We start from the raw sequence: 72,089 nt of genomic DNA, 5'->3' as shown, positions 1-72,089 counted from the left end.
GGACAAAAGAATGCAGAAAGAGCCTCAAGCTCTCCTGAACATGGATTCTACACACAAGTGTTCCATAACAATAAGTTTTTTTGTCATGTTTTTGCCTGAAAAGGCCAAAACTTGCAAATCTTGCATAATTGCCTCATGTTATACAGCAGAAAGCTTCTCTGAATAGCAACGGATCAACCAAGATCGAAGTGGCTAGTTATCATTCCAAGAATGGAGTACTTGAGGTGTCCTTCTATGTAGGTACAGGCATGATAAACTATGTAAACACTCTTTGGCTGTGGCTGCAAAGGCATTAGTCCTTGAAACCCATCTATCTTTTATCAAGAAAAAAGGTTGGAACGGGTTTACAACACTCCACTGAAAGAAGGAAACAATGTTACTGGTGGTAAAGACAGGTGGTAAAAACAACAGCTACAGAGCATATAGGGGACAAAACAATGCAGAAAGAGCCTCAAGCTCTCCTTAACATGGAGTCTATACATACATGTAAGTGTTCCATAATGACAATAAGTTTCTTTGTCATGTTTTTGCCTGAAAAGGCCATAACTTGCAAATCTTGCAAAATTGCATTTTGTCATCGCTTCAAAATACAGCCTTATGACTTTCGTGTTGTCACATATTAAAGAAAAGTGGTACTATCCTGTTGATGGAAATTGGGCAAACAAAAAGGCACAAAATATTACCAGACAAAGAAAGTGTATAAAAAACAAAGGTTTCCATAATCCAATTCCAGCTATGTAGAAGTCCAACCATAAGTGTATGATTTGTCTAACACATTCACACAAGGAACTTCTGACGAGAGAATTGAGCATACTGTGAAGAATTCAAGATTTCCATTTATGCGATTGTCTTTTGGACGTATAATGATGCTTATTACGTAATTTACCAAAGATGCGTCATCTAAGGGAAGACCCTGGTTTGCACAGTGCAATTTGTTAATAAAATTCATTATTTTTTCTGGATGAGTAATCATCCATTGCTGGGATTATTGAATATTATATTCGAGAAATTACATGTACTTGATTTGAGCCTAGATATAGATTTATATCCGTAGTTATGATATAGATAATTCAGCTGTATATAAAACCAGATTGTTTCAAATTTTTACATAATAATAAGTTTCCATTTTGGAGGCATTATTTTGAAATTTAACTCAACATGTTCTGCTCAATTTTCTTCTGTCTGGTATTTAGTCAAATTGAGACGGGATCAAGAAAGAGATCGAATGCATCCCTTGGATATCTATGACGAAAGCGAGATGCTGAAGTTGTATAGATTTTCCAGACAGGGATACGTTCATATCATCAACAGACTTGCTCCCCATATCGAGCATCCAACAAGAAGGAATTTTGCTTTGCCTGCAAGCTTGCAAGTGTTCATAACACTACGGTATTTTGCAACTGGATCCATGCTCAGTAACACAAGCGTAATACACGGCATACATTTGTCCTTGGGGTGGATAGGCCGGGTTGGAAAATTATACCGTTGAATTCCCGAGAATAGAACTTTTCATTATTTACTGGAGTAAAAAGCATATTTGTTGGAAAGAAAATAGTAACAGTTCAAGATCAACTAACAACTTTGATCAGTCTTCTAATAGTCTTGATCCAGAACACATAAAAATTTAAGATTGCTCGTATTCAAACATGTTTCTCGGTCATCTGGAAAAGCAACTATATAAAAGGAGTAGAAGAAATAATTTCTTAAAAGTTTGTGGAGGAAAACACTCTTTGGCTGTGGCTGCAAAGGCATCAGTCCTTGAAACCCATCTATCTTTTATCAAGAAAAAAGGTTGGAACAGGTTTACTCATTCTACTGACAAAAGGAAAAGTGAACAACGTTACTGCAGAAAAGACAGGTGGTAGAAACAGCAGCTACAGAGAATATAGGGGACAAAAGAATGCAGAAAGAGCCTCAAGCTCTCCTGAACATGGAGTCTATACACAAGTGTTCCATAACAACAATAAGTTTTTTGTCATGTTTTTGCCTGAAAATGCCAAAACTTGCAAATCTTGCATAATTGCCTCATGTTATACAGCAGAAAGCTTCTCTGAATACCAACGGATCAACCAAGATCGAAGTGGCTAGTTATCATTCCAAGAATGGAGTACTTGAGGTGTCCGTCTATGTAGGTACAGGCATGATAAACTATGTAAACACTCTTTGGCATCCAACTGGAAGGAATTGTGCATTGCCTGCATGCTTGCGAGTGTTCATAACACTACAGTATTTTGCAACCGGATCAATGCTCAGTAACACAAGCATAATACACGGCATACATTTGTCCATGGGGTGGATAGGCCGGGTTGGAAAATTAACCCGTTGAGTGGAGACTTTGTTGAATTTAAGCTGAAAGTTAGATTATTTGAGTGTTTAAGCTCAGAATAGAGAAACAGGAGTATAGTGGATGGCCAAGGGCCTAGTTTAGAAAGTGGTAAAAAGGCTTGACATAGCTGAGATTCCCGAGAATAGAACTTTTCATTCTTTACTGGAGTAAAAAGCATATTTGTTGGAAAGAAAATAGTAACGGTTCAAGATCAACTCACAACTTTGATCAGTCTTCTAATAGTGTTGATCCAGAACACCGATAAAAATTTAAGATGTATTCCTAGTATTCAAACATGTTTCTCAGTCATCTGGAAAAGCAACTATATAAAAGGAGTAGAAGAAATCATTTCTAAAGAAGTTTGTGGAGGAAAACACTCTTTGGCTGTGGCTGCAAAGGCATCAGTCCTTGAAACCCATCTATCTTTAATCAAGAAAAAAGGTTGGAACGGGTTTACTCATTCTACTGACAAAAGGAAACGTGAACAACGTTACTGCAGAAAAGAGAGGTGGTAGAAACAGCAGCTACAGAGCATATAGGGGACAAAAGAATGCAGAAAGAGCCTCAAGCTCTCCTGAACATGGAGTCTACACACAAGTGTTCCATAACAATAAGTTTTTTTGTCATGTTTTTGCCTGAAAAGGCCAAAACTTGCAAATCTTGCATAATTGCCTCATGTTATACAGCAGAAAGCTTCTCTGAATAGCAACGGATCAACCAAGATCGAAGTGGCTAGTTATCATTCCAAGAATGGAGTACTTGAGGTGTCCTTCTATGTAGGTACAGGCATGATAAACTATGTAAACACTCTTTGGCTGTGGCTGCAAAGGCATTAGTCCTTGAAACCCATCTATCTTTTATCAAGAAAAAAGGTTGGAACGGGTTTACAACACTCCACTGAAAGAAGGAAACAATGTTACTGGTGGTAAAGACAGGTGGTAAAAACAACAGCTACAGAGCATATAGGGGACAAAACAATGCAGAAAGAGCCTCAAGCTCTCCTTAACATGGAGTCTATACATACATGTAAGTGTTCCATAATGACAATAAGTTTCTTTGTCATGTGTTTGCCTGAAAAGGCCATAACTTGCAAATCTTGCAAAATTGCATTTTGTCATCGCTTCAAAATACAGCCTTATGACTTTCGTGTTGTCACATATTAAAGAAAAGTGGTACTATCCTGTTGATGGAAATTGGGCAAACAAAAAGGCACAAAATATTACCAGACAAAGAAAGTGTATAAAAAACAAAGGTTTCCATAATCCAATTCCAGCTATGTAGAAGTCCAACCATAAGTGTATGATTTGTCTAACACATTCACACAAGGAACTTCTGACGAGAGAATTGAGCATACTGTGAAGAATTCAAGATTTCCATTTATGCGATTGTCTTTTGGACGTATAATGATGCTTATTACGTAATTTACCAAAGATGCGTCATCTAAGGGAAGACCCTGGTTTGCACAGTGCAATTTGTTAATAAAATTCATTATTTTTTCTGGATGAGTAATTATCCATTGCTGGGATTATTGAATATTATATTCGAGAAATTACATGTACTTGATTTGAGCCTAGATATAGATTTATATCCGTAGTTATGAAATATAGATAATTCATTTGTATATAGAACCAGATTGTTGCAAATTTTTACATAATAAGTTTCCATTTTGGAGGCATTATTTTGAAATTTAACTCAACATGTTCTGCTATTTTCCTTTTGTCTTGTATTTAGTCAAATTGAGACGGGATCAAGAAAGAGATCGAATGCATCCCTTGGATATCTATGACGACAGCGAGATGCTGAAGTTGTATAGATTTTCCAGACAGGGATACGTTCATATCATCAACAGACTTGCTCCCCATATCGAGCATCCAACAAGAAGGAATTGTGCATTGCCTGCATGCTTGCGAGTGTTCATAACACTACAGTATTTTGCAACCGGATCAATGCTCAGTAACACAAGCGTAATACACGGCATACATTTGTCCTTGGGGTGGATAGGCCGGGTTGGAAAATTAACCCGTTGAGTGGAGACTTTGTTGAATTTAAGCTGAAAGTTAGATTATTTGAGTGTTTAAGCTCAGAATAGAGAAACAGGAGTATAGTGGATGGCCAAGGGCCTAGTTTAGAAAGTGGTAAAAAGGCTTGACATAGCCGAGATTCCCGAGAATAGAACTTTTCATTCTTTACTGGAGTAAAAAGCATATTTGTTGGAAAGAAAATAGTAACAGTTCAAGATCAACTAACAACTTTGATCAGTCTTCTAATAGTGTTGATCCAGAACACATAAAAATTTAAGATTGCTCGTATTCAAACATGTTTCTCGGTCATCTGGAAAAGCAACTATATAAAAGGAGTAGAAGAAATCATTTCTAAAAGTTTTGTGGAGGAAAACACTCTTTGGCTGTGGCTGCAAAGGCATCAGTCCTTGAAACCCATCTATCTTTTATCAAGAAAACAGGTTGGAACGGGTTTACTCATTCTACTGACAAAAGGAAACGTGAACGTTACTGCAGAAAAGACAGGTGGTAGAAACAGAAGCTACCGAGCATATAGGGGACAAAACAATGCAGAAAGAGCCTCAAGCTCTCCTGAACATGGAGTCTATACACAAGTGTTCCATAACAACAATAAGTTTTTTTGTCATGTTTTTGCCTGAAAAGGCCAAAACTTGCAAATCTTGCATAATTGCCTCATGTTATACAGCAGAAAGCTTCTCTGAATAGCAACGGATCAACCAAGATCGAAGTGGCTAGTTATCATTCCAAGAATGGAGTACTTGAGGTGTCCTTTTATGTAGGTACAGGCATGATAAACTATGTAAACACTCTTTGGCTGTGGCTGCAAAGGCATTAGTCCTTGAAACCCATCTATCTTTTATCAAGAAAAAAGGTTGGAACGGGTTTACAACACTCCACTGAAAGAAGGAAACAATGTTACTGGTGGTAAAGACAGGTGGTAAAAACAACAGCTACAGAGCATATAGGGGACAAAACAATGCAGAAAGAGCCTCAAGCTCTCCTTAACATGGAGTCTATACATAAGTGTTCCATAATGACAATAAGTTTCTTTGTCATGTTTTTGCCTGAAAAGGCCATAACTTGCAAATCTTGCAAAATTGCATTTTGTCATCGCTTCAAAATACAGCCTTATGACTTTAGTGTTGTCACATATTAAAGAAAAGTGGTACTATCCTGTTGATGGAAATTGGGCAAACAAAAAGGCACAAAATATTACCAGACAAAGAAAGTGTATAAAAAACAAAGGTTTCCATAATCCAATTCCAGCTATGTAGAAGTCCAACCATAAGTGTATGATTTGTCTAACACATTCACACAAGGAACTTCTGACGAGAGAATTGAGCATACTGTGAAGAATTCAGGATTTTCATTTATGCGATTGTCTTTTGGACGTATAATGATGCTTATTACGTAATTTACCAAAGATGCGTCATCTAAGGGAAGACCCTGGTTTGCACAGTGCAATTTGTTGTTAAAATTCATTATGAAGCATGCAAATTTTTTATTATTGAAATGCGCACATTGATAACTTCTGAAATTTACATTAGCGAAAAGGACGGCTGTCATTGATCTAAGACATTCTATCGTTGTTTAAGACTGATTATTATTGGTTAAACAGAAAAAAAAAGCAACCATGAACGTGTGGAGGAGAAGGCTGAGGGCCTTTGTGACATAAGTTCAATTTTGAAATGTCACCATTCCTTTGTAAGTTTTATTTGTTTTTAATACATTTTTAAAGAGATATTTCATATAGTTTTTCATATTTAGTTAGATAATGGATCCGAAAGTACAGGCTCAGATTTTGAAAAGAATAATTAACATGATTAAATACATGGAAACAATTTCATATCATTTTGCTTAAATGTGTATTTTAGGAATAGTCTGTCTTTATGTTGAACTTGTCATTTTGTATTGTGAGATACCTTTAGGAATGGAGTAAGGAGTAAGAATGGGAGGTTTCGAGAGGAACAAAAGGTTTATTTTAACAAAGCACTCAATACCAACAAGCTCAATTCGACAAAAATTGTGCAATCTTTTAAATTCCGAGTTGCACAGACTTTAGCCAGGGAACCAAGAGGCATAGGCAAAGGCTTGGCTCGATCTGAACAAGGACCAAATAGGGGCAGCTCATGAGGAAGAAAAACAGAATCGCAAGATTGGCAAGCAACCCTAGCCCTGGTCTTTAAAAGTCTGATAAAGCATAGAGTGAGGAAGATGCAGAAATAGTAAGTGCCACATAAGAAAATGAAATATGATATCCTCTGGCAAGACTTAAGGGTCACGTAAACCATGCAAATATCGAGCACAAAGAGAAATAAAAGATGCAGTGAACAGTAAGTGTCGCAAAAGCAAGTGAAATAAAAAAATTCTCTGGCAAGCTCAAGTCTATCATATAGTAGTAAATCTACTATTCAATTGTGCACATTGCAAGACAAGAGCATCATTGAACAACTGAATGGCCAACTCAAAAATAAATTTTGTTGTCTACCTGGACATGGAATGCAGATCAGACCAGACAGGGCCTGTAACATAATCACAGCCTGTTGTATCTTATTCAACATTAGCAAAGAGTTCCATGAAGTACATGTAGAGGTATCAAGGACAATGAAGAAGGACTAGTGAACAGGGAAAGTGATGATGATGTAGCAGAAACTGCTTTCCCTGGGTGTAGAATCACAATTTCTGTTTAACTATCAATGCATGGCTTTATGAATTGCTCGGTATTCACTCATTACTATTTTTTTAGTGGAAGAGTGGAATAGCAAAGTCAAGAACTTTATCCCTGTAGTGAGAAAGTGACTAAGTTAGTGTTGATAGGTGCCTCTGGATTGCTTCAGCCTCCAAAGGCACCCATCGCAGCAGAGCATGTTTTTTGTGGTGGCTCCATCATGATTGATAAAGCTTTGGCAAGATCTCTTCTCAAGAGAATGGGGTACACAAAAAGAAAGGCAACAACAGGTGTGAAGACACAACTACAAAACTATGATGAAATTGATGAGAGATTTTGTTGTATTGGGAGGAGATTAAATTAAGCTGGAAGGATAATCTCCAAGTCCATTTGAAAGGAGAATGTTGAAATTGGTGTTATTAAAAAGACAGTGTTTACCTGTATCTTTTTTTATTTAAAATTAATGAAATCGAAGTGTAGTTATTAAACTAAAATTAAATTCCTTCTTTTACCTCACTTTTTTCAAATCAGAATTAAAAAAAAAAGTTCCTCTTCTTTTTCTTTGATTCATGTGCAATATTATCAACAATATCCTGACTTTGCTTTAGAAGTGGATGAAAATAATATCAAATGAGATGTGGTTCAGGTTATTGAGCAGACTGACAAACAGTCTCAAATGCAGCTGTGTTGTCGTCTAACCCTTTCCAGAATTACTTCTGTGACTTTTGGAAATAATGCATGACTTCCCATTTGGCGAAGTTATAAGAATGTGTGGATTATATTGTTATCATCTCAGATCAGTTCCAGTATAAGAAGGATAAGTTTTGAAAGAGGAGACTTTGGGCCTGAAATACATTAAACTGTAACTAGTGTCTCATTTGGGAAGCATTCCCCATGGGTAGGTGGGCATTTCCTATTTAGTTTGTTTTGAATTCATTATTTGGACACTGAGTTTATTAAATTTGTCATGTCCTATTTATTATCAAAAGAACATATTTCATCTATTAGGATTGTTAGAAAGGGTGATTTGGAATTCTGTAAATCAAAGTGATTCTAAGAAGAAAAAGTGGTATCAACTCTCCCCTTCCTAGGAATGGGATATGTCTGGTAAGTTAATAGAGTGAAATTGCCCAACCTGATTCTATGTCATAGTTTCGATGTTGAGTTGGTGCTGTTCAAAGCAGCTGTGCAAACATGGCTTGAGATCTCTATCCGCAGATAAAGACAAGGTATAAACTCATAAAATAAGTGGAAAAAAAGAACAGCCAACTGGTCCTGTGATGAGGAGAATCTTCTGGTTCAACTCAATGGAAAGGTATGAAGTTATCTGCCAAGAGAGAATGGAGTGTGCACAAATCTGAAATTTGAAGGACAGGGGGAGGTTAGGTAGTGATGGTGTCTCCCCTAACCGAGATCATTCATCAGATGCTCTCCTGTGGGTTTCAGCAAATCAAAAACAAATACGACGATGTCGAATTCACGGAAAGAAATGAAGAAGCGGTATTAACTCTCACCTTTGTGGGAATGGAAAATAAAGTTAGGAGAGCAAGAAGCCTACTCAGCAGAAATCTTTAATCGATACAAGGAAATAATCAACACCTCACACAAAGTGTAGCATTTTTAAAAGACAGAAAGAATCAACTGTGCTAACAACATCTACATACGGTGTAATAATAATAATAGTTTTGAAAAAATATTTGTAGGGCGCTCTAAGCGCTGAGTTTTCTGCCTATATACTAAATTTCTGAGGAAAATAAAATAGTCTGAATGAATTCAAAACAAAATTTAAAGAAACCAACAAATTAAATGCAACTAAGATGTGCACCTTCATATAGACCAACCCACAACTGATATCTAGACATTAAAAGAGTGGGTCTTTAGCAAGGCCTTAAATTGATTGAGAGAGTCGGCATTATGGATATAAGATGGTAATTTATTCCACTGGATTGGGGCAAAAAAATCCACTCACCACCAGCATAAAATAAAGGAGTTGTGAAAATCATAGTTGAAGACGGATGTGCAAAGAGATATACAACATGGCTGATACATACTGTAAGACTGAGAATGGTCTTGATTACTAATACAATGACATGCCAACATTTATTCAACAAGCACTGAAAAGTGCTTAGAGATCTTATTATGATGTATGTTTTAAGTATTATCAAAATAGTGGAATATTGTGATAATTTTTGTTTTTTAAGGGAGGCTGATACATATATACATGTACACGGACAAATGTCCATATTTCAGTTATGGAATATATACTATGATAAAAAATATACACTATTATTGCATCCACAAAGAATTAAAAATGCTGTCACATTGCCATCAGTAGATATAATCAGTTCACCTTATATATATAATTTATTCTGATTTCTTAAATCAGCTCATGAAGATGACCTAAAATTAAAAGTCGAAAAGTCAAACACTCACAAACGAGTCTTATCAGAGTTATCATCTTCTTTATCACAACATATGTCGAAACAAGTTTTAGGGATTTGCTTTCATATTGTGATGTCACAAAAGAAACCCTGTACCAAACCAATGATCTTCTAGGCAGTCCATGTTCCAGCCAATTCCGCATATCCAACACCACTCATACTTGCATTGGGCTTGACTGCAGACCATGTGCATGCATCCACCTGGGAGGGGAGGGAGGGGGGGGACAAGAAAAACAAAGACCAAACAAGTTAATACCCTCAGGTAAAATATCGAGTTCAGAAAATTATAGTCTGATAAACAGCAATAAAATGTGTCAGTATCAACCAGCATCAAATACATAATGTTACAAGCAAATAACAACAGATGCTTTGCAAAGCACTACTTGTATTTAACTATTGAATCAAGAAATATACGAAATAACTGGCCCAGTCAAATTTGCATTTACAAAATTGACAGGCAAACTTATATAGAAACTCTAACTGTAAATTTGCATCATTTAATTGTAAGTTTATATCTTATTGAACAAGAGTACAAATCCTTGTGACCACTGGTTCAGTAGTTGTCCAAATACTGGATTCATAGTGTAGGGCAAAATATAAATATTACATTATACAATTTTTACACAAGAACAGAGAATAAATGTACTTACCAAATTGATTAGTATAATTGGTCATAAGTGAAAAGCTCTGAATTATGTTCTGAACAGTCCTATATAAAACAAAACTACTATACAAGACTTTTTCTGTAGCAGTCTTTAAAAAATGTGGAGCAAATTGCAATGCGATACCGGGAAAATTATTCCTCGAGAGACACCTATAATCTAATGCACTTCATTTGATTGAGTGTATCTGAGGTAGGCTGTGTGAAATTACTGGAGATTGAAATCTTGTATGCATCGTTTTGCCGCCAACCAATGATGCTACAGTCACAGCAACGTAACCGACTCCAAACCGACTAATGGTTTGCCAATGGAAATAACATAATGGCCCAAATTCACGAAGGTGGTTTTTAAATCATCAGTTGAACCCATGGTTTATGCAGATTTCCTGTATAAATTATGCTTATTTACCGCGTATAGTAAAGAATTCCAATGCTGATGCGCGCTTTTGTCACAATGAACCAAAGTGACGCCTGTTGCCATAGTTTTATTAATGACTCCACTATTCTTAATTAATGAGTCCATTTTTCAAACTGGACTCATGAATAAAATAGCATACTTAACCACGGCAACAGGCACCAATGCGTTGAACTGTGACAAAAGTATGTATCAGCACTGGACATTTTTAAATATATGCGGTTAATAAGCATAATATATACAGTAAATCTGCATAAACCATGGGTTCAACCAATGGCTTTAAAAACGTTTGTGAAATCGGGCCAATAGCTCTGGTTGGTCTAGAGTCCAATGCGCCATTGTGACTGTGGCATAACAAAAGGAAGATTCAACAAGAGCATGCCTACTTAAAACACACTCACCATTTCTTTCTACAGGCACTTTGCAGTTAGGGCAAGGTTTACTGGTCTCTGCTATGATTCTTCTACTCTCTTCATTCTCCCATCTTGCTTGTCGCTCCCTCTCACTGTTGACCTCTGACCCCAATGCTGTCTGACTCTGAGGCTCTTCTGTCTTCTGTCCACACGCCCCATCGTGGTAGGCTTCATGGCAGTTCCGGCAGAAGACAAACTATGAATGAAAAGTATTATTACCTACATTCTAAGAATTAACTATATAAGTGTTAGTTATTCAGTTTGAATCTGAAGAATGCAAAAAATCTGTCACATAAATTGCCCACCCTTCTGTCAGTAGGAGATTGGAAGTCCAAGTGCCGTAAACCTCATATCTGGCTAATCTAGTAGTGAGACAAAAGTCTGATGAGGTAAATTGTTTATTTCTTTAATATGTAAACATACAAATTAAAAGATAAAACACAAGATGATCAAAATGCAACAGAATTACAGAATAACCATGGACAATGCACTCACTGTAATAGCTCTTAACCCTGCATGCAAGGCATGCTGTGGAAATTATCCTCATAATCTGACATTTGCACACCATATTTGGCAATTATCAGTTGATAATAACAGATCAAATTTTGTAAAGCAAATAGTGTGAATTATGAATTCCTTACCCCACATCCAAAGCCTTCCTCCTGCAGGCATTCCACTCTCCTCTCCTCTCCTGATTCTAGTAGTATACCAGCACCACACCCTGGGGAGGGGCAGAAGACCCCGCCCTCACTTAGAAGATACTCCTCGGTACCAAATCTCTTGTATCGGGCATACTATCATAAGAAACAAATATTATCGGCTTGCATGAGTAATAATAAATTTCACCATCATATGCTATGAAATATAACGAAGGAATGAATATGAATCATGTGAATAAAACTTGGTGAGCAGAGCATGAAAACATGGCACACTCTCGACTCCTCTGATTATCAGCACCACACCCTGGGGAGGAGTACAAGACCCCGCCCTCACTTAGAAGATACTCCTCGGTACCAAATCTTTTGTATCGTGCATACTGTTATATCAAAAAAATACGAGAGGCTTAAATGAGAAGTAATTATAAAAGTTCATCTTCGTATGTTATAAAATACAACAAAGGACTGAATATGAATCACACAAATAAAACTTGGTGAGCAGAGCATGAAAACATGGCACACTTTCTCCACTCTCAACTCCTCTGATTATCAGCACCACACCCTGGGGAGGAGCACAAGACCCTGCCTTCACTTAGAAGATACTCCTCGGTACCAAATCTCTTGTATCAGGTATACAAGCCAGAGGCAAATATACATGTACACAGCAGTGCTTTGTATCCTCACGGAAAAAGTGCTATATAAATTATAAGTCCAGCAATTATTATTATTGTTAAGCAACATATAATGCAGGGAACCAGTCCTGATAGGTGCTTCATAAAGTTGTTTGTGATTTATATGCGTTTTCATGTACAATTAATTATCCATTCTTGTTACCCCCAATTTTCTTTTTTTTCACAAGGGGGGGGGGATTTATCAAAATCTTTGGTAAATTCTAACAAATACGAAACTCTGCATTTGGATGCGATTAACGACAGGAATAAAGAATGATTTCAACTTTAGCTGATGCAAATAAAACGAATGAGAATCTGCTTTGTTGAATTTGCAATGGAGAGCAGGTCCCCGGTAATGGTTAAGAGTTGCGGGTAAAATTATGTGCAACTTACAAAAAGTTTTTCGATAAACACCAACTACATAGCCCTTACTTTCGTTGATGCCCTCAAATAGAGACCAGTCTTGATTTATTGGCATACAGACATGTAAATCTCTTAAAAGATCATCTAGGGGCACCCTAAACTAGAACTGCAGCATGAAAAGGGCACTGGTTTCAATAAAATATTTCTCCAGTTTCATATCTGCAAAACTCAAATCAATGTAACCTGTACCTGTTCCTTTCCCAGCACCAAGAAATGATGTGTGTCCTTGATGAGAGAATCCTCACATCCAGCTGAAAAGGAAGAAACAATCAAGGAAAAGAAAACATCTTTACATTCTATGATGGAATTAAAAGTTTGAAACTATAAAGGGGACGTTAAACCAGATGGGCATTTCATAAAGCTGCTAATAAATTTATGAATAATTTATATTTTAGTGGGGAAATCCCCTTACAAACAGTGTGAACTTGTCACTTTTCAATTCGGAGGTCAACATCGTGCAATTTTGTGCATTCTTTCATGAGATTACCCACCATTACATCTGATGGGAATCACAGTAACTTCTAAAAGATATTTCATAGTACAGGCACGGAACACACATTTTGTGTAATTGGAAATGATGCATCTGGAGTAAAATGCCACCATGAAATATAGACCCCTCTTATACCACATTTCCTAAGTAGTCTTGGGGCACCCCTACACCAGTCTTGGGCAGGTTTCTAATCCAGTGTAAATGCACACACCTACCTATCTCGGACCACCTCGCGATGTGTTCCAAGACTGGTCTCGGGGTGCCCCAAGACTGCTTTGGATTCAGTTTAACGCACACCTGCCCAAGAGTGGTCCGAGACAGGTTCGCTTGAAGTCAGACAACTTTGGTAATCCTGTGTATACGCACAGAAAGCTGTCTCAGGGCACCCTGAGACTGGGGTAGGAAATCCAGTGTAGCGGGTGTCAGAGAGAGTTGACTCACCTGGGCATGGTAATGTGTATCCTAGCTGAGGACTCTGAATAAATCTCCTCTCATTTAAACACAACCTACAGTATTGGCTAAAACAATCCAAACACATCACATGAGCAGCTGAACATGGAAAGACCAAAACAGATATTCTGTAAAATAAAAAAACATAAAAGAATGGTCAAAGTAATAGCATGGCTGAGGCAAAAAATCGTAATTGATAAGGCACATTACTCTATATATAAATCATGTAAAATATGCCATCTTATGGATTTCATCTCAGAAGGCCTAGATGTCCATGTAAGGGTGTATGCTCCTACAACATTTGCTCCAGTCTTAATATCTGAAAAGATATAGCCTGGTTAGAATTAAGATTGTAATAGAATTTATGGTTCAGAATGATGTAAGTGATAGGATTAGAATTTTTAGTTTTGGAGGTTAGGATTTACATTTGGCTTAGCGTGCAGAACTTCCATCGGAGCAATTGTCACCGGAGCAAATGTCATGGAACCTCTGCTCACATGTGACATCTCAAAATTAAAACTTTAAAATCCACAACTTTTATTTCTTTATGGATTGAAGAACAAAAATTCCAAATTAGGTTTTTCTCAGCTTGCTGCTTCATTAAAACATGAAAAGTTGTTACCAGGGTGGACATAAGTTCAATTTGCAGTCATTCTCTTCTCTTTGTGAAGCAGCCTCCTAATGCCTGCTTGATATATGAACGTTTACCGTCACAAAACTTTTGTTTTGTGAAGAAATTTTTATTCTTTATCACACTTACAAGACATCTGCACATGTGATGCACATAACCCTTCTGGTATTGGTCCGTATGAGAGGAAGTACTGTGAGTTGATCATTCCCTGATGCTATGTGTGATGAACACTTGAAGAAAAATTCCTTTTCACAATAGAATCATACAAACAAAAGGATAAGTAAACATAATAATTTGTATCTCACTGGATGAAGAAGTATTTATAATAATCGTAAATGTAAAGTTTTAATGAATAACCACCTAAAATACATTTCGTTATCATGGATATTGACATAAAAAATACCAGAAATCTTCACTTAATACTACTAATAATAGGCAAATTAGCTACTGCCCGTTTTTTTTCCTCAAGGTAAATTATCCCTCACTGAGCCATTCAACTCGCATGATAATTACAATTTCACTGAACATTTTTTTGCTTGTTTGCATTTTTACTTAAGTACATTTATTTATATTTACAATTTTACCATCAGATGGGTGCTAATTCATATAAATTTTCTGATCAGATATTTTTTCAGACAAGTTTCCAATTGTCATCATCGTTATGAACTAACGATGATGATGATGATGAAATAAATGAAAAATATTATGAGATATCCAATTAAAGAAAAGTATTTCTGTTAATGCATTAATCATATTTCATCAAATCCAAAGATATGTTAAATGATGGGGGTGGGGGCACTCAAATATTAATATATGATCCAATATAAAGATGACTATGAATAGGAGGGCACTTGCCAGGGAGAACAAAAGTAAAATTGCTACATTAATGGGGTTAGAGGCATCTTTGATAGATGCCAATATATATATCCGAAATATGAAAATGACATTCACAATTTTCCACAAACTGCTCTGAGAAAAGAGATACTCCTATTTCAAACTAAATTGAAATCTGAACTTACAGCTTTATCACCTTGGCAACCTGGAGTAAGGCAACTTCCTGATATCCTATCGGACAGAATGACATCATCCCAGCATACAGGATCCTACATAAATATGACATAATGAACAGGTTAATATCACCATCAGCAGCAGCGACATTTTCATCCTAATCATGATCACCCTCATCATCATCATCATCACACTACCCTAATCATCATCACTCTCATCCTAATCATTATCACCCTCATCATCATCATCATCACTCTCATCCTTATCATTATCCCCCTCACCATCATCATCATCATCATCATCACCATCATCATTATCATCATCATCAACATCATCACCATCATCATTATCATCATCATCAACATCATCATCATCCTCATCATCCCCATCATCATCCTCATCATCACCATCATCATCATCATCACCAAGATCATCATCATCAACATCATAATAGCCAGCATTATCCTCGTATATATATAGCCTACTGTTAACTTTCATAGCTCAATTCATTTTGGAGGGGTAAGAAACAACCTTCCTGAAGTAATGATATCATTCTGCTTTTAATGTAATGCCTAATATACTTGAACACTGTATCTAACCATTTCAAGCATTTCCCCCCTTTCTCCACTCCCTTTGGAGCATTTCCACGTATATTATTTATAAATATACATACCTCTCTGACAATGAAAGCAGGATCCTTACAGGTTTGACAGCACACCCTCAGCTTGCCAGGTTGTATTGAGACACAATGACTCTTGCAATAAACATAGAAGCCAGGTCGAAGAGATGACCCAGGGTCAAGATCAGGTATATTGCCATCTACAAGAACAAAGGTGTGTAAAAGAAATATGTTAGACTTCCTTCTACAAGTAAAAAGGTATGCAAATTATCTGTTGACTTCTACTAGAACAAAAGGTAAATGCATGCATATCATTGTTATACTTCTACAATAACAAAAGTATGCATATTATCTGTTAGACATCTACAAGAACAAAGGTACATGTACCAGACCTTCATTTTTGAGGAGCGCTCCTACCGCGCTCCTAAAAAAAAATAAGGAGAGCAAAAAATCGCGCTCAAAAAAAAAATGGAAAAAAAAATTGCTAAAATGTCACATTTCACATCTTTAAATCCATGAAATGGCCTTCTTTTTTCCATAATTCCTTGAAATTACTTTGATTTAATAGTTGAAAACTATCAGAAAAATGAAGAATATTCATCTCTTTCCTGACTCTGATTTTAATTTAAACTCGGTAAATATTGCATTCCCATGTAGTCCCATATGTAGATTTTCATGGCAACACCATGGAAGTCTACATGTGGGACTACAATATTTACCGAGGTAAGTTCAAATCAGAGTCGGGAAAGAGGTAAATATTCTTCATTTTTCTGATATTTTTCAACTAAATCAAAGTAATTTCAAGAATTATGGAAAAAAGAAGGCCATTTCATGGATTTAAAGATGTGAAATGTGAAATTTTAGCAATTTTTTTTCAATTTTTTTTTTTTTAGCAGGAGCGCGTACGACATCTTGTAAACGTATTGACGAGACCCAGGCCTAGTTTCACCACAGATTAATTAATACCTAATACAGCTATTGCATATATACAATGTTAAGAAAAATCTACTATTTATCATACATGTATTGTAATGAATTGATTTGAGCTCCTCACGGAGAGCGATTCTGAGGAGCTCAATTGAGCTCCTCAAAAAGATATGGAGAGCGATTTATTGAGCTCCACGAAATTATAAACGTGAAGGACTGATGTACATGAATTTATATCAATTATTTTATGTTAAAGTATGCATACTAGAATTTTATGCTATTTATCAAGTATTTCACTCTTTCTTTTTTTGTAAACTCCCTCTCATTCTGTCTTTTCTCACATACTTCTACTCCTACTACCAAAAAAGAGAGATGTATTCCCTCTATTAAAAAAAAGACATACCGGGTAAATGTAAAGAACATCCCTACTGAACTCATTTCGTCTTTAATCCCAAACAATTCAACAATGACCTAAAAAAATTGATATATATTCATGATCTTCATTTTTTAGCATGATCTTCATTTTTCAGAATTCCAAAACATAATATACCACTACTTTGCAAAAGGAAGAAATTATACCTCAAAACCGTATCAAAATATAACTTCAAATTAGCTTAATTCAACTAAATCGGGTCACTATTTTGACAAACATAAAACTTCAGGGCAATCATCGTTTAAAACCATGCAGCATTTTATCATAAACCTAAAACAAAAATTAGTATAAACAGACCTTTGTCCACAATTCTTGATTCTAAGAGACCAAGCACCGGTGGTTGTTCCACGTCAGTGTCATGAATGGTCTCGCAATGTTGAATTCTCTGAGAAGGTACAGCATGGATCACAGTGTTCTCACATATCCTAAGATCCTACACAAAAAAAAGAAGGACTGGGAATGTTATTGTAAGGTTGAGAAAATTATATGTTTGGAGGTAGAAAATAAAGTTCTAAGTCAGCAAACTCAATTATCAAACTGAAGAGGGAAACAGAAACAGACGAAAAGTGAAACAGACGCAAAATAAAGAGAACTTAAACCGAAGAAGTCTGGTAGTGCACTGTTTAATATCTGGGCTGCTTTGCCTCAGCTAAAATCAAATCATTCTATAATTTACATAAATATTTAAATTAGAAATAACAACCAATTAAACTAAACAAGTGGAATGCCTCTGGCCGTCTCACCTGCATCACGCGGTTCAATATAGCAGCAGTGCTGACTTTGAATACTACTCTAACTCGCACAAGATGTTCAGTGATACATGGTTACTCTTATGTCCACTTTTTATGAACTAGACCAATAAACTTACAGAGATATGATGGTTATTCAACAAAAAACCCCAACATGGCCAAAGTTCATTGACCTTACATGACCTTTGACCTTGATCATGTGACCTGAAACTCGCACAGGATGTTCAGTGATACTTGATTACTCTTATGTACAAGTTTCATGAATCAGATCCATAAACTTTTAAAGTTATGATGGTAATTCAACAGATACACCCAATTCGACCAAAGTTCATTGACCTTTGACCTTGGTCATGTGACCTGAAATGCGCACAGGATGTTCAGTGATGCTTGATTACTATTATGTCCAAATTTCATGAATCAGATCCATAAACTTTCAAAGTTATGATGGGAATTCAACAGATATCCCCAATTCGGCCAAAGTTCATTGACCCTAAATGACCTTTGACCTTGGTCATGTGACGTGAAACTCATGCAGGATGTTCAGTGATACTTGATTAACCTTATGTCCAAGTTTCAATAACTAGGTCCATATATTTTCTAAGTTATGATGACATTTCAAAAACTTAACCTCAGGTTAAGATTTCGATGTTGATCCCTCCAACATGGTCTAAGTTCATTGACCCTAAATGACCTTTGACCTTGGTCATGTGACATGAAACTCTAATAGGATGTTCAGTAATACTTGATTAACCTTATGGCCAAGTTTTATTAACTAGGTCCATATACGTTCTAAGTTATGACATCATTTCAAAAACTTAACCTCAGGTTAAGATTTGATGTTGATGTTGACGCCGCCGCCGGAAAAGCGGCGCCTATAGTCTCACTCTGCTTCGCAGGTGAGACAATAAAATGGAAGGATCGAACTAAAATGTAAGAACCCAAATCATAAGATAAACCAATAAGGAATGAGATGAGATGACAAAGATGTCTGGTGATTATGTAATAATGGAAGTAGAAACTAAGGAGTCAGGTGAGGGATGGAATGAGTGGAACACCTGAAGAGAGAATAGAGAAGGAATGAAAATGACAAAAGAGAATCAGGGAAAGGCATTCAGAGTAGAATGAATGACAACTGAATATCATTAAACTCAAATAACCTAAGTTCAGACTGCAAGGGCATTGCTGAAAAGAAATGCAAATGAACTAAGTCTAGACAGAACAGAAATGTACAACAGCTGAAGAATAAAGGAAATAAACAAAATAGCAAAATAACCATATTACATTATTCTCAAATCTACATGACAATTTCATGTCTCAATTTTCCATAATATACATTTGTACAGATACAGGTAACTCTAGTCAAGTCTCATATGATGGGGCCAGAGATGCCAACCTCTTGACACAAAAAATCAGACTGAATATCCTCAAAAATCATATTTTTTAGTGAAAAATCAGATTTTCACAAAAACTCAATATGACCAGTGCAAGCCTTGAATTAAGCAGCTGCAGGCCGGGGGCAATTTTTATTTTTTTAATTGCCCCCGGCTCGCGAGGTTTTTACAGGAACCGGGGGGCAATTTTCTGGAACAAGGGGCAATTAAAAAAAAATACATAACTGAACCACACTCCAAATTTGTTTAGTAAGCGCAGCTCCTGCAATTTTCAATTAGTACAGAAATAGCATGCTAAGTAATAGGCTTATTCAAACAACTAAGAAATCAGATTTAAATGTTTACATGTAAGTTTACATGGGCTTATTAACTTTTCATCTTTAATGAACCACAAACAATGAACCCCCCCCAAAAAAAAAATCTAAATAAATGAATAAAATAAACATATAAAAAAGAGAGAATTCAGATCAAATAATAAATTTACAAAAAAAAATTTTAAGGTTTTTTTTCATGGTTACATGTAGAATCACGGGTGTGGGTGAGTGTTTGTGTATGATTGTGACTGTGAGGTGCACTTGGATTGCATACTGTATAAATTATGTTAAAGAAATGAAGAAATTAAATCAATATCTAACTCAGTCTATTCAAATTCCAGCACATAGCCACAGGCTACATGTAAATTTTTAAATGTACATGTATTGTAGGTTCATGTACCTTAAGTTTTTCACAAGTTATTTGAAAACGCAGATCTTCACAGAAAATGCCTTTCATTCTGGGAGAGTCTAAATTCTGTAAAAATGTATTCATTAATAACTTAAATATTCATCACAATGAAGAAATCATGAAGTTTTTTTTACAGTTTTCAAAAATTAACATGAAATCTAAACTCTATCTGAAACAGAAAATCACCATCACTTAGGCTATTACTGATAGAATTCTCACCCAGAGCTCTGGCAGAGAACGTGAGCTCAAACTGGCTAGCTAACAGCATACAAGTACCACACTCACGTGCACGGCGTCCTATTTTTTTTTTTAGATGGAGCCTTGTTTGATGATTTATTGTCTGATATTTACCCCTCACCAAGAAAGAAATTAAAAAGCTATAATTCACAACTATTGACTTTGGATTAATAAGGCTCCGTTTTGACAAGCAAAGTCGGCGACTGTGAGGATACAAGACTCGCATATCCTGTGTTGAGAACGGGGATTTATCTCCTGTGCAATTCAAATTACTATATCACAGAATTGTGATATCCTGACTGGAAATGTGTGCATTAGAAATTGCACATGGTGAAGTAGGGAAAAACTGTTACCGCTATTGGAAGCACGCGCGTACATGTATTACAGAAAAAAAAAGACGGACGTAGCTCACTTTTTATGGTACTGAAAAAAACACGCACTTGGCAATTTGAAACTGTGCTTATCGTAAATTGAAAGTTACTTGATTTTGGCTTTTCAGATATTTAAATTACATGTATGATATGGCTTCACTGCTCACTCACGGGCGGGCGCATACATACACAACACACATATATGGGACAAAAACAGGACTATGACAGAAAGTCGGGAAATCGTATTTTTGATGGCCAAAATCGTACTGTCGTATTTTACTTGTTTTATCGTACTAAATACGATAAAATCGTACTGGTTGGCATCTCTCATATGATGGGGCCAAAGTTGCAGATCTCCACATTCAGCTCTGCAGACTCTAGATCTGTATAGAAAATCCTATGCGATTACTCAAATAATTACCACCCTCTTGTATGGAAAAAGAAGTGAGCAAGTGTGAGCCTTAACAATAGACAATTCCTCAAAATATACACAATAATATTTTGCTCTTTTTATTTGTGTGGAATAATAAATGCCTGTTGAATTGATGAATTAGGTCTAATTGATCAACATCTAGTTTGTTATTGATTGCAGTTATTTTTTTTGCAATCTGAAAATGACTGCCCAAGGATTTTCCAAGAAAATCCTATATTTCTTTCAAATTTTTAAGAGATATCTGGTACACTTACTCATACTAATATATATTAGGGAATATTATTATCTGAAACTATTAAAGATTTTGTGAAATAAAAAGAAATTAATATTAAATCCGAACTCAAGTTGTTAGGTCACAGACTTGGGGACCATCATTCATAGTTCCAAAGTCAAAGACCCTAAAGTTTAAGTTAGTCTAGATTCCAGCTTCCTTCCACAAGTAGTACCACTCACACTAGTGCGAGGTTTCGTGCGAAGTTAGAACTAACCTTGCACAAGGAACCATGTTTGGCAGAGGATTTTTATTATTAAACCAGATCTTTGCCTAGTGGTAGTGCCAGTCATGCCAGGGGTGAGTGGGTCGCGCATGCTGCGATGCCACTGCTGGCGTCCTATCTCTCTTTTTTCATCTTTCTCTCTTTTCTATCCTTTTTTTTATCCTAAATTCTATCCTTCCAGCTTACCCTTTTTGTTCCAGATCTCTCTTTATTTCCTAATCCTATCTTTCTTTCCAGATCCTATCTCTTTCTGTTCATTTTTCTTTTTTCCCTTCATTCTTTCTTTCTTCCTCCATTTTTCTTACTTTCTTTTTCCTTTCTCTCCTTTATGTTGTCTTCCACACATTTGTTCACAGGGCTGCCAACTCTCATGCAATCTCCGTGAGTCTCACGCATTTCACCCGATTCTCACACTCTCACGCTGATCATAAGAATTATCACGCTGAACCCCGAAAATAGAGAGAAAAAGTTTATTAGCCTATATCGGATATTCAATAACATTATAACCCGGCCAGGCGAAAGTTTCAAAGTTTTTAACCACACAAGCGCAAAGCTAATGCAAATTGGTTTCGGTTTGCCGCACAAAGACAAGATATTGAGTTGCGATTGGCTTACTGTATTCCGCGTGTGAGTGTGGGTGGCGTCGAAATTTTACTATGAAGCGGGGGTTTTGTGCGCACGAGGCACAACGAGCGATCGAGTGTCAATGCAATGCCAGCAGCCATGCCATGCGATAGCCCGCCGGCCCGGCGCTGAGATGCCGCGCCGGCGCCCGCGCTACTCAGTATACTTCTACTTCAGATTTCAACCGGTAGGTAAGTTGTCTCTTGTCTTGTCTTGAAAATATGTTTTGATCAGATCCTTTATATGCCATTATTATGATAGTAAGAATGACTTTGGAAGGATGCTTGTATAAATTGATATAGTGCTATGAACTATGTTGTGTGTATTCTATTGAGAACGAAATTTTGATTAAATTTTTCTCTAAAACGAGTGTGATTGAGGGTGACACTGACTGTCTCTGTACCACTACACGAGCGCCGACCTAACTTAGATCGACGGTGTGGCTGACGATCTGCGTTAGATGTTAAAGTATTTTAATTTTTATTTAGTCTGTGTGACTGTGCATGTTGGGTGTATTCTGTATAATTCAAGAACCTATATTTTCGTAAATTGGTATCTTAAACTCAATTCTAGTGAATAATTGACAATAATAATAATGACCAGATGATGAATAGTAGTGGCAGCGGAAGCAACAAAATTTAGGGGGGGGGGGGTGCAGGAAACAATTAAAAGGTCATTGTACCGATTGTTCCATATATTTGTGTCATCTAACAAAATGTTTAGAGGGTCTTGAAATTTAGGGAGGGATGCAGCAAAAAAAATTACAAGCAGAAAAAAAAAGGTTATCAAACAAAATTTTAGGGGTGGTCCATCTGAGATTTAGGGGGGGTAGTCCACCTGATTTTTTTTTTGGGGGGGCACAGAGAAAAAATTGACAAGCCAAAAAAAAAAGGTTATCGCTCCTGATTGTTGCCTATTTTGCCTAATTCTTCATTAAAAATAATCAATTAACCTATTTGAATCCTGCCTTATGTATTTATGGAATCAGAGTTAAAAGTATGTGCCAGCACAGTGAACAATTGTGTACAACGGATAGCGGAGCGTGAACGTAGCGGTCGTGTACATTTTTGCTTATTACATGACGTCATCCAGCCACTGCCGAGAACCAATTTATGAATGAAAATATAGTAAGCATGCGCAGTGCAAGCCTTTTGTTTCCCCACACAGAATTCCACCAAAACAAGTGTGCAATTCCCTATCACCTCGTACCAAAATCGACCTACAATTTCACTTTTCCTATATTTTATATGAATTATGAAAGGTATTCTCGGAGGATCTATTTTCTCACCGATACCGCACAGGTAAGCGAATTTCGAATACTTCTTGCTTTTCCGTCAAAATCTTACGAATTAGCGTCTATATGTCATCGTGTTCCTTGGAATTTGTAGAGTCTATCGCAACGTGCACAAAGTCAATTGGCTTCCGGGTTTCGGAGCGTCGCGTGAATATGCATGAAATTGCAGAGTTTCGATAATTTTCGATCGATACCGGAGCAATCCGATCACGAACCAAGACCATTTACCACGTACACAACGTGACCGGATATCGTTATCGCTATCAATACTTCCACCTGCAGTCCAAAGGAATTATTTTTGGGACCACGTGGTCATGACGTGATCTGCGCGATTGACCAATCAGCGGTCTTCGAATCGCTGTGCGGAGACGATCTATCCGTTGTACACAGTCTATGGACAATTGTTCGTTGTGGCCAGATTGCACCATTTAAATTGCAAAATTGTAAAAGCTCCCTACCGTGCAAGGGGGGACACCCCCCTTCCACACCATCCCCCCTCGGGCGCTCCGCTCCCTCGCAATGTCTCACTCCAAACTCTTCTCAAAGGTTGGCAGCCCTGTGTTCATCTTCCCTTCTTTCAAAGAATGACGGAAACCTTTTTTCTCAATCTCTTATTGATTATTCTTTCTTTCAGTTTCATACTGCTTTTCTTCTTTGTTTTATTTTTTTCCTTTTATCCTTCACTTTCCCCTTCATTTTTATTTCTTCATTCTTTCTCCACAATTCATCTCTTTTCTTTCCTTCATTCTTTCGTTCATCCTCCCAATTACAATTTTTTTTACCAGTCTATGCCTAACTTAACTAGGGTCTAGGTCTAATCAGTAAAAACACTGTGTAGCCTTCTTTGTTGATATATTTTTATATGACCTGGCTCCGTCAATCTGCTTGTGCAGCATGTGCAGCATGCTTTGTCGATTATGCCGTTTTTCACTTAGTTTGTGGAAGTTTGTGAAATCTGGTCACCCTGTGCCAGTGGCCTGTCCCTCAGTAGAGGCGCACGGCCAATATTGGAGACTGTCTCCAATGTGGGAAAATATCTCCAATATCAGAGACTTTTGCAAAGAATTTGGGTATCCAATTTCAGAGCCAGTCTCCAGTTTTGGAGACTAATTTCCTTTGTTTACATTTGCGGCAAGAGGATTACCTTGGCGGCAAATAAAAATGGGATAAGCAGATTCCTCATGAAAAATTACCCCTTTTCACCGTCTACTTAAAAAATTCACCGTCTACTTTTGTTTTGATAAGGATTTTTGTTGTCAATCACACACAAAACAAATGGGCTTCTGACCTCAGTGAGACAAAATTTTGGGTGGAAAAAATCATGCTTTTCTTGGTGTTGTTTCTTTTTTCCTTTTGCAAAGGAAGTCTCCAATGTGGGAGATTGTCTCCCCTATTGGAGAGTCTCCCATATTGGCCGTGCGCCTCTACTGTCCCTGACCAGATCAGAGGCAGAGCCCCCTTTTCGAGGCAAGCAGTTGTGCGGATTTGCGTCGACATGGCATCATCATGCGTTTGTCAAGTTCATTCATTCATTCATCCATTCATTCAGGCGCAACGTAATAGGGCTAACGTTTAAGGCCTACCAAGTACCATGCCTACCTCCATTGTTTGCACATCAGTGATCAACTTTCCAGCGAATATCAGACGAATGTCTGCGGGGGACTGTCCCGATAGGCGAGCAACCTCGTCTCGTATCTCGGCCCCACTTTGCGTCGCGTGAACAGGCATCCTCATTTCTGCTAGGCCTACATTTTCGGAAAATTTACCCAACCTTGGCCTTGGAGACTGTATGAGCTTGACTGATATAAGGAACTGGTCCATCTTTGATTGAATGACACGTTGAAATCTTGACTTGTAAATCACATAAAAGTGACAAAACAAATTATACCGCCGTTTGGCAATGCACGCAATCATCACCACGAACTTGTCGTTAAATTGATATCGGTGGTGATCGATCGATCGCTAACGCGGCGAACATTCCTTCCTCCAAAGGGTGCTTAAATCGTTTGGTTTTGGGCCGATTTTTAGTAACTGGGTTAACGTTCTTTACACCAACTCGCTGAGTTGTGTCTTTAATGGGGGGAAATCGACCGTTATTTTGCAATCGAGAGGGGGCTAAGACAAGGGGATCCCCTCTCCCCTTACCTTTTTATACTTTGTATAGAATGTTTAACGCACTGTATTCGTAATGATAATCAAGTAAAGGGTATTCGATTTGGTGAAACGGAAATGAAACAAATACTCTATGCTGATGATATGACTATATTCGTAGAAGACTTGGATTCAGTATATAGATTAGAATTAATTCTTGAAAAATTTAGGAAGACATCTGGACTTAGGATGAACAAAAATAAAACGTTTATTATGCCTCTAGGACCCTCTGTTAGCCTTACTCACCCTTTCCCTTTTGGGAGACAAGTTGATATGGTTAAAATTCTAGGTATTGTCTTTTCATTAAATCCTGACGTTGCTGAAGAAATGAATTATAAAGAAATATTAAGCAAAATTAAAAAGTTATTAAATTGGTGGAAACAAAGAGATCTAACTTTGTTTGGAAAGATTCATCTGCTTAAAACTTATGCTTTTTCTAAATTGATTTATGTAAGTTCTTTAACGCCTATGCCGGAATGGGCTTTTAAAGAAATTGAAGAAATTTGTTTCGACTTTTTATGGCGAGGAAAAGATAAAATTAAAAGAAACACATTGTATCTGGGATACAAACAAGGGGGAATGAAAATGCTTAATTTCAAACTCTTTGTAATGGTACAGAGAGTGATGTGGGTCAAAAGATTGGTAAACGGTGATCAGAAAGTGAAATGGAAAAAATATTTCAAATTTCTGCTAAGACCATTAGGTGGTAATTTAATATTTTACTGTAATTTTACACCTGACATGATTAATATAAAAATTCCAAAGTACTACCGGGAAATGTTAAGTATTTGGTTTGATATAACTGTTTTCATCAAAAAGGACATAAGTAATAAAAGAAATGAAATTTTTTTCAATAACAGGTATATTAAAAATGCAGGAAAAGCGTATTTTCATGAAAATATTTTCTTAAAAACACATACAAATTACACCATATTGTAAATGAACATGGTGATCTTAAATCAAATACTTACTTTAGATCTATGGGTTTAAATGACGACGAAATAGTATCAATTAATGAAATATTTGCACATGTTCCTGTGGAATGGAAAGACGAATTGAAAAATAATACATTAGTTGATGGTTTGAAGATTGAATTTATTTTCTCTAAAAATGTTTTCCAGTTTGAGTCAGTTTGTTCAAAACAGCTGTATAGATCCTGTATAAGCAAAATTGCCGACACTCCTGTCAGTTTTTACAATCTCGAATCATCATATAACATGTCTGAAAAAGAAATCGAGAAAGTATTTTATCGTCCAAGATTTTGCACATTAGATAATAAGCTAAGAGAGTTTCAATATAAATTATTATACGATATTGTCTTTGTTAACCACCATTTATATAGGTTTCGATTTACATCGAGTAATGAATGTTCTTTTTGCGGTAAAGATGAAGAAACTTATAGACATATTTTTTATGAATGTGAAATGGTTAAAGTATTATGGAGATTGTGTAGCAATATATTAAAATTTCCGATTCTTAAAAGCTTACAGTGGAAGGATATCCATGTTGGATTAGACGAGACATCAGAAAATAGACAATTATTAAATCATATCATTTTACTTATCAAATTTTTAATATATCACGGTAGGGGAATCATAAACTACCAACTGCCGAAGAGATTCAAGTAAAGCTTTTTAAAAGTAAAGAAGAAGAAAAGAAAATTGCTATAGAGAGAAAAACATTAACACAGCATTATAAAAAGTGGGAACACTTAAAAAACAATTAAGAAGGATGAGAGAGGGATGGTTTTTGCCCGGTTTCCACACGTGCGGGGTGGGCTGGTCTGTCTGTCACTGTAGACTGTCCTTTTTTTATTACTTTGCTTGTTACTTCTTTCCTTTCTTTTTTTCTCATTTTTTTCTCTCTTTATTTTCCTTCCTTCTGCTTTTCTTAATTTGTTTTTGTATTTTTTGTTATTGTACTGTCTAATTGTTTAATGTCTCTTCTGTGTGTGTCTGTGGGGGGTTCACTCAAACCCTTTTTCCATTTTTTTATTTATTTTTTTTATTGTAAATTTCATTCAGTTTAATCAATGTTGAGTAATAAATTTTCTACATAACTATTGTATGATTTTGTGAATTTATATTGGTTATAAAATAATGGTTAATTTTTGTTATTGAATTTATCCATTGTATATGATTATGTTAATACCATGAGTATTTGTACGATCATTTGTATTGAACTGAATGATTAATAAATACTATTACAAAACAAAAAAGAACGCGAACACGTGAAATTTTTGAAGCGCGCGCTAAGCTATTCCGGAAAAATCGTCTGCTAAGAGTGGAACCAGAGTTCGAACTTGAAATGCCCTGATGAAAAAATTATTTCTGATCAGGGGCGGATCCAGCCTTCGCCAAGGGGGGAGGAGGCTGGATTTTTTTTTCAGCCACGTTTTCCCCAATCGGCTGCTCGAAGTTCATATTTGTTTGTGTCTTTGAAGCTAGGGGTACTAGTCACTTATAAAGCTTATATCATAATACCTTAATTATTCTAATAGTGAAAGCGCGAAGTATGAGCTATTTTTGTATTTATTTATTTCATGCATTTTGTCCTAAAATTTAACTTGTTTAAACATTCTGGGCATTGTTTGTAACTAACACCAAAGCTTCATTGATTGACAATTTATTTACAAATAGTATGTGCAATATTTCCACAGGAATACTAACCTGTGACATATCTGATCATTTGCCAATATTTGCCATGTTTGATTTTAAAGGTATATATGAAGATGAACCTGTTACATATAAACATCAAATTAATGATATCAATATTTACTGTTTTCTGAATGTATTATATTCAACTGATTTTGATAATCTGCTTTGCAGATATCAGGAAGAGCCAAATTACATGTATAAACAATATTTATGGAGTTTTTTCTGAGACTTATAATAAATGTTTTCCTCTCAGAAGATTAAAAATAAAGAAAAATCATAAACCATGGTTTAACAAAAACCTTAAACAGATGTGTTCTAAAAAAAATAATTTATATAAAAGGTATATTAAAAATCCTACGTCACACAGAAAAGAATGTTATACTAAATTTCGAAATTCTTATACAAAACAAATACGTGATGCAAAAAGAGATTACTACTTTTCTAAGTTTCATATATGTTTAAAGGAAACATTAATAAAACATGGAAAACAATTAATGATCTGTTACAAAGGAAAAGACTCCATAAAAACACCTCTGTATTCCAATGTAACGGTTCACTTATTAGTGAATCTAAGAATATTGCTGAAGGTTTCAATGATTATTTTAAGAATATTGGTCATGAAATAGCTGGAATGAATAATAGTAACACTTGCAACAACTTTGAATCATTCTTGGGTAAAAGTGGTCCCTATACAGCTTATTTTTTACCTATTACAGAAAAAGAAATAGTTAATATTGTTTTATCTTTCAAAAATGGAAAAGCTCCTGGTTTTGACTCTATTGATTGCACTGTTGTCAAAAGAGTTATACATATTATTTCTAAACCACTTTGCAGTATTTTTAATTTATGTATTGAAAAGGGTATTGTACCTCAAGGTCTGAAAGTTGCTAAAGTTATTCCTATACATAAAAAAGGACCAAAAGATTTATTTAAAAATTATAGACCTATTTCCTTACTACCACTATTTTCGAAAATTTTGAAAGATGCATCTATACACGACTTCAAAAATTTCTTGATAAAAACAAAATTCTTTGTAATAAACAGTTTGGTTTCAGAGCTGGACATTCCACTCATCATGCTATCTTAGATTTTTTAATGAGTGTGTCTAAAGCAATTGAAAACAAAGATATTATTATTGGACTGTTCTTAGACTTTAAAAAAGCATTTGACTCCATTAATCACAAAATACTTTTAAAAAAACTTTCTCATTATGGAATCCGTGGTGTTACTTTAAATTTATTTCACAGTTATTTAACCGTAACCGTAAACAATTTACAGTATTCAATTCTATAAACTCTAATTATCAAACTGTTTCTTGCGGAATTCCACAAGGATCAATCCTCGGTCCCATACTTTTTTTGATTTACATTAATGATTTAAATTCAGTATCTCCACTATTAAATTGTTTGTTATTTGCAGACGACACCAATATATTTTATAAACATAGTGATGTGGAATGTCTTACTCAAAACTTTAACTCTGAACTTTCAAAGGTTAGCAAATGGGTTGAAGCAAATAAATTACAACTTAATTATGAAAAGACCCATGTAATGCTGTTCAATGCTCCAAAAAATAGTGCAAAAGAAGTAAATATATATATTAATGGCAACTTAATTCAACATGTAAATACTACACAATTTTAGGAATTAGTATAGATAAGGATTTAAAATGGAAGACTCATGTTTATGAGGTTTTAAGGAAAGTTTCCAAAACAATAGGAATAATGAGTAAACTTAAAGACATTTTACCACAAAATAATCTTCTTATTGTATAATTCATTGATTTTACCTTACATATCTTATTGCAATATTGTTTGGGGATCCTGCAAGCAATACTTACTGAACCGCATCTTTCTTCTTCAAAAGAGAGCAGTTCGTATAATATGCCATAAACCCTTTCTAAGTCATAGCAGACCTCTTTTCGTGAAATTAAATATACTCCCAATTTCTTTACTACATGATTTTCAATTATCTGTTTTTATGTATTCCTATTATAATAACCTTTTGCCTAATAATTTTGACAACATTTTTCAAACCAATAGAGATATGCATACATATAATACTAGAAACTCAGCTGATACTCGTGCAATATATGGCCATTATTCTTTCTCAAACAACATATTTTTATGTAGGGGACCCATTATTTGGAATAAGATCCCTCAAAATATCAAGCAGTGCAAAACCCTTCAAAGCTTTAAAAGACATTTAAAAATGCAGAAAGTCTAATAGTAATACTGATATAGATACAATTGTATACTTTTGTTATGTTTGTTGTTCTGTATTTCCTGATTGCATTTTTTTTATTATGTTGTTTTGTGTTAATTTCAGGATCACTAACTTATAAGTTCCTTTTAACTTCTCAGTGATCCTTCCACTATTCTTAAATATACTCACTTTTGTTATAATGTATTTTATTGAAATATTTATACTTCTTGATTTGTATGTTTTTTATGAAGATTGTGGTAAATAAAGTTTCAATTTCAATTTCAAAATCTAAACGAGATGTGTATCCAACTAAATAATTACTGCAAGCGCGAGCAGCGTAATTTTTAATATACGTTTTGATCTGATCAAAAAAGAATCTTTTAACGGCTGCTTGCATTTAGCCATGAAGATGTTGCATCAACAATAAAATAATGCGAGTGCGAAGCTCGAGCTAAAAAAATTTGACATTTCTACCTGAAGAATGGACATTCTAAGCACTTTTTTGTAATCGTGAAAAGGATAAGTATATAACTAAACAATTATAAATGAAAATTCGAGATTTACACCTAAAAATGGGACACTACTCTACTTATGTTTTGTATATCATGAAAAGGATGAGTAATTGGAAATCTTCCTGCATTAATAATGCGAGGGCAAGGCATGAGCATAATTATTTTTTGTATTGTGATCTGAAACTACATAATAATTTAAATAGAGAACAAGCTGCGTATATCCGAACATACATATACGCGCACGTGTTTCAGATTTTGGCCTATAGGGTCATTCTCAGGAAAACGTATCAATTGATGGGGAGAAAAATCGTAAAAATGAAGTCAACAGAATGGGCTGAAATATACATTTTGTGAAAGCACTATAGATGAGAAAGTGGCAACTAAAAAGGGGCAAGTCGATGTTGGGCCAATTTGAAGTGCTGACCTGATTAACTCAAGCAAAGAATTTTAACGTTACGGAAGTTAATCATTAACATTGTCCAATATGCGACTCAATTATATCACTTTTGGAATAAATGAAATACAAATGCACACAATGCAGCTGAAGAGTGGTTAAAAGAATTATATTTGAGAAAATAAAAATGCTTGCAAGATAGAAAAATATACAGTATTCCTCTTTAGATGCAATATGTTACCAAATAAGATAAAAGAAAATATTACACAATAATCATTGCACATCTTTCATTCAGCATACTGTTCGCAATTTGAACGAGGCAACCACCAAATAACTCTGCATCTATCACTGGGATCCTAAGCAATGCAAGACCAGTTGTGGGAACCCCACGATACTTTATGATTTAACCCCTTAGTGGCATTTGCACTTGTTAATCTTTGTTACGGAAGTTAACTCAAGTCACAACTGAAATACGTAGTGTGTTAGCTTGGCAAAAATCCCATTTTGGGAAATCGTATCACTTTTTTTTCTAATAAAGCAAAAAAATAAATGTTCAACACATGGCATAATTACTTTTTCGAGTGGAATAGTTTGCCCATCCCCCTTACAAAAAAAACACAGATTTAACACGAACAACTTTCATTACTTTAGTTGTCCTTGCTCTTAGTTGAAATGAGAAAACAAAATAACCGGGCCAAAGAATTGTTGTACATCTTAAAAGTGTCGGTCCCTCAACAACGACGACAACAACAACAAAAAAAGAACATTCTCAGAAATTATAGAGGCCAGGATCTTGCTCACGAAGTCATACTCTGACAAGTCAATTCTCCATTATAGAAATCTAATAAATGAAATCAGAAAACGATTGATGGAGAATCATAAAATCACAATGAGTGACCAAAGTTTAAACAAACCACTTACTCTGAATAACAAACCTGGAACTTTGAGTAGGCACAAAAACAGATGACAATCGGTACATGCCCCATCCCCTCATTCCTTATTCATCGAAATTTTATACAATTCTTTCATATTTTTATATTCCGTTTGTAAATCGATGACTGAAAAAGTACTCTGTTCGACTTTTTAAAATGAAGATTGAATATCAGGGCAATTGTATGTTGGACTTTTTGCCGTTATGGAAGTTAAGTTGAATAAAGTAAAATAAATAGAGTATGTTGCGCTCGAACCTTTTAATCTTCAAGACATGCTACGATAGTTATGATATAACTCGATTATGTCTGGAGGCAGTTGTACATAATTGAAAGGGTTTAGGAGTTCTTATTTGGGATGTTAACCCTGGTGATGAGTTTGTTTTGATAAAGCAAAAAGTAGATGAAATATTGATGAAAATTTTGATGAGAAGACAGAAACGAGCAGCTCTTCTATATGTCATGTGACATTGATAAAAAGGTCAAACATGTGAGAAAAATACTTGTGGAGCATACATAATACGCAGGTTATTCCATAACCCTTCTATGAGAAGAATATTCTATTAATATTACCATGAGGATGAATAGATGAGAGAGCTGCTCGGATATGACCTCACGGTTTTATTCCCACATGGATTTTAATCCATTTCTCACCAACATATTTTCTGCTTTTAATAAAACCAAATAAGATTCATTATGAGCTTCACTGAAAGTGTTATATTGCGAAATCATAATTGTAACATCTCACATTATCTTTAGCATCGGAAGTATTCATATAAAATTTGAAATACTTAATTATCCCAATTTCATTAAAAAGGGGTAACATGATATCTTAACTCAATCTTGGGGTACACCCCTTGTAAAGTTCAGTGTAAAAATAAAGTTCATGTAGCTATAATACGAGATATCAAAGTGTCCTTGTTACATTTATTTTTAAAATGGTACTGCCTTCATTGATTTTCACATCAACCATGTTTTATGTGCGTATAGCTGGTTGTCTTCAGGTAGATATGTTCTTCATTCCGTTTCAAAAGCCATGAACACATGTTCTTCCACAAAAAACAGGCGTTTATTCTTCTTTGTGGGTGATGGAGACGGGACATTTTGCAGAATGTCTTTGTTGTCCACCCAGATCTTATCCTTGCGTTTTGGCCACTTCAGAAACCGATTACCTTTACCTGTGAATTCCATGAAGTTGATCTCGGCATCTTCCTCGTCAACTTTGATAATCTGACCAATGTAGCGTTTGTCATCATATCGGGCTACCACCCAGTCACCAACAGTACGGTGGATCTGAGCAGATTCATCAGACGTTGCAGATTTCTCAGTGTGCTCATCTTGACCTTGTACCGAACAGTTTTGAAGAGCTTCAGTTGAAACATGTGATCTTTTATTGTCAAGTAACGAGTGGACTTTCCAGCCACTGCATGGTGATGTACAAGGGTCGCTCCTGCACATGTCGCAGTAGCAACTTGTTTCTCTCACTATGATTCCCGACGGGTTTTACTGCATGTATCCTGAATGTGCCCGGAATCGGTTTGATAGCCTGTTTTGCTAATAGGATATCTGAACATCTGATGATATCATCCTGTGTGTAGGAGAAGAATACAACCTTACTTGACTGTTCTGATTCTGTCCAGCGAATGAAGTCTGAGGCATCTTGGATGGCAAATTTCCCCCTCTTTACCGCCATGTCTGCAGAGCGTTTCACGCTTCCACCAAGACCATCGCATGGCCCTTTCCCATGCCCACTCTCAAGAAAGTTCCATTCGCCTTCAACGCCGAAGTGTTCCTTGTGATTACACAACATCTGGAAGATGGTCTTGTTTCGGTACTGGCTCGTTGGGGAATCAGTCAAATAGTGGATCTTCTTTAGCAAAGGATACTCTTTCTGCAGCAGAGGGATGAACGCCTTGAGAATCGTAAACACTGTTTTGGCATTGTGAGATGTGTTGTGAGAAACACCTACATAGCTTTGACATTCTTTATTTCTCTTTTGAGGGAAATATGCAACCATGGTGTGTAGGCTTACTGACTGAGCATTCCAGTACGCTGATTGGACTTCTTCCATGGCAGAACATGTATAATTTTCAGCAAAATCCATCCACACGAGTACTTCTCCTTCCTTCAGGTTCTCTCGAAGTTTCCTCAGTTCTTTGTACTGCTTTGCAATTCTTCCAACATGAGCACGGAAGTCTGGAAGTGTAGCACGAAGTAAGTTGAGAAACTCCCTCCTTGTCACTTCAGTCTGAACCTCCTTCCACCTAAATTTACCCTTGTCGCATATCCTTTTCCATTCCTTGAAAGTCATAGTTGCGAGTGAAGTAGGAAGTTGGGCATCGATGTTCTCGATCATTCCTTCATCAGACTGATTCTGAGAGATGAAGTTGTCCGGATTTAAGGTGCACTTAATTCCGTTCCTTCGGAGGCATTTGAGTTTAAGGAGTAGGTTTTGGTGGCGACTACATAGGCATGTCTTTCTCGTCGCAAATGATGCTAGAATAAGATGAGGTGGACGAAGTCTACAGAAAGAAGCTTTGGAAATGATGCATCTTGGATTCTCTGTCAGGAATTTCAAGTGGAGATTTTTCATGTAATCATGAAGAACACGTTTCTGCTTGATTACAGAATTTTCCTTATGCGAATCCTTCTTTCCGGGTAGAGGTGAAGAATTATCTTCCCTTTCCAAGAAGTCAACAACTGTTCCTTTCATATTCCTTGTCTTTGATGCATTCTCCTTTCTATCCCTTCCCATCTTTATCATGTTTATGATCTTACTTCTTGAAGTCCTAGTCGCTTTGCTGAAGGCTGAAATCAAACGATACTTCTTAAGCAGCTTGGACACCGCTTCCATTGCCGGCTTTGCATTCCGTTTTGCCTTCCTTTTCCAGGATTTCAGGTCTACCTTGAAAGGATGCAGTACAGAGTTAGCTATAAGCATTCTCTTTCCAAACTTGGTGTGAATTTTTTGACCAACAGATTGGCAGTCCAGGCGGGTTTGAGCCCTCGGAGACGCTGGGACATCGTTAGTGCTAGCATGGTTGGCCTGTTCCCGCAAGGATTCTGTGAGTTTCTTCTGACGATCCAATCTCTTCTTCAATTTCTGTCTTTGTTTCAAAAGCTCTTTGTTTCTCTTCCTCAAGTTAGCAACCTTAACAGAAGCCCTGCGACATGCAGACCGTTGTTTCATCAGTTTCTTTGCCTTTTTCTCATTCTCCAACTTGCGTCTAGACAGGGCAGGTAGTTTAACTATCAAACGTCTTGTTGTTATGGTTTCTGTACGCTCTTTCTGGCGTATTTTATGCTGGTTCACTCTGTTCAAAACCGCCCTTCTCCTTACTTTTAGCTCTTTCTTGGAAAGCTTGCCGACTGGTGTGTATGAGCGGCGTTTTCTCTCCCTTTCCTTGGCCATGAAGGCTTTTTTGTTTCTCATCTTTTGCCTTTCTCTCCACAGTTTCTGCCGTTCAGCATTAGACAATGCCATGAGTCCTGTTTTGGAAGGAAAACAAACTATCAGCCTCAGCAAAGTACATCAGAGTAGTATATTAACTTCCGTAACAATTATTGAAAGAACTACGTAGCAAAGGAAACTAGAAATTTTAAGTTGTAAGAAAGATGCAAATACTTTCCATTTTGTTATATGAATTATTGAAACTTTAAAAAAACATTGAATATCGAATATAATTACCACAAAATTTTTTGATCGGCTATTGTCCAACTGTATAAAGTGATAGTGAAAATAAGTTGTGTAATAATTATTTTACAGGGATGAACACCCATTATTTTTATCGGTACCTAGGTTGCGGGTACCTTATATGATTTATTTCTGTATGATCTGGAGTTATTCAGTATAGCACAAATTTCTGGCATAATAAATAAAAAATGTTACGGAAGTTAATGCGTTACGGAAGTTAGTGTCTTTATGCTTCATTGGCCTACCCAGTCCTTATTTAGAAGCAATGATTTTTAAAACTGTATTTTTTATGAAATATGTCCCTTATTTAATAAAACCCTAAAACCTCTACAGCACTGACAAAGTGAACACTTCATTAAAGTGCGTTACGGATGTTAAACCTGTTTAGTCATATATTTCATTTTCTAAAATAATCCTTCATTTCCGCAAAATACATGAAACGTAACTTCTTATTCCCTATCAATTATTCATCAATGAACATTACTCTACTTGCAGACTCAAATTCACATAAAATCAATCAGTTTGAAGGGAAGAAAAAATCATTGCAATATTCGTTACGGAGGTTAAAATTATTTTAGGACAAAGTTAAAATTGAAAATACTCACCAATTGATCGCTAAATACTAGAATAAACGCAATATGTCAGATGACCACACCAACATGCCCACGCCTGACAACAGTGTAGGAAAGAAATAAAGGCTACATAGGAAAGAGAATGATAGCAAATTCTAAATCTGACCAGAGACAGCGTCGATTTTAACAAAACACAGAAACAAAAGGCTTCTAAAATCAATGGAATGCTTTACTAGCCACTGGTTGAAGATGATTTGAAGAGCTTGTCTATTCATGTCATTGTCTTGATAAAATGTCTTAGAAAATGTTCAGGAGTGTAGAGCTAGGGGCCATAACATAGTAGGGACACGTTTTTTGTGAATTGTAACATTTTTTTGAGAATGACCCTATAGAATCTGGGCATTCTAAATACCCTTTTTATCATGAAAATCAATTATCCATTCACCTAATTATTTATTTATTTGAATAATATTTACATAGGGTGCCCTTTCAGCAAAAGCTGGTATCATAAGGGGCTCAAACAGCCTTGAAAACAAAACACGTATACAAGTGATAATAATATACAAAGTAAAAACATATACGAATCATACATATTAGAATACAGAAAGGCACGCAAAGTCGGAGTCATTGAAATATTTGTAACACCGGAACTATAGGCATTTTAACATTTGTTGGACATAATCATGATAATATTTGATTTGTTTGGGGCTCATTCAAATAAAAAAAATCATATCTTCTTATTGCAAAAGAAAGCTGTTCGTGTACATGTATGTGCTGGTGTTGGTTATTATGAAAATACTGATCCCCTCTTTAATCGTTTTAAAACTTTGAAAATGGATGACATACATATATTTCAAATTGCTTTATGTATCGATTGTACTGTCGTCAATTACCAACCACGTTTAATCATATGTTCGTTTTAAATTCTTTCATTAATAATAGACCAGTTCGTAATTACTTCATGGGCAATTTTGGTCAAATGACCTTTCATTTCTTTCATCATGATAGGCAGATTTCAAAACAAGATATTACGTAAGCTTGCCTTACATAGCAAGATGAAGGAATTGAATAGACCAGGTGACTAGAATAGCACACCAATGAACACTTAATGAAGGTATTTGTTGCATTCCTACTTTGAATGCATATCTTCGCATGTTGCACAATGTACTTGACAAACTGTGAAATACCAGTCGTTCGTGGAAGCATTGTTTTTTGTGGATGTAAATGAAAACGACAATTCAAAAGAATATATGAATAATCAAGACATCAAAGTTGGTGTTTATCTCATTAGATTTTAAAGCACCATGTCACTTTAGTACAAATGACCTTCTTCTGATCATGCGTAGAATCTTTTGATCATGCGCAGAAAGGAACTACGAACTGGCTTATTATCCTACGAGAACTTCAACAAATGTTCATTTATTAAACCCAATAACCGCTTTAGCTCATGGGTCAATAAGACATACTGGTCCTGATACCTGGAATAATATACCCATAACAATACGTTACGCTTCTACATTGAATAAATTTAAGTTCGATTTCAAACATTTTATTATTAACAGCTATTCGATCTAAGTCATTGTTGTTTTTTTTTTTTAATACTTACAAAAAATAAATAAATTACTATCTTTCGATATACACGGCTGACATATCATCATTATAATTATGTAATATTATTTATTCTTATGTCTTTGTGGCATGCTTGATGTTTTTCATTTTGGCCCTGCTGCGTATATGGAGAATGTAAATGTTATTGATTTTTATTTAAAAAAAAAGACGCATTCAGGGCCGTATAGTCATTTCTTGAGGGGTGTCCTTTCCAAGCCTCTGTGCTTATGACTGTCCCCTCCCATGTAATGATTGTTCTGATATTTAAATATTGTTAATTCGTTTTATGTTGTATGTTCAATTGTTGCATGGAAATAAAAAAATCAATCAATCAATCAATCAATCAATCAATTTTAGTTCTTTTTTTTAAACTAGAGAGGGTCGATAGGGTTTTTAAAGGAGAATGAAACCTTTGGATCAAGATAGCTTGTGTGAAAACAGAAGAATAAAAAACAAATCAACGAAAGTCTGAGAAAAATCGAACAAATAATGAGAAAGTTATGAGCATTTGAATATTGCAATCACTAATGCTATGGAGATCCTCAAATTGGCAATGCGACAAAGATGTGTGATGTCACTTGTGAACAACTCTCCCCAATATATATTTCACTTAAAATTACCTCTTTTATCACATCTATCAGTAGATCATGTGTTCTTTCTAGAGGAGGGCATGTAATAAAGAGTTTTAAAGAATACACCATGGCTAAAGAGTTTGTATCACAATAAGAAAAAAACAGAAAGAAACATTTTGAGGCGAGTTAACAAAGGAGGTTTAAACCCCGAGGGGTTTAAACCCCCTCCTAGGTTTTTTAGTCCATGGTTTAAACCCCGAGGGGGTTTAAACCCCCTCTCTGTTTCACGAACGATGGTTTCTTTAGTCCATGGTTTAAAATTAAACCATGGTTTAAACCATGGTTTTATTTTAGTCCACGGTTCTGAGCATGCTCAGTAGAGCGTATGTTGTCTGCTACGGTCTTTGCTGACCACGGCAAACAGGGTTCGAAAATCCAAAGTCTGGGGTTTAAACTACCGAAATTTGGAATCTCAATCGATTACATGAAATGAAATTACATTAAAAACTTATTCATCGTTGGATGAGTCGAATTGTATTGTACATCTGCTATTTTTAGATACATCACAAAATGCAATAAAAATGAAAATTTGTCTCAACCATTGCGGTCGTCTGCGCGTCGACGATAATCTCATGTCGGTCCCATCCGTTAACATCGATGTCATGTTTTTAATCATTGAATAAATTTAATTCGGCTGAAAATAAAATGACAACAACCAGATGTAATATGAAGATTACCCGATGAAACTTGAAGTATGAATATAATTACTTCATCAGTTTCAAGAATAAGTAGTATCTTATCAGATCGCTTTCTCATAATACTTACATTTTTGGTGGTAAGCGGCATTTAATATGAAAATCAGCTGTTGATTTTGCATGTCTACGATCTCGATCGCTTGCCTTAGCTTAGCTGAGGCTGAGCTGAGAGTTAACAACGCGCATGCCCGTACAGTCGTCCGGCAACCAATATTGTATGGATCTTCTAATGCTTTTTCAGTATAAAAACAACAATCATAACAAAGATTGTCGATCAGCTGTTCTTACGTCATAATCAAAATTGCGAAACAACCTTTGAATCCAGTTCCATCGCCAAAAATATCAAAAAATTTCAATTCAAATGTAAATTCTAGAAAGAACACGTCCCCAAAATTCTCTGAAGTAAACTTTATCCTCTGTTTATTTTCCTTTCTTAAAATTGAGACCGCCCTGGTTTATTCCTTAAATCTTGACTTTATTTTGTTAATGGTAATCAAAAGTGCATCCCATAAGTCTAGCACGCATAAAAATAAATATTTGTGGATCCCTGAAACATTGGCGGAAATCCCTACTCAAAATAGTTTAGGTCTTTTAGGATGGTAAAAAATACAAAATCATTCAAAATCGAAATAAAACATGTAATTTGGGATGAGATGACCCGACTTTTGGAAAGATAACCTTTTTGGGGTGGAGTAGTTGTAGCTAGAATTCGTAATATTAATATTTTAGAGGCTTTATTTAGCATATATATTTTCTGAATATTTTTTTTATCAAAATAAATTATTTTAATTTCTATTTCTCATTTCAATTTGAAACTTTTCTCAATAGTTAAACAATATTGAAGTGAAATTGATGAACTGTTCTTTCTCGTTCTCATAATCTTTCTCTTGTTCCCACTCATTTTCTTTCTATCTCTCTCACACACACTAGCGTACCTACGGGGGCAGACTGCCCCCCTGACGAGTCACAGCCCATGCAAGGGACCTATTCTGCCCCCCCCCCCCCCTGACGAGTTTTTTTTTTTTTGCTTGTCCATTTTTTTTCTGGTATAAAATCCTTTTGTGATTGAAGACCCTTTTTTTGCAGACGATTTTGCCCCCCCCCCCCGTGGAAAATCCTAGGTACGCTACTGCACACACATTCACCATTCTACTACCTTTTTCTCTCTGCCGCCTCCTCCCCCCTTGCTCTTTCGGAAATACATAAATGTATTTGAATGGATAAATAAGCATTACAAATTGGCATTCTAAAAGAAAAGTTCATGGGCTCTTGGTCACAACCATTCTTAACCAACTTTTCCCCACACATTTCTCTATAAAATATATTCATAAAAATCTTGTGTTATGAATTTCATTATCTTTTTACAGCGACAAACCAACACTAACATCAACTTCCCAGGAAGTCTCCAAGGTCCATCAACAGAATACCTGTAATAAGAAGCATCTTAAATTGAAGCAGTTTAAATATTTTAAAGTTATCTATTTTTTTATTTCAATATTTCAAGGCGGTGTACATAGAGAAATCATGAAAATTTCAATATTCAATCAAATAATTATTTCCTGTTTTAATGATTGTACAACAAAATACCTTGGCAAAAATATAATGGAAACATTTTCAAATGTCAAATTCATTAGAGTGTACATTCTATAGGCATATAATATTCTCAGTACATGTAATGTATTAATCCAATAAATGTTTCTCCCCCCCAAAAAAAAAAAAATTATATATACATTGCAGGTCATGTATAGATCAAGTTCCAGTAACACCTAGCAAAGTCAGTGCATCTTCTTTGACTTCACTCGCTTCACGCTTATTTTTTGTAACTGTTGACATTAATATACAATGGATTTTATTTTTTAAATTGATTTTTTTTTATTACTTCTCCAATGAATTCATTTTCATACATACCAAATTCTGTTAATAAGTTAGGTTAGATCAATTATGAATTTAATTTTGTTGAAAATCTATATAAATATCAAGCATTCCCAGAATTAAACAATCATCTTTATTTCCCTTAACCATGGAATACGGCAACTTCAAATCCAGCACTGCCTCAAGTTACACCACCTAAACAACCAAGTGCATCTACTCTGATTTCGTTTTCCCATTCTAGGTGAATATCTGACATCCCCCCCATAATATATACAAGGGGTACTTATAACAAAAGTGCAGAATACAATTTTCCTACTAGCAAAAATCCTATAAAATTGCATTCTTAATCCTTATTGTAATGCATGATTAAAACTACTCTTGCATATAAGAACTTTGAATAAAACCTACATGTAATCAAACATCCTGTCCCCCCCCCCCCCACTTCAAATCCATCATTGACTGAAGACATATCTCAATAAATCAACCGTATGAAGAACTTTTATCTTTTAAATATTTTATGAAACGAAAATACGTTTAATAATCTATTGAAATAAACGGTTCTTAAATCAGGAAATGCTTCCTCACAAAATGAAAGGTCATTCTTCTTTTTTATGCTTGTTGCAATTAATACACAAATAATGATTGCAAATGTGAAAACTCCATGTCCAGTTTAAGCTATTTTGAATAAAAGCTATCTCACATAGTGGACCTCTCAAAATACTTCCCAAATCGTCATATAATTACATTATCAAGAATATTCATCACTTTCCTTGAAACAAAATAATAAAACCCTCCCAACTGAGATGAATGTGACACATTGTTGAAATTTATAAACCTGCATAAGAACAGAAGTTCATCTATTTCTTTCACCACGAGGACAAATTCTACAAATTCATTTCTGGCTGAGGTATCAAGGAAACATTCCCAGACTGATGGAACTTCTTCAAAATCACATTCCTCTTCAAGGTAATTTAGTATCATTAAAATTACAATGCCTTTGTTTCCCTTTTCCATTAACCCTTTCTGCCAGAATATCTCTTTGGCCAGACTCATAAATCAGATGTAGTTAAAAAGATGTTAAATAATGTAACAAATTAAACATGATCCCCAAATCAAGTACATGTAATTACAAGATCATGTTAATTGGATGCACAATACACTGGTACACACAAAATAATCTGAATATACTAGATATGTAGTAAGGTATTTAGAGGTGAAGAGGATTTATAAAACTGAACTGGGAGGGTGAATCATTTGAACTATGAAAAGGGCTTCAATATATGTATGTTAACAGATTCAAGCAATTCAATGAACTGTGCACTGAATATTGTATACCTCTGAAAAGAATACATTGCATTGTTGTCTGTTTTTAAAGAAATTTTTATAATTAAGTCTTTAATGTTTTCAAAAATTCAATTTATGGTTCCGAGAACAGTCAGAAAACACAACAATGTACATTGGTGTCAGAAGCTGAACTGATCAAGTAGAGAGTTACCAGTACGTTAAACAACATACATCTTTGACAACATGATTTATAGTATGTGTTTTACAACTGTACTGTTACTATATGTTATGTACTTAAATGCAACCCTGCAGCAATACCACAAACCTTTGTTCTGCAAAATGGAATTTGAATTACCCATCTCAAGGAAAAAAGAATCATCTATCAGAAGAGTTTGAGCAGGTAGAATTGCATGCCGTTAGAATTGAAGTTCAATGGAAGAAACATGGCCTCGAATTTATAAAGAGTACAAGATGAGAGTGAAAGAACATGATATGAGATTGAAAGAGCATGAAATGAGATTGAAAGACACGATATGAGCTTGAAGGAGCACAAACTACGAATGGACGTTTTGAATAAAGAGAGGTTGCTGAAGCTAAGCTGCAGGAATCACGAGGTTATACCAATCAATTCATTAACAAATAAAGAAGTAAAGTATTCTTCATAAATTTGAATGAACTCTGTGTTTCTATGTTCTTAATGCTTTTGCCATTGTTATAGGCATTCCTCTCCACATGAAGTTGGAAGGGTATATAAGAAGCATATGGCCCAATCCCCCCCCCCTTCTTGATGTAGACATGTGTCCCATCAATTACACCTTTCACTCCTTGAAATCTAACAGTTAGATAGAACTGTCTTCGAGTTGCTTCAACTTCTTCTCTTGTTGTAGGAATCTTCATGTATTGCCTCTTGCTTTAGCTTCTGACACATTGATGACTGCGATATTGCTGCCTCATCACCATGCATCTTTCTAAAATGATCCTGTAAAATAAAAACAAACCATATGGTTGATGGGTGAGGTGATTGTTTTGAGGTAATTTAAAACATTTCATTGAAGCACATACAGATGTTAAACAATGAATATTCATCTTGTACAAATATCATACAATTTTCTCCAATATATTTTAACAAGTGGAACGCCTTTGGCAGTCTCGCCATCATTATGCGATTCAATATACCAGCAGTGCTGACTTCAAAAACAACTATTGAATAATTGTTTTTGCCCAATGCTTTAATGACTTTTTACCTTGAAGTTTTGCACATCTTTTGATTAAAAGTAAAAAAAAAATAATTGGGTTGTACAGTACCCGAACAATGTACCATCAATTTTTAATTTCAGCCAAGTCATCACTAGTGAATTATATTTGTGACATAAATTGAGGAAACAGAATTGAAATTAATAGACAAGTGACATAGAAGAAGCATTTTTTTGGTGATATATGAATAAATTTTGCATAAATTAACATAAATAATTTTCTAGTCAAAATTTTAAGTCTGTGTGGAAATTTGGGGACCCTCATGTACATGTAGCTCTACCAGACGGATGAAAAAAAAAATCAAAATTGGTCTACAAATACAGAAGCATTTTTTGTGATTATGAATTTCGCATAAATTAGCATGAATAAATTTTGCATAAATTAGCATAATTTTATACTCAAAATTTCAAAATTTTGTGTACAAGTTTGGTGAACCTCATATTACCTCATGAAGCTCTACCATGGGTTAATGGCAAAATTTATAACTCTATCCTGACATAACACTTGTAAAAGCAGAGCCTCACTACTGTTGTGGTAGTTTTGGAATTTTTAAATTATGCAATTCATAGGTACTTGACTGTTTGCTGAAATGATACTCTTTTTTATGTGCTCCTTCTCTGATTTCTAGATATTGTCATCAGCTTTATCTGGAGTCCTTAAATTATAGAAACAATCTCAGTCATTTAGATTTAACAGTTCCAAGAAAACATTCAATAATCATTTATGAAAAATTAAATTACTTACCCACTGCATAAAAATGGACAGTTGTCAACAACTGCAAATAAACAGGAAGTTGATCAATCCTCTGTATGTCCCTCTTCATTTCGGCTTCCAGCATATTGGTGACGGTTTCTTTTGACAGTCGATACTGATCTCGAGATGGCCCATCCTTGTACGATTTCGATGGCTTTTTAGCATCACGTAGCCCACAATGTCTTGGGAAAGGTAGCTGTATGCAGAAGAGTTGAATATTATTTTTAATTCTTTTATTTTGTGATCTTTATAATCATTCCAAACTTAACATGTGCATGTAGATTTGATCTGCCAACATAATTACTGCAATCTTAATTTACTTCCTGAGATTAACAAAAACTACATTCAAGCCATTTCATTTCTTCAGTCTAATTATATTTCATGTTCGATATCTTAACAGATCATTTCAATAATACTTTTAAACAAATCAAAACAATGTAAATCAAATTAATAATCATACCTCTTAGTATTTTAAGGCTGTGAAGAAGATGGAGATAATCCATAGAGACCTACACTGTATGGTACCTCTGATGCCAATGTAATTCTGTGAAACAATGGTCAAATAAAAAAAAAAATCTCACAGTGAACACGGTGAATGATAAATAAATAAAAAAAAACATTGTAATAATTTGCTTGAAACTGTGAATATGCTTTTCAAAAGTAGGCCTCTAGGCCTAACGACTTAACTTAAAATAAATCTTTTTTTTTTGGGGGGGCTCTATTTTCTTCATTTGCAAGTGAAAAGACTTTAGACCAAACTTTGAGTAATCAACTCTTTAATATTCCTACAGCCTCAAAAATTGGCCTGTGCCGAAAGCAAAAAGGTAGGTCTCGATCTACAAATGTATATTTTGAAATGCAATTTTAGGCTTTTTAGTACGAAGTTACTTTATGGTCAAGGCAAATTCAAAATAAAATTGAAAAAAAAATCTTTCTGAGTTTCTCCTCTTAAAATGCACCAAATAGTACAAAAATTATATAGATTTAGATATTTCATTTTTATCTTGACATTCACAAATTATGATATAGATAGCATAATAATATAAACATCCTTGTGAAGCTCATAAAACAAACCCGGCCCGCGGCTGAGAATTCGTTCAACAACACAGCGTCAAAATATCCCAACACTTAAATGCACGGATGGGACTGTGGCAATACACACGCGACGATAAAGTGCATCGTCTGGACTTGTCAATACCAAAACCTCGTTCGCAGTCATGAAAAACAACACTACCAATTTCATATAACTGCATAAAACGTATCAATATATTCCAGAGAAGGAAAGCGGGGATTTATTTTACGAATTCAAAGAAGAATACTTACGAATTTCTAATCAAGAAGACCGCTTGACAGGTCCAGGACCGCAAGAAAAGTTTTCTTCACTTCAGCGATTTTTCACAAATTCCTCAAGTGCGCATGCTCGTAAAATTAAACCATGGTTTAAACCACATCTAAGAGCAGACTAAAAAATATGACGTTTCATGACGTTTTATGACGCATTTAAACCCCCTCGGGGTTTAAACCTCTTTTGTGAAACGCAAATGAAAAACCCAGCTCGGGGTTTAAACCAGGAGGGGGTTTAAACCACCAAAAACCAGGAGCTAGGTTTTTCGTGAATTCGGGCCGTTGAGGGTATTTTCTAGTCCATCAGGGAAAGCTGACATCACGAATCCTTGTCGCATTGCCGATGGGAGGATCTCCATAGCATTAGTGATTGCAATATTCAAATTCTCATAACTTTCTCATTATTTGTCCGATTTTTCTCAAACTTTCTTTGTTCTTATTCTTTGATTTTTCTGTTTCGAAACAAGCCTACTTGTTCCAAAGGTTTAATTCCCCTTTAAATATAGGGGCAAGGAATTAAACATTGATATATTGAGGAGATAGTGAATGAGCATTAATAGTATTTAGTATTGCATTTTGAGACATCGAGTTGAAGGTTGGAGGCAGATATCTTGTTTTAAAAAATAAAGACATTAAGATACATCGGATATACATTATTCTTTGGGGATAGGGGAACCATTCTAGTTTTTTTTTTAATAATTACTGATCAGACAGGCTGAGGACGTGAGTTTTGACATGTGAGTATTATTCTGGCAGCAAGTTTCTGAAGTATGATTATTTGATTCGTTTGTGTGATAAATCGTAAACCCCGTAGTTCACAACAATAGTCAATTTGACTTTAGATTAAACAGTTATAAATTGATTTTGCTGAGGTAACATCAATGAATTGATGAAAAGTGAGCGCGAAGCGCGGGCTTCAAATATTTGATATTCCGATCTGAAAAAAGGGTCAATTTAAGCTTTGTATTTTAAGCACTTTGTAGGAAAATTTGGAGGTGCATATGGATCACAGTTAAAAAAGAGCTGATATGTTTCATCATTTTTATTTTAAATTTTTACATAGGACCCGGGCCATTCTAAGAACATTATGTCATCATATGAAAATGATGACTGTCTTCCTATTTCTCTTTCTAAGAGCGAGATGAAACCTGTCGATATTCCTTTCTGAAAAAGGGACAATTGATTTGTAGATTAATATCATATTTATTACAAGAGAGCGAAATTTGTTAATATTATGACCTGAAAATTGGACATTTAAAGCACTTTTGTAATTACGAATAAGATGCATGATATATTTAAAATAATCAATGCGAGCGCAAATCGCGAGCCGCATTTTACTTAAACTGTCATGAATGGGGATTTTTAATAGTTTGCTATTGAATTAATATTGAGATATACATAATTATAACTCTCCAATCAAAATCTGAACGTGCTGCGCTAGCTGTTACGTTTTGACAATCTGACCTTAACATGGATATTTCAAGAACTTTATGGAATACAGGAAAATAAAAGGTACCTGACAAATCAAATTTTGAGAGCGCGCAGCGCGAGCATAAAATGTTAACATTCAGACCATTAAACATTACAGAGCACTTTTTAAAAATCAATTCGTCAATCAATCAAAGTAATGAAAGTTCGATTTCCGAGCGCTCCATATTGAGCAAGATATGTAAATCACCAAAAAGTGAAAATTGTGTAGGATTTTCCAAGTCTTCCCCTCATCTTTTTTTTTATTTATTCGTCTTCCTCCTCTTACGTTTCACCTTCTTTTTTCCTCTTTTTTCTTTCTTTCTTTCTTTCTTTCACCCTTTTTCCTTTTTTTTTGCTCCGCCATAAGTGGGGGGGGGGGGGCGGGCTCGTTTTCAAGTAAATATTCACCAAATATATTTCCTCTCATTATTTTTGTTAGTGCAATACGTATAGTGAATTCCTACAAACAAGTCTTAAAATGCCCTTGGGTTCAGGTATCAGCACGCCCACGCGCTTCGCGCTCGCAATATTTGATTAGTTAAATACGTATGATCTTCATGATTACAATGAACACCAGCGTATCCAGAATCAACTACGACAAAGGAATATATGGGCCCGTGCAAAAGCATGGTAGAGTGCACTATTGTCCTAGACGATAATTTGGTCCATGATGCTTTCATTCAGGATCTGATGCTGGATACGCGCTTGATGACTACAAAAAAGTCCTTTTGAGTTTAGGTGTGATTCTAAAAAATTAGAAGTGAGCGCTTGACGCTCAAATTAAATGACGATGGCGAGATATCGATATGTATGCTCTTCATGAATTCCTTTTCTAAAAATAGTCCTTAAGGACATTCCACAGTTAAAGGACAAGTCCACTCAACCAAAAAGCTGATTTGAATAGAAAGAGAAAAATCAAACAAGTATAACACTGAAAATTTCATCAAAATCGGATGTAAAATAAGAAAGTTATAAATTTTAAAGCTTAGCCTTATTTCTGAAATGCACAACCTGTTCGGTATGCAAATGAGTGGACCGATGACATCACCCACTCACTATTTCTTTTGTATTCTATTATATGATATATGAAATGTTTTTATTTTCTCGTCATTGCCATGTGAAACAAAATTTCATTCTTCCCTAAACACGTGGAATTCCATTATTTTAACATTTTGTGGTTCAAGCAAGGGGATCCTAATTGTCAAATTCGTGAAAATTGAAATATTGTATAATTCAAACAATAAAAATCAAAAGAAATAGTGAGTGACATCATCGACTCTCTCATTTGCATATCAGACATGTCAGAGTTGAGCAAAGAACTGTTTTGTGAAAAATAAGCCAAATTTTAAAATGTCATAACTTTCTTATTTTACATCCGATTTTGATGAAGTTTTCGGCGTTATTTATGTTTGATTTTTGTCTAGGCCTATTTTTTTAAATCAACCCTTTTTCTGGATCGGACTTGACCTTTGAAATGAAAACCATGTCATTTTCACCAAGTTTTGCGCAGAGTATTCATCACCTAATTATTCCAAATATGCAAAAAAAAAAACCAACATAATAATAAAATGGGTTCATGCATGAGTCTTTTTGCTATCAGTTCACCCAATTTGAAGTTCGCATTAAGGGTTTGGACATTTTCAGACTTCATGGGATATTACTACCATGACTACGTTGAGTTTAAACATTAATAACTCAGTCAAAATCCCTGTAAATTTTATCAAATTTCACAGTACAATTAATTCAAATTGTATACTTAAGATGGATAACCCATTCACATTGCTATTTGATTGCCCTTTTAATGCTAGCAGCACCTTCAATCCACAATAGTTATCTCACAATTTGAAATTTCTGTAACAAATTTGCGAAGTACATGCAATAAATGCTGCATTTTTTCAAACCCCCCGGCATGTAATTTTTTTTACCAAAATTTGCAAAGTTGTAGAGGAAGTATACTTACGAGGTGTAACCATTAAGCTATATTGTTTTTAAACTATCAACACTTATGTTGCGCCAATAAAATGTTTCGCATCTACCGATGATATTCGTCATTCTTTGCAATAATCCCAATGCAGAGTAAAATATTAAGAAATTGTAGAGCTATCAAAAAAATGGTTCCATGGATTATTTTCAGCTAATATATACGTTTCATAATTATCATGATTATGATATGCCATTTAAATGCAGATCAAGGGAAAATCCACTGATACATAATAACTAATTTAATCATCTATTACCACCGGGAGCTGCGGAACGGGGGGGGGGGGCTTCAGCCCCCCACTCACTTTCCAAAACCGTGTACAAAAACGTAAAAATGACCATATGATTGTGATTTTTAGTATGGTTAGCCCCCACTTTTGGCTCAGTCCCCCCTCACTTTGAAAACCGTTCCGCTGCCCCCTGTACCATAATGGTTTGCAAGAAAAATTGGGCAAAATCTAGGTCCTGTAGCACAAAGGTAAGCGACCAATCGTGATTTTCACGATTGATTGTACATTGTATATAGTCAATGCAATCAATCGTAGAGAAATATTGTACAATCATTGCTAAGCTTTCTGGGCTCCTGCTTACTTTAACATCTCATGCAGGTTAAACCATGTCAGCATGCGGCAGATTATGAAAAAGCATATCTATAAGGCATACCAGTAAATTGACATCAAAATCATTGATATTTTGGAAATATACATGTATAGGGACCGTGGACTTCATGATGACTGAACTGAAGAAATGCCAGTCACAGGCAAACCTCAACATCACTAACACCGTCAGCAGACATGGCAGAAGGTAAAGTGGAAGAAGAAAAAGACGAAGACGACGACGAAGATGAAGAAGAAGCTAGAAGAATCTGAGAGTGAGAATAATAAGAGGAAGAAGAAGATGAAGAAGTAATTAAGAAGAAGAAGATCGAAGAAGACGAGCTGTGTCTGAGAATGTTGGTAATGAAGTAATGAACGAAGTCTAAAAACGAAAGTAACAATTCCATGAAGGTCCCCCAATTATACAGAAACCAGATCCGAGGGGGGGGGGGGAAAGTGGGAGCATAGGCCTTTATTTATTTATTTATTCACGTTTTCTTTAAAAGACAGGGTAGTCCCATTCAAGCCAAAAGGCCTGCTTTACAAGGGAGCCCTGTCAAAGTGTACATACATGATTTACATAACAAATACAGAAATTAACACAGTGAATGTGTTAACAAACAATTGTGACCTTTTTTTTTTTGTTGGGGGGGGGTGTCAAATTTTGAAAACAAAGTGCACCGCTTCAGAAAAATCCTAGACCCGCACCTGAATTAGTGGAGGATTCCAACAAATACTTCCGAGTCCCCCCCCTGTTCCGATCTTATACGCTTCTCGAGCTCGGTTCCAGAGTCCAATGCAGTCGTGACACCCCTTTCAACCTAGAGCATAATTTTTGCAATATAATCGTAAATTGATTGCTTTAATTTTTACTAACAAAATCACAAATAGTGACTTGGCGGACAGAGTGGAGGGGGGGGGGGGCACACCCGACCTTGCGCCCATTGTTAATTTTGGGGTTAATTTATTTTTATAGGGCACTCCCAAGCAAGTGAAGACCTCAATCTTCTTATATGGTAGGTTTTCTTTTCTATATCGCGCCATATGAACATCTTTTATGATGGATACGGGCTCATTCCAAATCCCGTTACAAATATGTTCACATAATCTCTTCTTCTTTTTAAATGCTTGTCAGTTTTTTTCTGAGCCAAAATGCCCCCTATGAAAATTCAATTTCTGGATCCACCCCTATTAACAAAGTTTGACTGCAATAATAATTTTATCAATACAATAACTGAGTTATTTTGTTGTGGGTAAACAAATCACGGCACGTGTGTATCTGATATTTTGTACACATGCGATCGTGAATAATGCACGGAACATATATAATCTACTTTTTTTATATACCCGGAAGTAATCAGACCATACAGCGACAGCGCGAATACAAAGTTGTGTGGTTTGCGACGAAAATAAGGAAACGGACATGGACCTTTTAACAAAGCAGTAACTACTGCGGATGATTTCAGATGAGAAAGGATCCAGTAATGCTATTTTATTTCTGATTTACATTTGCTTGGACTTGCGGGACAATGGCCAGGCATGGAAGCCTTGGTGGAGGAGGTTATACGACAGTTTTTCCAAGTTCAACATGTTCATCCAAGTACGACGGTGAGTATTGGAAGATTTATGCAGGCTCAGTATACTCGCAACTCATATGATGAGATTTCAATTCAATTGAGCGCAGTGACTGAGCTGAGCTGTGCCTGTGCAATGCGTTTGTATACAGTGTGGTGTTGACTCGATCTATAGGCAATGTGGTAATCCTCTCTAGCTAGTTAGCTTTTCGCCCCACCCCCGAGACAGAATTTTTTTTATGTATGTTGAGCTCTGGTAAAAAACAAAGCAAAAAAGGTTATGGCCTGGATTGTTGGAGTAACTTAGCTGGATTGTCATCTGCAGGGACCAGGCCAGGGCTGCTTTGAAATGAGAATGTTGCTCAAAATAAAAAAATCCGTTGATCGGGGGGTGACAAATGTTTGTGAAAACGGGGGTCCTTGGAACGGGTCGCCTGCGTAAGAGTGTATATGCATCACTAATGAAAGGGCATACGTGCATGAACCTAGCCCGGCAGCACGGGCGCTGGGTGCGCTAGCGCAGAGGCGATATAGTCGGACAGCCCTCTGCGGCCGCTTTTCACCAAAATTACGGCTCATTGTAGCCAATGCAATGCGGCCGGAACAGCGTAACAGAAAATATACGAAGCTTTGGAGCGGCTTTCTTTGTTCCTTTTCTCAGTAAGACAAAAATGCTATGCCTTGGAACGGAAATTTGAGTGTAAAAATAGCGGTACCCTCTGCGGCACATACTGAGTGCCCCGCCCCCGGGATTTGATCCTCAGAAGCAATTGACAACTTAAAAAAAGTAGGCCTAATCACTCCCAAGATGCAAGATGAATGGATCTTCATTTTGATTGGTGTGCCCCCGTACCTTCCATCCCCCACCCCTGGATCCGAGCAATGCGTTACTGTGAAATTGGGAGCTATAGTTCACTTTAATAATCAGTTTAACTTTAAATGTAGGCCTACGCACAGAAGTAATTCAGTTACACTTTATGTGTACGCCTGCCTCCTACCATGAACTCATTTTGTGAATGTAATAATAGACGAGTTGTTCCCAAGACCATAATTTCATAGCCCCCCCCCCCCCAGACTATGACTGTAGTATATAGTCAAAAGCCAAGGGTAGTATACTGGGGCTGCAACACCGAGGAGGCTGGAGGAAGGGGCTTTACCAATTTTTGAATATAAACTGTGTACAAAATGTAAAAAACGACCATCTGATTTTCTTGCAAGGCCAGCACGTTGTACCCCACTTTTCACTTGGCCCCCTCAACTCTCAAAACCGTTCTGCGAGTCGACCCGTAGTAATGGATATGGGCTTCACAATGACATGCCCCCGACCCAAGGAGATCAATGATCTCAAGATCAAAATTATGGCAAAGACCCACAGTACTGACCTGTCCATGATCATATTTCACTTAAAAATGTCAATTTTGGACTTACATTGATTTGTAAGGTCCTCATCATCTTCAAAGTATGATCTGTGAATTCTTGATTCCAAGTCCATGAAAAAAAAATCTGCATCCAGTCTGTCTGATGTAGGCCTACAGATTTTTATCTTCAAAGGAATCTAAGTCAAGAGTGTATCAATCAGGACTTTTTTGTACCACGATCAAGACTGAATGTTTGACTGTAGTATATTGTATAATATTAGTAACATTACATGTATGTATTGTGTGCGCACGTGCGCAGGAACATCACTTCATCACCTACAGGTCGGTAGGTAGGGCAAGCTTTAAATCTTGCAGAGCCTTAATGGGTGTGTCAAGGAAATTGCAGTCAATTTGTAAGTGAATTTTTGGTCACAAGACCAATCATTCATGTAAGCCTGGCAATTAATTTTAAATTTGTACATGATTGTAACTTGCTCTATAGATAAATTATAATTTTTTTTTGTATTTATCAATTCAATTCAATTTCATTTTATTGTCCACATGGACATTTGTTTTGCTCACATTATAAACATTTGTAATAAAGCAGTACATACATGTACATGTATATCACAATTACAAAATTGTATTATAAAGTAACAAATGCAAGGGAAGTTCTTCAGGATAATGTCATTGTAAATTTGCATCAGAAATTTACAATTGATCATAAATTCTTTCTTGAAAACACCCTCTTAGGCCTTTTATTGCCCAACCATGTCATAGCCCAATATGACTCATTAATTAGACTCAAGGTTTCTCTTATTGGTGGTGGATATTTTTAGTGCCCTTTCTATTTTTCCCATTTCTGCTGTACTTATATATAAAAAAGTGCCTTTTAGTAACAAGAGACCTTGCCCTAAACCTCCAATGCAAATTAACGCCTGTAAAATGTATATTTTATGTATGAACGGGATCGTACCATTTGATGTGATATTGCTTATTTGATTGAGACAGTATGTCATTTAATGATCTGTGAGGATTGGATTGATCTTTAATACAGTAATTATAATTCTCTTCACAGTCTCTCTTCTTTCCTCGTTTTTTTTTTTGGGGGGAGGGGGGTAGTTGACTGTATTTGTAAAGTACATTGTTGACTAAACTTCTGTGATATTCTTTTCAACTATGACACGTTCTGTGATTAGATAGCCTAGAAAACATGATTAACCTAATTCTTTTGAATGGAATTTAAACTATTGAATTTGGCAATGGTAACTTCCTGTTTTGTATTTTCATAGTTTGTCCCATTAGTTGAAATCCCAAACTCACAACAAATAGAACAAATGTAGAAGCTATGTTCTTTTCTTCCTCAATTAAAGTTACCATAACACATGTATTTTTTTAATTATCTACAATGAAACACAATTTTGGCACACACTTTACATGTATTTTTATAAAGATCATATTGTAATCATCTTTGCAAGTCCTGAGCAGATCTAGAATTAGTGACCAAGAGACTATGCTTATGTACCAATTTAATAACACTAAAAAGAGAGAAAACAAGCCTTTCTTGAGTTATATCCCAGAGGCAAACAAATTTGATATTTATAAAGTTAAATTCTACTTTGAGTAGACTTAAATATCTTTGAAATTATATGCACAATCATTTGGAAGAAGCTGATTTATTCATTTTATATCAGTTTTCATATTAAATTCATAATATAAAAAAAAAATCTAGTCTAAACCATGGAGCTACATGTATTAATAGCTTCAAGATCTAACAGAAGCCAAGATACATGTAGAATGACTGTTTTAGTATTTGTACATATACTTTTGTACAAATTCATCTACATCTAGTATCCACAAATGTTTTTTTCTCTCTCTCTTGAGCTCTTTAAAAAAAAATATATATATTTTACAAAAAACTTATGTAATACATTTTGAAGGCAAACGGTAGGTCTTTTTCCTTAAACTGAATGAAAATCATATGAATTTTGCTAATAAGCCTTGATCATTGATCTGTTACGTTAGCACCTCATATCCTAGACATGTATAACTTTACGGACAGCTGTATGAAACACCCCCCTTCCGAATACCCCTTCTATTTCTGCCTCGCCAATATATTTGCATGGCATGGGGCTGAACTACACCATTTCACATGACTGGGCACTGGTCTTCATAATACAGCTTTTGTGTATTTTTTTGTCCTTGGTGCATACATGTTTTCTAGGCCCATCTAACCACTTATCAAGAAGAAAAAACAACTTAGTGTTTCTTTTGAAATTGGTAACGTTTTCCATCAATTGTGAGGTTGAGTCATGCTCGGATGAGAGCATTCTTTATTTTGTGACAAAAATCTTCCATGCAAATAGTTTATTATAAGTTGCAAAATAGAGAGCACATGTGACATCATCTCCTTCATCATGACCAGGATGTGTGTACAAAAATCATGGACCTAAAAGAAATGGACGATTAACACAAGCATTCATTTGATGCAATCATAGTCGCCGTATCCTGATTATGTGCATATTAATGAGAACATACAGGTGTTTTAACAATAGTGGCTACCGAGGCGAATCTGATCTTTACAAAGGAATCTTTTTCCTCTTCTTGGCGCTTGTTGGCTGAAGTCCTGTAACAGATTACATGTATACCTTTCAATTAAGATGGTTCAGTTTTGGAACAGCAAATCGAGAAGCAGACGATTTTTGTGATATCAAATATATTATTATCAATTTGCACACTTCTGCACACTCATAATGACCTTACTAACAATGAGAGGGGGACGACCCCTACAAGAAACCCACCATGTTTCTCTGGAATGTCATGAGGAAATCTTTAAAATATGATTATAAATTACAATCAATCAATTTCATTTCAGCCTCTATCTCGAAATATTCATACATTTTCCCAAATAAAAACCATTGAACTAAGATATGTATTTCTAAACCAGAAGTGCACATTAATTTCAGAGAATTAAATAGGTAATCTATTACCTTCTGCGCATACAATTTGTCTAATATTAATTGTCTAATCACCGAAAGCTTCTGTAACTCATGGTTTAATTGATGGCGACCATGATGGTATCACAGGAGATAAAATATGAAGAGAATGTTCACATGACAATAACAGTCAGATGTTAGTGAATTCATTAACTAACCGATGAATGTCCAGCTTTCATAGGTCCATGGTACAATGTACACTGCTTGTAAAAAATAGGTGATTTTTTTGTCATAGAGAGCATCCAGAAGTAGTACAATTTCCTTATCAATTCCTTTTGGGGGTCTATATTTGGCTTTTAACAATCCCAAAGTTGCTGAAGACTTAAAAGAACCTTGAAAATTGTTGGTTTTATAGGTTCTATACAAATATGAAATTGAGAGATGAATGGATGAAAAAAAATTAAACCCAAACTTTCTAACAGAAAATTATAAATTGGTAGATGTACTGTAGTGAGCATTAAAGGGGACGTTCACCTTGAAGACAAGTTTGTTGTAAATATACATGTAGCAGAAAAAATAATAAAAATATTGGTGAAGGTTTGAGGAAAATTTAATTAGATATTAAGAAAGTTATTAGAATTTGAAGTTGGGATTTGTTATTTCATAAACGAGTAGCTGTCCCGTGTTATGTAATATAAAATGCATTTAAAATCTTAATGGTTTGTGATGACTTACAATGTATCTTTTTCTTTTTGGGAGCACGTGTGAAATGATTTGTGTATTGGTACTTAATGTAAAGTAAAAACTATTTTTAATTTATCTGAGAAAATGACATTTCATTGATCTTTTAAATTGAAAAAAGCAAACAGTGTACTTACTACATGTACCTGTAGTTTGTAAACATAGATTTTCAGAATAAAATTCACTCTCCTGACAAGAGGAACATAACAGTACGACTACATGATAATACTTTTATGTTTATACTTTTTCAGGTATCAGAATGATCATTTTCTAAACAAAAGAAGAAGAAGAAAACACTAACAAAACAATCACCATTGTATGAACCTTGGTGTTATTCTTGTTTCATCAGATCTAGTGTTCGGTTTCCCAATTGAACCACAAGACTTTAAACCAACTGGCATTCAAATTCTTTCATTTTCATTTTGTAGATATGGTTATAGAGACACAGTTAATTTTTGGAGGCTTTGTTTTTATAAGTATCTTCCTTCCTCCATCCTTCAAAATATTTTCTTTATTGTGTTCAAGACCTGTATATTTCCTTGTACACGTATGGTTATCATTATTTCAAAATCATCAGGTGCTGGGAATTTCTGTTTACATAGAATAAAGGTTTCAAAAATTCACATTAACATGTATCAGACCTGCCAACGAGTACGTTTTTGGCGTAGTTAGTACATTTTTGCAACCAAAATACGGCAGTACGTTTTTTTCTTTAAAAATATGTTTTTGTAAAGAAATAAATGAAATAAAAAATAGAGAAAAATCATCTCTATTTGTCTCTATTTCACAAAACTTACACAAATATGGTTATTAGGTCAATGTAATTTCAGGTATTAAATTTTTTTTTCAATCATTTTGTTTAAAACTGGGTGAGATATACACGTTTCAATGATTTTGTTTACATCTGCAAGAGCAATGCGCATTTTACATGTAGCTTGCATCCAGCTTGAACGCCGCAATGAGCGAGTGCACAATGCATTTCATTATGAAATACACTTTTTTTTTTGGAAAATACAGTTTTTTATCACAGAATACAATGAGGCTGTTCTCACTACGTTCCTATAACTAGTTTACTGGAAACTAGTTTAGTGGAAACTAGTTTAACCCGTAGTGAGAACGGTCAAAGCGGTCTTGGAAGCGATCTTCCAAACCGTTTGGAAAACCACCTCGCGATGTAATTTTCAAGAACTGGTTTTAGCATAAGTGAGGACACAACCGTTCTTCAGGAAGCGATCTTCGCACATTTTGAGCGCGCTACTCCACATGACAGGTGTAGAATGCCTATGCTGCGGTTGTCACCCCACTGAGAGCGTTTCCATAGGAACAAGAGCGCTTTACATGAAGTGATTTACAAAACCACTTTCGTGTGATCAAGTGGGAACACTAGCAAAGCGATCTTCCAAACTGGTTTCCTGAAACGGCGTCCAGTAAACTAGTTTTAGAAAGCGTAATGAGAACGGCCTCTAAGTTTCATTTCAAGAGGTTGGCAGGTCTGAGTATGCAAACCGGGTATGCAAATTACTGGAGGTTGCAGTGAAGCATGTGATCTTTTATACATCAACATGCACATTTCCTTCACTCAACAATCTTAATATAACTTTGAAAATATAAAAACCAAATTGAAATCTTTCAGATCAAAAGAAAATACACTGCACAGTATCACTTTAATAAATATAATTAAAAAAAATAATTCTTGTAGTGCAAAGTTCTGCAAATTATTTAACTGAATTTAAAAATGTTTAAACCTTTTCTTGATTAAAAATTGGTATGAAACTCAATGTATAACATTTTGCAATATCAAAGATTTTGTGATGTTATAATTTTAGTCATGGTTTTATTGAATAGATAATCAGTTTTTTCTTTTTATTAAACCCCCATTCTACAGAGATCAAGACCCCTGAAAGACCTTTGAAAGACCATGAATTTTGGTTGATCTTTCAGTGGTCTCTCAATGAACCTACAATGGTCTTTGAGGTCTTACACGAGTCCTGACCAATCTTTCAGTGGTCTTTGTGGTCTTCATGGGCTCCAAAATTTTTTGAAACGGTTTCAAAGCAGTCTTACAACGGTTGGTCTTTCAGCAGTCTTTCATCGGTCTTTCGATGAACTTTCAAAGGTCTTAATAGTCTTTCAATGATCTTTTGGCAGTCTCTCAAGATTTTTGTGGAGATCACTGTAAGACTCGATTATGAGAGATCATTGAAAGATCATTGAAAGACCATTGAAAGACAGGTAAAGCTCATTGAAAGAATTCTGAAAAAGATCACTTGTATAAAAGATCTCTGAAAGACCATTGACTAGTCTAAGACCTATTTGGTCAACATTGATTTACTCTTCAGTGGTGTTTCATTATTTTCAGTTGTGTTTTATTCATCAGCTGTGTTTTATCATTATCTATGAAGGCAGAATATAATGCACAATGATACTGTAATATGTATTTATCAGACACTTGACAATTATTTAGAAACTAAATATTATAATGAAGTGCATTAGTGCATAATGTGTTTGTAATTGAATACTTCCTTTTCTGAGTTGAGCTAGCTAAAGTGAACACTTTGATGGAATAATATCATGCAAAGTACATGTATACTTTATTTATGTACACAAATGAAAACAGATATATTACGGTGCAATGTGTACATGTAGAACTTAGTGTTCAAGTTTGTAAAAGCATGTTAGCAGGCCCATGGTAAAAGGGAGGGTGTCAGGGGGGGGGGTTCTAGTTTGTACTGGAGTTTACTACCCTTTACACATACATGTAGTGAAGAAATGAGAGGAAAATAAATAGAAAGTGGGAAGGGGGGGGGGGTAGTCTCAAGAAGCTTGCTATGAAGGTGAGCTAACACATAATTTTATTCATATTTGTATGTTCTTTTAAAACTTATTTGAATGTTAATAAAGAAACAGATTATGGGATAGCAGAAAAGCAAGACCTGCTTTCCACAAATGAAAATTTGGGCTGTAATTTTTATGTGTATATTCAAACTCATGTTGCTCCTTTAATCCTTTTTTTTAATAAAAAAGTGACTGGCATGTTTGTTGTATTAGAGTGTGTATGTTATTGATTTCGGGATTGTTGTACATTGTATCTTTCCAACAACCCCTGCATCAAGTGTTTTGAGAGAAATTTGAGATGAAGGAGGCACAGGGAGGGAGGGGGATGATTGTGTGTAGCGCCCCACCCCCAAAAAGAAAAAGTAGGAGATAAAGCGTTGAAGTTCCATGACATCCTGAGACAAGTTCAGGAAATAAGTTCAGGAAATCTGTAAAGCCAAACATACACTGTAATCCTGAACTTCAAACCTAACCCTAACCTTAGTTCTAATCTGCACAGCATGAACCTAAAACCCTTTCACAACCTAAAACTGTTTCACAATTCGCAACCCAACCCTCGCCTTCTTCTCTTCAAATACAAATTCGCAAATCAGCAATAATTATCAAAGCAAATGTACGGTTAATAGCCTTCAGGCAAAAGGGTGAAGGGTAGGCCTATAGGGCCCATCAAAAAAGAAAGCAAGAAATACAGAAGTGAATTAAGGATTGTATAGGCCTACATGTACATGATTAATTTAGATTATGTTTATAATCACCTGAAAGCTTTGAAAAATATTAGCATGTATGATATGGAGCAAGGGTGGTTTGGGCTTGATTAGACATGACATGTCAGAGAGGCAAGCGAAGTAATAATCATGAAGCTAGCAGGAGTGACATTTCAATTCACGTACATGAAGGTCACGTTTAGGATATGGTGAAAAGGACGAAGGTGGTGTCTTCACCCTCCTCCGACCTGGAGAGGAGTCCTGAAAAAAGATTGTGGCATGTACTTTTCATAATGGGTTGATTGGACGAGTCTTGGCTGACACATTCACTTTACATACTTACACTGTGGCTTGAAAACTTAGAGCAGTGCCAGTATTAGATCCAAGGTGTGTTAAAGGTATGCACACCTCCTCTATATTTTGAGAATCAGGCATGAATTGACATCTGCCCCTGCCCCCTTTCCCACATACTGTACACACTGCACCACCGTTTTCTTTGACATCCTGGATCCGCCAATGCAGTGCTATGAAATTCAAGACTATTGATCAATAGCTTGAAAACTTAATCAATGAAATCAGTTCTGTTTTACAGGGTTTGAGACATAGGAGTCTCCTTACCTACAGTGTATTCGTTGCTAATCATCTTTAGTGAAACAAGTTGACAAAGTCCTGAAAAAATTTCTCAAAGTTTATAGCTTTCACATACATGTACTGTGGTGTTTTGCACCGCGATCCAGAACACTTTCAAGAACATAGAAAATGTATTGTCGAAATGCCGTTTATGACAACGAACAACCAAGAAATCTTTGTCGAAAATTGGTGAATGAAAATTTTGTCCTGGATAAAAAATATATTCTGCAATTTTTCATCGGCTCCGAAACTTTGGAAGCTGCTACTCCGGTTCACTAATTTTCGACAAAGACCATCCAGCTGTTCATTGTGATTTAACTTGCTTTTTCAAAACATTTTATTGTGTTCTTAAATTCGTTTGCATTGCAGTGCAAAACTCTGTACTGTTGCTGGATCACAAGTGCATGACCCAGTTGGAGTGAACTTCAGGGCAACTGCGCAAACCAGAATGGAGTTTCATGAAACTGTTCGCTTGTTTTGCCCATTTTCTTAAGTGAATGGTGATCCTTTCTACCATTGCCAAATCACTCAGGTTATCAATAATTTCTATTCCCGGAGTTGAAAATGAGAAAGATTCTTGTTATTTACAAGCATTTGATATGTATTAAAACTCGAAAGTTGACAATGTTGAAACAGAGAAAGTTTGGGGATCTCATACGGTACAAGAAAGGGTCACCAGTTGTTTGTCAAGTCTTGCATAAGTGAATCCGTATCTTACGAACAGAGCTACATGTACATGTAGATATGAAACAGGCCCCTGGCCTGGAATAGATGCAGATCGTTTCTGCCTGTTAAGGTGTTCAGTCTGTCTTTTATCATACAAACATGTAGGCATTCCGTTGATTCTCTAAGGGTGCTTGCTAATCCCGTCACATAGTAGGCCTACAGTGTATATTAATTGACAGTTATGAGGTTACATGTATTACCTCCACTATATGTAGGCCTACAGTATTCATTACATATCCTAATCTTGAGAGTTGAGACACAATGTTGGATTGTAGGATAGTAAATTAGTACAGATCAGAAATTAGTGGCTAAAATGAAGAAGCTTTGGAATCTTAAATGGAGATGCCCTCCTCCGAACCCCTCTTTGGAGTTCCTACCCCTGCAATGAACAAATGCTGGAGTGGAGGAATAAGATGATGTTACCACAATCCAAGAATACTGTAGAGCAGCTCTAACAAGCTGTTCTTGTTTGATATCAAAGGTAGACGTGTACAATTATGTTTCTCCACATGAGGCATGATGTTACACGTAGACTGTAATATCCAATCAATACAACATACATCATCTGGAATGAGTATGCATACTGTATATCTACATGTGCATCACATGCAGTATAGTTTATAAGGAAAAAGATATTTCAATTATAAATGAAGATGAAATAATTATAAATTCAACTGAAAAAAGCAAATAGAATTTGAAAAGAAATCTGGTATCTTTCCTGGTAGGGTTCATGAACACAATGTTTAGTACATGTATGTACGGACTACGGAGCCTTATTATTCTGAGCTGAATTCAATCTAGACTAGTTGATGTTTACGTATGTCTGAAGATAATGCTTATATTCTTCTTTTTATATCACTTTTTCATTTGCATACAGATAATGAGCCAGAATACCAGTGGAAATCACATTGTAAGTATGATTCATGCTCTTTTAAAAAGTATATTTGACAATTGGATTCTTGAAAGACGATCGATGACATTCGATTTGCATGCTATGAGAGGTCATTGCCTGTGATCTACAGGCAGAAAAGATATGAGGAGAATTGAGAATAGAGACCAAAAATCAAAGAGGGAGAAAAGAATTTTATGAGAGAAAGTGAATAGAGAGAGAGAGGGGAGATACAGGCTGCGTTTATGCGACCTCAACCCAGAATCATGATTTGAATCATGATTCAAAACAGCAACATCAATCACGATCCGACAGAATCAGCGTTTATACGACCATCTTTCTAACGCTGTTTCTCCCTGAATTCGGGCCGATCCAGTGCGCATCACAGTGCGCAGTTTGACACAGGAAGTATAGTTGCCTTTGGAACTTGAAGACAAGATTGATGAAAACAATGAAATATACAAATGATGCTACAGTACAACCCCGGGGGTACAATACACAGAATGATAATTCCTAAATGCACGTGACAATTGGCATATACCGGTACTACACTGGCAATACTGCTCCACGAAAATTAACCTGCACGAAACACAGCGCGCGCCTTTGAGTCGAACCCGGAAGAAGCACGACACAATGACGTCATAGAATCATAATTCAAATCACGATATCGTTCATACGACCTTTTTCGTTCGTGATTCTACAGAAACGTCTTTCAAAACGCCCCTTTTTCCGTGTTTCATGTTTGTGATTTGAAAGACGTTTATTTCCTCTTTCGACTAAACGCAATCATGATTCTGCAGATTCGTGATTTGAATAATGATTCTAATCATGATTCTAGGGTAAAAAAGTGTCGAATAAACACACCCATAGAAAGGGGGAGGGGGTGGGTGAGATTGAAGATTAGACCCTAAAAGTAATTTGTTGTATGATTAGTTGAAACTTTCTTGAAAATATACATGATGATTTGTAGTTTGACCCAAGAAGACCCCAGGAATATTTGCATTTTTCCATTTCTCTTCCTGTAAATAAAAGTTATTTAAATTACCTCAATAAAGATTGCCTTTTGTGACTAATTTTCTCTGTAAATTATGTACATTCAGAATACTTCTATCATTGGAATTACATGTTATGCATGTAATTGTGCAGAACCTCTTTTTATTTCCTGTTCATGCTTGAAATAGCATTGTTTGTTCAACTGCTACAATACAACAATATTTCCTCCTAAACATTTTTGTTAATTGATTTAAAATGTATTGGGCTATGAAATTGACAAAAAAGAATTGTTTGTATACATACTTCACAACAATGCTTGTATTTGATTTTGTTCTAGTGTTTTGATGATTGGTTGATTAAAAATAGGATTATGAAGCGTCCCCTTTATTGGATGCTGCTCACTTGGTTTTGTTACTTCTGTATTGTTATGAAGTATATTACTTGGCACCATTTAATATCTTTCTTTGGCGAGATTGAAATATTTGAAATTTCATTCATGATAGCATCCGTACATGATAGTTTGGCTTTTATGTATCCCATTATACTTTATTAAAACTTGTTAGTCCTATAGATACCTCCCACTTCTCTGATCAAGCAATGTGTATAGTTTGAATGTGAATAAGATGTAGAACTGCAGGAGAGTGAACGCTGGATTCACTCATTTTAAGATTTTGATTTGAATAATTGGAGAATGGGCTTCAATCCATGACGTTGTTTTATTCAAGTGGTGGGGGGGGGGGTGTGGGATGAAACAGTAGATCATTCCCCCCCTGAACAAGTCTGTAGGTTCACTGCTTGGATTTATGCTAGTGCATTGGAAATTTCAATTCAAATTAAAATACATTTTCTATTCACAAATTTACAGCCGATCTGGATTGTGTAGAATGTTTTTCTCTTCAAATTATTACTATAAAATGTAAAGAATAACTTTGTCTTCTTATCAATGTCAGTCGTAAGTAATCACCTTTCTTACTTTATTTTATTTTATTTAATTCAGTAGTCTAAATGCATCCTAAACATGGACTCATTCAATGCAGCCATTTTTATTTGAATCTTAGTATAACCCTAGTGAGCCGGGTAATTAGTAGTTCAAAATCTTTCACTCTCATCTGCTGTCTACTGATGCCATTTCATTACGACAGCTTCAAATTTGCATTAGACTGATTGCTCCCCCCTGTAATACTTAATTTTCGGGCCCCTGGGCAATTATATCGCGGTCGAGAGACAGCACTTTATTGGCATTTACCCGTGCAAAAGGCTCAATTCATTCAAGTGTTCACGACCATTTGAGAAAACAGCTCATTTCCCAGTAAAGTGTATATATACAGGGAATTTCCACGCTATTTCATTTGATTTAATTGAAATGATGGAGTTGAGGGAAATCACTACATGTCATTACTACAGTGCTTTAATACACAGCTTTTGATACATTGTAAATGAACACATTCGGAATTGCTTTCATACAGGCACACATACTTATCTGAATAATAATAAATACTTCGTTATTTTATTTTGCAGTATGGTTAAGCCATTTTACCTTGATATTTTGAAGTATTGAAATATAAAAAAAAATCAGGTTTTTGAAATATTTCGAAAGTATTCATTCCAATCATCAAACATAAAAAAGAATGTTCCGAAAAAATGCAATGTACATGTAAGTCTTATTTAAATCATGTTTACAAATTGTTAGATACACACATGATAGAGTTTGTTCTTCTATCGTTACTACTGTACATGTAGATTGGTTTTCATACAATACAATGAGCTATGCTTACTATAAACTGTCATACACTTCTTGTCTCAGAAAATGAAATACCATTGTTTATGGAACAATGCTCATTCATTATAATATGAATCGATGACTGTTTCATGGGAATATCATTATTCGTCTGGGGGTCATAGAGGGGCAAACCTCGATGTAGCTACCATCCAGCCAGTCTCCACCATCTCGTTCGCCCCCCTCTCCCTCATCCATAACGCATGAGTTGTAATCTTATTGAACTGTGAGTGAGGTGCATGCTCCTAGGCGCTAGCATTGATTGAGTCTCCTTTAATACAGTTCTGTTTCCTTTTTTTTGAATGAGCATTCTTCATTCTATTTCTGTGATTTAAAATGAATGTACACATGGAGATCCCCTGTGATCCCCTTATTTATATCTCAACTTTTTTATCAGTGGTCATTTAAAAACATTTTGTTAGCACAAACAGGAGCGTGCAGCACAAGCAGAATTTATACATGCATGCTAACCCAAAAAGTGTCGAAATAAGCATTTTTATTGTAAGCTAGAATGAAAACGAAAAATACATGTACCGTGTTATACATGTACAGGCAATGCAAGCCAAAGTGTTTTTTCCCCATTCCTTTGATACTTTTTTCTTCTTTGTCATCTTCTTTCTCTCTTCCACTTCCTTTTTTTTCCTCATTATTATACCACCAAAGTACCAATGGGGGGGGGGGTAACTCAGAAAAAAGCTTTTTAGTTTATACTTGGGGTAACTGCCCCTCCAATTCCAGCAAATATGGCATCAGACTTCTCACACATCCTTTATTGCCCTCAGCCTTTTGTGTGCACTGTGCAGCAAAAAATATCCCATATTTTCTTCCTACGTTTAAATCTTCAGGTCTCTTCTATGCCCGTTGTTTTTTTTTTTTTTGGGGGGGGGGGGGTGGGGTGGCGGACTTTTTGGGAACGAAATGCAATTTATTCCCAATTTTTCTCTGTTTGATGGGGGGGGGGAGGGCATGGGTCTGCTGTCGAGTTTTCATGATGTTCAAAGTTAAAATCATACTGAACCGTATAGTGATAATTTTGAGTGTATGAACAGTATACTGTGCTTGTGATAGGGTCTGCTTATATGGAAACTACATGTATCCTCTACTTGCTTTTCCACGCACATGTGATTACACGTCCCATGATTATGAAATAAGTTTGAGATTGCCCCAAGTCCTGAGGTAAATATCTCTGATTAATTTAATTTCACATTGCTCCAGAGCGGTGGACGGGGCCGTGGCCAGGCGAAGAGGTATAAGGGGAGAAGTCATTGTGTGGCCAGAAATGATGAGATTACAGGATGGGAGGTGGAAGAAAACATGAAATAATCATCGGAATTCAAGCTGCTCCTTACTTGACCTACACTGTAAAATGGCAATACAAGTTCTTCAGACCATTGTAAATTATTTTTGTTCTACCTTGTACTTCTAGCTCTAGGTACATGTACTGTATGATCCTTGGGGTGTAGATACATGTAAAGTGTGCAGGTAAGCCAGCATCTGAAGACTCTGTAAAAGCAATACGTGAGAGACATTCTCCCAATGTAAAAAAATTATTATCGCAAGCCTTTGAAAAGGAATAGAATACAAAATTATTTTTTCTAATGCAACATGAAATGTAGTTTTCTGAGGTGGGGCTGGGGGATCAAATTTGGAGGTGAAAGAGATTGGCACATTGAATTCTGTATCCTTCTGTATCCTTATAAAGACTAGTGTCTGTAGAATATCTTAATAGGTTACAATGCAAAAAAGGAGGGAATCTACATATTCTTTTTCATTCTATCCAACAGTTCAGTGACCTTATAAACATATCCAAGGATAGTACAAAAATAATCTTGATTTTTATATAAAGTAATGAGGATTATCATCCTTGTTGAAATGAAAATTGATTTTAAAAAATGAAGATGGTGCACGTTTGAGAGATAAGGGTAGACTCGTCTGCCTGTAATAATAATAATATATAGGGTATTTATATTGCGCACATATCCACCTTGTTTGGTGCTCAAGGCGCTCATATATTACATGTATGAATTGGAAAGATATACTCTCTTGTGGAAGAAATTATGATCGTGATTCATTCATCAATGCTGTCTCCATGCGAGAATTGATGAAAATGATACATGGATTGATATCTGGAGCACCAACCATGATGCATGGATGTATTTTTTTGTCACGTGAGAGTACTATTCATTCACAAAGGCCGTGTTCAACCAATTTTATCAATCACACAAACACAACTCGCTCTTAAACATTAAAAAATTATAACTACATATACAATACAGGCTATTTTCATATTTTTTTTATATGATTTAAACAATGAGTGTGTTTTGTAGAATTATAATTAAGTAATTGTGTGTTTAATCCAGTTTTTTTCCCCTGATTCTGCGGATTGCCTTCGAAATGCATCCTTTTCACCATTTCATGTTTGTCTTTTGAAAGACTTTATTTTTTTATGACCAATTGAACTTTTCAACATTTTTGAAAATCCTGATTCTAGGTTATGAAATGGTCTGACTAAACACCACCAGGGGGCCATTTCATAAAGCTGTTTGTAAGTTAAGAGCGACTTTATGAACGACTGGTGATCCTTTCTTGCACACTATCATCTCCAATGAATGTACCATTTACCACAAGAAAGGATCACCAGTCGTTATTAAAGTCGCTCTTAACTTACGAACAGCTTTATGAAACACCCACCAGGTCTTGAACATAGTCAGTGAAATCCCTTGTCATTCGATTCACACACACTCTTCAGTTTTATCATAGAGATGGTTCCATTGTTATTCCAATTTATGCAGAATTGCTCCTCTGTGGCCTTTTCTTCCCAAACCATTCCTCCCTCCCCTCACTAAATAGAACTTAATCTGCCTCCTCCCAGTTCTCATCACTGAATATGACTTGATAAAGACCCACTCTAAACAATTTTAATAATGCAATTTGGTATTTTTTTTGTCGGAGGGGGAGGGTTGTGTATTGAGTCATCCAGTGTCATTTGCACTTAATTTGCAGCAACGTGGCCACGAAGCATGAAATTACATTTCATATGCAGCCCTCGTGTATTAAGGTACACAAAGGGAGCGTTCACACCAAGTCAGTCTTGTAAGATGGGCCATGATGAAGAGAGTATTTTTAGGGTGTGTTTAAGCTTAATACTTGTTAAATCAGAGTGAACGTTTTGGAAACGGAATGAATAGCCCGCTGAATGTTTTTACAGAAAAAGACAATAAGATGGTCATTTCATATGTTTTAGACAAAATACATAAAAATATAATGTATGTGTGTATGTATGTGTGTGTGTGGGGGGGGGGTAGGGGAGACCGGGTTTAGTTGGACCATGGTATAATTGTAAGTTGAAACATTGTAATTTTCTTTAAAGCCTGTAAAATAAATTCATGCAATACTGCCCTCAATTTATTGCTATTATTTTAGTGTTGAATTATTATTGCAATAAATTGAAGGCAGTATTGCATAAATTTATTTTACAAGCAATAAAGAAAATTACAATGTTTCAATTTACCCCATGTTCCAACTAACCCCGGTCTCCCCTAAAGTGTCCTCAGCATGAGGTTGTGATGGAGTGTCTTTCAAGGAGTTGTCCATATTTTTATGGATATGCAAATTGTCCAGTGAAAACTGATGGTGAGGTTGAGCTTTAATGCTTTTGTGAAAACTGTAATTTCAGAGAATCTTCAAACTCGGATTTGTGAGTTAACCCACTGATTACTGAATTGTGTCATTCCCGGAGGGTTCGTCAAGGAACTTCCCAGTTCCAGGAGCCAATGAAATAAGGATTTAAACGATTCAGATTCAAATATAAAAAAAAGAAAAATGATGAATCATGGACCTTTCAAACAATTAGAACTATTCTGCCCCCCCCCACAAAAAAAACAATGTGCCCTTATTTTTTTGCTGTGTCATATGTTGCCCCTCTATAAACACCGCTATTGCTTCAACAATCCTTTTTCACCCCTCCCATCCCATCCCTTTGAGAAAAAAAAGATGTAAAACTATAATCTCATTAAAGGTGTAATGGTTTTATTGAAAGGCATTTGTGTATTAACTTGTACAGTGACTGCACACGACATTGATAACTGTATATAAATTGGAAAGTAGTATTATTGAAAGAAAATGTTAACTTTCATTACTACAATTAATAATAATCAATGTCTATAATACATGTATATAATTAACCATACTTTTGCTTTGTAAACCATGATACACAAATGATCAATCAATTGATTGTAGTTTCATTGCTAGTACATATACATGTATATGTCGTAAATGGTCAATATCGAAGAATCAGGTTTGAATGCTAACATTCAAAACTGAAAGTAAGGAGCTTAAATATCATGGGATTGACGGTGTATGGTATGACTCCATGCAGCACGATGGCTTTATTGCTTTATTGTTTTACAATTACCTTGTATTGTAATTAATTCATTCATCTTTTATACCTTATCTAGTATTTTACTCAGCGTTATATGTACATGTACCTATATGCTTTCAATACTTGGATGATTTTTGTGCATACTTTTAATGTCTTTTTTTTTAGATTGCTATATGACGAACCAGTAAAAATAAGATTGATAATGTCAATCTAATAGATGTAGAAGTCAACTCTTTTTCTCAATCTAATTTTGGATTGGTCCCCAGCCATGAATAATCTTGATTGATTTTCAATCTAAAAGCAATTTTAGACTTGAGAGTGTGTGCTGTAGTTATACATGTATGTGTGTCGCTTCATGATTCACAGTATTATTTTGACCTAATATGGCCATTTTTGTCTCACCTGCATAGCAGAGTGAGACTATAGGCGCCGCTTTTCCGACGGCGACGGCGGCGGCGGCGTCAACATCAAATCTTAACCTGAGGTTAAGTTTTTGAAATGACGTCATAACTTAGAAAGTATATGGACCTAGTTCATGAAACTTGGCCATAAGGTTAATCAAGTATCACTGAACATCCTGCATTAGTTTCATGTCACATGACCAAGGTCAAAGGTCATTTAGGGTCAATGAACTTAGACCATGTTGGAGGAATCAACATCGAAATCTTAACCTGAGGTTAAGTTTTTGAAATGTCATCATAACTTAGTAAATATATGGACCTAGTTCATGAAACTTGGACATAAGGTTAATCAAGTATCACTGAACATCCTGCATGAGTTTCACGTCACATGACCAAGGTCAAAGGTCATTTAGGGTCAATAAACTTTGGCCGAATTGGGGATATCTGTTGAATTCCAATCATAACTTTGAAAGTTTTTGGATCTGATTCATGAAACTTGGACATAATAGTAACAAAGCATCACTGAACATTTTGTGCAAGTTTCAGGTCTCATGATTAAGGTCAAAGGTCATTTAAGGTCAATGAACTTTGGCCGAATTGTGGGTATCTGTTGAATTACCATCATAACTTTGAAAGTTTATTGATCTAGTTCATTAAACTTGGACATTAAAGTAATCAAGTATCACTGAACATCCTGTGCGTGTTTCAGGTCACATGACCAAGGTCAAAGGTCAATGAACTTTGGCCGAATTGGGTTATCTGTTGAATTACCATCATAACTTTGAAAGTTTATGGATCTGATTCATGAAACTTGTACATAAGAGTAATCAAGTATCACTGAACATCCTGTGCGAGTTTCAGGTCACATGATCAAGGTCAAAGGTCATGTAAGGTCAATGAACTTTGGCCATGTTGGGTTTTTTTGTTGAATAACCATCATATCTCTGTAAGTTTATTGGTCTAGTTCATAAAAAGTGGACATAAGAGTAACCATGTATCACTAAACATCTTGTGCGAGTTAGAGTAGTTTTCAAAGTCAGCACTGCTGCTATATTGAACTGCGTGATGCAGGTGAGACGGCCAGAGGCATTCCACTTGTTAAATCTTAGAATTTGATTTCAATCATTAATAGAATTTTAGATTTTTATCTTTTGGAGATAGTAAATGTTGGAACATGACATTGAACTACATTTCCATTTCAGAAAAAAGGAAGAAACGTTATACATGTAAATTTGTATGTTAAATCATATAAGTATTCCTTTATTTTTGAAGTTTGATTTCACTAGAAAATGAGGCTTTGTGTAAAATTTATGCTCTGATTGTGGAGATTAAATTTCATATGTGAGTGGGGCCAATTAGATGATTTCTTCTGAGACACCCGCTGTGAACTTCTATTGCCTTGGTTCACTCATCCACTGTCTTCATCCTAATCATTTCTCATTCTCTCGTCCCAATTTCTCCTCCACCCCGACCCCTCCAGTGAATAATCACACCATTGGTCATTGCTTTTATTTACTCTAGCGCCCCCTAGTGACCTCATCCTGTCAACAAGTGGAGTAACATGGGACTGCTTGAGAGAGAGAGAGTGGAAGATTTGGGGCATCCAGTCACGAACCAATTTATCTGGCATTTAAAAAACCCCTCATCGTTGAACTTGAAAACATGTACTGTACATTATATAAAGTGGATCCAATGGATAAGAAATGCGTTATTTCTAATTATAAATCCCATTGTATTTATTTTCAGGAATTTTCATTTTGTATGATTCTTTATTGTCTTTGCCCTTCATAAAAAAATAACTCCCAAAAGAAAATGATAGTAATAAATACTAAGGGTAAAAAAGAGAAGATGCAGTTTATGTCATGGTCCATGCATGGAATGTTGGCAATCAAGAGGTTGTTCAACTGTGCAAGTCTGTTTGTTTGTTTGCTTTTTTTAATGATTTATTTATTCATTATAATTTTTATTTTA

At 35.6% G+C, this 72,089-nt stretch overlaps 1 protein-coding gene and 1 long non-coding RNA gene across 2 annotated transcripts; both read right to left on the bottom strand.

Moving 5' to 3' along the window:
* Window positions 1–6,540: 6,540 nt before the first annotated feature.
* LOC121413710 (E3 ubiquitin-protein ligase parkin-like) lies at window positions 6,541–25,486 on the bottom strand. The gene is made up of 10 exons (XM_041606637.1): window positions 25,172–25,486; window positions 17,551–17,686; window positions 15,948–16,093; window positions 15,286–15,369; window positions 14,396–14,511; window positions 13,627–13,763; window positions 12,885–12,946; window positions 11,587–11,739; window positions 10,934–11,141; window positions 6,541–9,657 (listed from the first exon to the last, which is right to left on the bottom strand). The coding sequence occupies exons 1-10, from the start codon at window positions 25,484–25,486 to the stop codon at window positions 9,533–9,535; spliced, it is 1,482 nt and encodes a 493-aa protein (XP_041462571.1). The 3' UTR covers window positions 6,541–9,532.
* Window positions 25,487–42,719: 17,233 nt separating this feature from the next.
* Window positions 42,720–46,402, bottom strand: LOC121413709. The gene is made up of 4 exons (XR_005969765.1): window positions 46,107–46,402; window positions 45,244–45,327; window positions 44,775–44,979; window positions 42,720–43,755 (listed from the first exon to the last, which is right to left on the bottom strand). It is a non-coding gene; the product is annotated as an uncharacterized LOC121413709 (long non-coding RNA).
* Window positions 46,403–72,089: the final 25,687 nt, after the last annotated feature.

Source organism: Lytechinus variegatus, chromosome 4 (genome assembly GCF_018143015.1).
Source record: "Lytechinus variegatus isolate NC3 chromosome 4, Lvar_3.0, whole genome shotgun sequence".
NCBI classification, from domain to species: Eukaryota; Metazoa; Echinodermata; class Echinoidea; order Temnopleuroida; family Toxopneustidae; genus Lytechinus; species Lytechinus variegatus.
Note: the sequence above shows the minus strand (reverse complement) of the source record. Positions and strands in the feature narration are given on the sequence as shown.

Bases quoted from the DNA above. Each gene is read 5' to 3' on its own strand.
- LOC121413710 (XM_041606637.1), bottom strand. From the start codon at position 25,486: ATGATTGCGTGCATTGCCAAACGGCGGTATAATTTGTTTTGTCACTTT. The intron at 13,764-14,395 runs GTAAGTGTGATA...TTTATTTTACAG, and splicing joins ATCACATGTGCAGATGTCTT to AATATCTGTTTTGGTCTTTC. The intron at 11,142-11,586 runs GTAAGGAATTCA...TTTCATTCATAG, and splicing joins AGGAAGGCTTTGGATGTGGG to TTTGTCTTCTGCCGGAACTG.